The sequence below is a fragment of the Lissotriton vulgaris genome, chromosome 6 (genome assembly GCF_964263255.1).
Source record: "Lissotriton vulgaris chromosome 6, aLisVul1.2, whole genome shotgun sequence".
Classification (NCBI taxonomy): domain Eukaryota; kingdom Metazoa; phylum Chordata; class Amphibia; order Caudata; family Salamandridae; genus Lissotriton; species Lissotriton vulgaris.
Window position 1 is genome coordinate 353,091,626 of NC_141694.1, and position 72,089 is coordinate 353,163,714.

The following is a 72,089-nucleotide window of genomic DNA, read 5'->3' on the forward strand; positions in this document are numbered from 1 at the left end:
TGGTCTGGTTCCGTGCCTTCTCTGTCCTTCGGACTTTGGTTGGGGTGGATTTTCTGGCAGCACTTTGTGTATCAGGGGTCCGTGTTTTCGGCCTTCCCAGGGTTTTTCTGCCCCGAGCTGGTTGTTCCTGCTCCTGGTTGCCTCTCTCTTGGGTGGTCCTTCCACTCATCTGGTCTGCTGAGTTTTCCCTCTTTCGTGGGCATCCTATTCTGGTCCGTTGGTTTTGTTGTGAGTTTCCATGAAGCCGCTTGGCTTTGGTATATGCTGACTTTGTTAGTCATGTGGCGAGGAAGACTAACAAGGAGGTAATGCCCCGATTACTTACAGGTAATCTTATTTACTCCGAGTATAGTCTTCCTCGTCACATGAGTTCCCATCCCTCCCTCCCTGTCTGGCTGTCAGCTTCATGTTTGTGCTTGGTAGTTTCAGGCTGATGAGTTGGGTAGGCCCGTCTCTTATAGAGGTCAAGAGTGTAATGGGTCGGCCATATTGGAAAGGGATGGGAGGCATGGGAGGCTGACTTTTTTGCTTTGGAGGGTTCTGGTGTGGAGCTGAAGCTCACTTTGTTAATCATGTGGCAAGGAAGTCTATACTCTGAGTAATGAAGATTACCGGTAAGTAACCAGGGCATTTCCTTCCACAGATGTCAGTCCATGTAACTAGGCAACCCCATATGCTTATCAGCACTGCAAGATTTCACATAATCATGAGCTCATTGGACAAAGGAGAGACTAACTAGTGACACTTGTACTATGAGTCCTTGAGAGCCTCAGACAGGGATCTGCAGTAGAGGTCCTCACCAAGAAACAGAGCTTTGAAAAGAAAAAGAGTGATTGCTTAAAGATAATTACATTGTAATTGGATTCTGTCTGTAGAGTTTAACGAAATTCTAGGTTATAAATAATGGCTCAGTTGGTGACAGCCAATAGATTAGTAATCTATGCACAAATGTAAATGTAAATGTAAATGTAAGGTGTTTTGTAGCGCGCTCAATTACTACCGGAGTATCCTGGCGCGAATGACCGCTGGGGAACCCGTCCTGGCTTTCCCTGTGAGATGGTCCCATGCTGGGTATCTCCAAGGTGAAGCCAGGCATCCCCGGCGTCTGTGGGGGGCCGTTGTAGCGATGAGGCAAGCTTAATGCCCAGAGTTACCGAGTGTGATCACTGCCCAAAGTGGGCACCGAGGCGAGAATTATCAGTCCGCTGACCCTGGTCCTCGACCCTGCCGCGTCGGGAATCGAACCCTGGTCCCGGGCCGTTCTCAGCCTCCGGGTCTGCCGCCTCTAACCAGTGAGCCACACCTCGCTACAATGGCAATGAATAACAACAGGTACTGCTCCAACATTAAATAGTGGAATCGGTACAGTGACAATATTTTCGTCATCTGGAGAGGAACTAACATAGAATTCCAAGACCTCGTCACTCATTTGAACACAGTTCAAAAGAATCTCACTTTCACCTCAACCATACATGAGTCTACAATACCATTTCTGGATCTCAACATTAACCATGAGAATGGAGCACTCTACACCTCTCTCCATACAAAAGTAACAGAAAGAAATACGTTACTCTCATACAGAAGTCATCACCCCAGAGCCCTTTGGGCAGTTTCTTAGAATCCGCCGCAATTGCACACACAAAGCGGATTATATGAAATAAGCGGAAATACTAAGACTAAAACTAGTTGCTAGAAGTTATCCGACAAGACTAGTCAAAATATCTCTCAAGAGAGCATGGCACTGTCCAAGAGATAACTACTCAAAACCAAAGGAAAGAAAAGTATGGACAAAGTAGTGTGTGTCACTACTTTCTGTACCCACACAAACCAGATACGCAATTTGATCACAAAAAATTGGGACATCATAAAAAGTATAGATCCGACGTTTGAAGTCCCTTTGTTTGCATACAAAAGAGGAAAAAACATTAAAGATCATTTGGTTAGATCAGCTACTGACAAGAGAGAGCCCACACACAACACACTCACAAACGCATGGGGCCTACCGAAGATGCAAATACACCTTCAATACCACCACATTTGAACACGCGAACATCAAATACATCCTAGACAGCTTCTCTAACTGCAACACACGCAGCGTGATATACTGCATCTGGTGACCGTGTAATCTTCCATACATAGGCCAAACACAACAACCTGTCAAAGCCAGAATCAACCAACATAGAAGCTGGATCTGCAGGTCTATCCCAAACTCTCCCTTGGTGTCATATTTCAATGAAAAAAACCACACCGCAGACGAACTGAGGTGGCAAGTGATAGAAATAGTAACACTACCAGAAAGAGGAGGGGACCTAGCCAGTATGTAACAAACACACTGAGTGCAGATGGATAGATAAGGTCAATTCAATTGAAGAAGGATTGAATTCAGCTGAAGAATGGAGAGGCTATGTGACCACATTACATTAAGACATACAAGTCAGTACATCCTCGACCAGCATCTTCCTACAGTTAGGTCCTAACACCTAGTAAGACATCACATGCAATAATTACCTTCTACTTCTCGCCCTACATGTGGCATTCTATACCTTAACGTATATCACTACAGGTTCAGAATGTGAGCGCGAACTGCAGAAAAAGCTCGCGAAAGTGGAAAATATATTTAAATGAGTGTATATACATGAATATCATCAATGTAAACAATAGGAATCAATGCTGTCATTAAAACATACAGCTAAATGTACAAATGCAACTGTGAATAAGTATGTGCACCGTAATGTTTATTAGAAATCATACATGCTGTCGAGAATGGGCAGCCAATTGTATCTGGACCAATAATACTACAGCAGTCTCATGCTAGAAAAGGTAGGTTGCTACTAATGTTATACGTGCAATTGAACACAGTTATATTAATATGTCACAATTGTGACCAGTATAATACTCTCTGCAGTCACATATGTGGTTTGGAAATTGTGTGCCAACAACACTATAGCACTTCCACGCCGGAAGTGACAGATTGCCACCAGTACTGAACAGATTATTTGTCCGATCACAATTGCGGTCACCGCCACAAACCATGGTTCACAACAGAAATAGTGTGCACTACATTATTGCTGTCACCGCCGCATACCTTAGTTTAAAATGGAACTAATATGCACTGTATTATAGCGGCCCAGGCAGCAAATGCGTAATGAAGCAATGAGTGATGCGCATGCCGCACGTTGGCAGGTGCAGCACCGTTGCCATGATGACCGGATATCGACCGGCTCCACAGGGCTCCTCCTGCTTCCCTAACACGGAAACACAGTAAGCATTCAACAGATTACAAAAGGAAGCCGCATATGAGCATTCGGGGTCATTGTACAGCGTATCACCACTGAGAGGTAGCTGACTACTCGCCAGCCTCTGAGAGAAGTCGGAGATCGTTCCGCTTCAAAAAGGATAAAGTAAGTACATAATTGGACTGCTGTGGAACGTGTACTTTTATCCTTCTAATTGGCTCCCTCCCTCTCCTCTATCCACGCAGCATTGGGAATCTTCCAAATTGAATAACCAAGGAATAATACGCTGCGGACGCAGCAGGGCATTACTTGAGCCCGTTTTTTTTTAAATCGGAAAAGAGCCAGCTTAATCGCTTTTCCTCATCGTGAGGTAAGTTATTACAGAATACCAACTGCTAATAGCATTATCCTACTTATGAATAGTCAAGTAACAGTGTAACCTTCCTTCCCTGACCACTACATGAAGAACCCGGCTGGATCCTCACGTGAGTCTCCCTACTATTTTTTCACCACTTGGGTCGCACCACTCACCTTAAGCTGCGCCAAATGACATCAGGTAAATTGCCTTAATCATAGCCCTTCTCTAGTATTTCACATATGTGCCAGTAACCTGGGCCTAAAGCTTTTCTTATCCATTCTAGATGTCCCCTAAAACAAAGTCCTGAAGAGACCCCCATACTAAGTGGGTGGAAACGTCATCGACACCCTAACAAAACAGACCAGCATAATGCCAGTGTCTCCATACACCCAGGCTTTCGATGAAATTTTACTAAATGAATGGTCGATTCTTCTTTATGGAAACCTGTTTGTAAATTGCACACTGTATATAAGTCACATTTGTTTTTTGGTTTCTTGCTTCACTTGGGGACACAAACGCACAAAAAGTAGGCATTTTGAATTTAAGAAAGTGTTCTATACTACTAAACTGTTTATGAATTAAACATTAAGAATCTAACTGTGTAGAGTTTCCAATCTGCCCTCCGATGTTAACAAGGCCTTTACAAAATTCATTGCCATTGTGCATAGATTACATAATTGTTTATTTATTAGCCACCTGTGTCTTCCTGAATAAACCTAATACTCAGCTCTGGCATTGTCCCTTTGGACTGGAAATAAGTTATAGTGAAACCTTTGATGAAAAAGCAAAATAAAAATACCACCGACCTTTCTAATCTACGCCCCATATCACTTCTTCCAGTCCTTGGGAAAATAACTGAACATATGGTCCACCAAGAGCTAACGAATTTTGTGGAAATGCACAACATCTTACATCGTCAACAATCAGGCTTTCGACCAAAGCATTCCACCGAAACGGCTCTTATCGAACTAACTGACTCTATTAAAAATTTACAGGATGAAGGGTAAATACTGTCCTGATATTACTCAATCTATCGGCGGCGTTCAATACTATCTCCCATGAAATTCTCATCGATAGACTGAGAGTAAATGGAATAACAGATGGGACCCTTGATTGGATAAGTTCCTTCCTGTCGGAGAGAACCCAAACCATATCACTGGGACTTTTCTCTCGAGGGAGAAAAGTATTACCTCAGAAGTCCCTCAAGGCTCCATCTTGAGTCCCCTTATTTTTTAATGTTTATATGACGGCCCTTATCCCCCTAATCGAATCCTATGGGATACTGGTAACATCATATGCTGATGATACCCAATTGATTGTATCCCTAGACAAAAACTCCACAAAGGCTGAGCAAAATGTCCAGAATTGTCTGACTGACATTTTTCACTGGATGAATAACAACCATCTAAAATGCAACTCAAGTAAAACTGAAATTTCCCATCAGAATTTTTTTTAATTTCAGCCCCAGCAAATGGTGGTCAAAAGGCATCACTCCGCCCACCTGTTCGGTTGAGGTGGCAAGAAATCGGGGCATTTTTTTCAACTCTGCATTGTCTTTTGACAACCATGTAAGGAATGTAGCAGGAAGCTATTTTAACATCATAAAATCATTGAACAAATTCTTTGGCTTTCTCCCCATCGAATCAAGAAAACCTGTGGCTGTTGCCCTTATACTTTCCCGCCTCGACTATTGCAATGGTCTGATGGCAGGGGTATAAAAGCAGACGATAGAAAAAATTGCAAAGCGTTCAACACGCAGCTGTACGATTGGTACTAAAACTGCCCAGAAAATCTTTGGCGTCCGCGGCCCTCAGGACATTGCATTGGCTCCCTCTCCATAAAATAATTCTTTTTAAAATCTTACTGGCCACCTTCAGAGCCTTAAACAACATTGGCCCGAAGTATCTTTCGAAAAGATATACCCGTTATAATCCGACCAGAGTTTTAAGATCAGCAGGCTGTAATCTTATCAATACTCCCACATTTCATCACAAAACTAAGGGCGGAAAAACTCTCAGTGTCCTGGCTTCTAGGGCATGGAATGCTATGCCAAAAGAACTAAGACTACTAGATCGAGAAGCCCCTTTCCAAAAACAGCTCAAAACTTGGCTATTCAACCTGTCAGAAGCATATGTATTGGCCGCCATCTAGTTCTCACCTCTGTTGACTCCCCCCTTCCTTAGCGCCAGGATGCTCCTTCCGGAGCGACAGTTTGCGCTCTACAAATATCGATTAACATTAATACCCTGGTTCCTAGTGAGTAGGGTTCCCCTGTCCCAAGCTGAGCCAATAGATTGGGGCCGTGCCTTGCAGAAAAAACAAGATTTAACTCCTAAGCTTTGCGAATGGACACCATACACTGCAAAGCATGGTCTTTGCAGTAATTGGTTTAAACTCAGAAGGTGATAAGAACATCCTACAATTTTAAAGTTGCAGTTTCCTGAAGAATTAGATATGTAGGGTGAACGTTTGACCTGGTTAGAAACTGGAAACCCGTTCTGATCTGGTAACTGGTGCAATGTATTTTTTTATTATTGGGTAAAAATATTATTATTATGCCAAATTCAATCAATGCTTTTGTTTGCAACAATAGTAAAAAAAGCTTACCTCTTGTTATATGTTACAGGCTGATCCAGGAAAAATTATACATGCATTATATCCAATGGCATTTCTGAAATGGGATATCAGACATGTTCCTGATTCAGTAACCTGCCCGATGAACTCTAAATCAATCCCTAAATGGTGAACAATTTTTTTTCAAAAGTATACAACAAGCACATTAGACGTCTTAAAATAGCTTCAACACAGTGCCAAATTGACTAAAAGTGTGGGGTGGTGCAAGAGTCATGTTGCAGAGTCTTGTAAGGCTTTTCATTGGCCAATGGAAAAGACATGTTGCACTGGAAAGCTGTCTTTTTTTTGAGAAAATAGTGTGTTGTATTTTTTTGTGTAACTTTATATCAAGAGGTCATTACCTGGGTGTAAGATGGAAGGTCAGCTTATGGATCCATAGTGTGACCTATCTCGATAACCAGACAGGCATTGTGTCAAAAATAATGCCTTCTCGAAGCAGGTGCTAACAAGGAGAAATGTTCCTATTTACTCAAACATTCCTCATATTGCATGCATCCTGCACAATAACAATAAGGGTTCTGTTTCAAAATTTGCATAGGTATAGCTGGATAACGTGAATGCCCTCTAGTAAGAAGTGTAGTGATAAATATACAAATTGCAAGAACTATTTGACTGTGGAATAATACATTCACAGAAACCACTGAAATCTTTCCAGTGGTATGCATGGATTTGCAAATCCTCTGGAGTACCCAGGGTCTGATCTGAAGTCACTGTTGTGTTTTTTGGTCCTGTGTCCCAAAAGGATTACAAACGTAGAAATTCTGAAAACTACCACTACAGTCCTGAGTTTCAAGTTGCTCTTGAAAAAGCACAGGCCTCATACAATAAAAAGGAATTTATTTTCCTACCAGATTCAACTTTGTAAAAGGTTACCATGTCATTTTTGAGGTGTGGATCCCAAAAATGGAGTCCCATCTTCCTGTTCTTGTCAAACTACTTCAGCTCAGTAGAATTGTTCTATTGCAGCCTCTTGAATCCTCTCTTGAACATGAGAAACATACAGGATGACAGAGTGGTCTTGCCATGTGCTGGGAGACGAGTGCCTGGAATAACTCCTCTTGAAACTGTAAATTGAACGTAATCAAGAGTCAATAGAAAGCACAACCCTTGAGAAGGTAGCTGAAAAAACTAGAGATGAGTTAAATATGATCCAAAATGTCCAGAGAACATCCATACTGCATTAACTAGACATACATGTTTTGAGTACATATTGAGCGTCTATGGTAATCTTTACTAAACTTGATAAGTGTTATCTTGCTAATGTGAGCTTTTTCCTTTTGGAATCATTCCCTATAATACCAAACAAGAAATTGGTGTGGAGCACAGGCAAGATTCCAAACAAGAGTCTGAAGGAAGAATCAAGAGAGCCATGCCAGCACTTAGCGCCACAAATTGAAGATCAGGACCACCACCTCCTTCATCGCAACTCCCATTCCCCCGGTGTACTCACTATACTCAATTTGAGGCAATCAGTTTTTGGGGTCCCTCAATAAAGGAGTGGTTGGATCTACATAATTCCTGCAAATTTCAAGACATAAACAGGTCAGTGGTTTCAAAGCAGGCCGTCTGAACAATTTCAATTGCATAAAATCAAACGCTGAAGGTGAGGCCATGCAGCCAAGCCCCACTGCTGTGTGTAATGTGAAGCGGTTGCTCATTTGCAAAAGGTAAGAATGTTGCGGAGGATGGGCAGCTCCAAGGGTCTGTGGGATCATTCTTTCGCTAGGAGCATGCATGAGACAGGTTTTGTATCACATTAATGAAAATGTATCTCTATCAAGTGTGATGAGGCACCGTGTGGAAATGGCGTTCCCTCTTGACGGGTATGTCTGTGTTCTGTTTCTAACACTATGGTGCTCAAGGGAGGGGGAACCATCCTAACCCCTAAATAGGACCCCTAGGGATTAATCTAAAAAAACAACTCACTGCCCAAGCACACATTATTGGATTATATCATAAATTTCGATACAAGGCATGAATCCAATAACAGTGTAGTAGTTTGTGTTCTTTTATTATCTTCTTTGGAAGTCCAGCCAACACATGTTTCATAATTTAGGGAATTAACCCACAACTTCCTCAAGGCGGGAAAAATTGATTGGATAACAAACAATTATAGTGTGTTGGGAACAATACACACCATACACATAAAGTGCAGTGGAAACTCAAAAACAACAGCATCAATCCATTCCACCAAAAGTGTGTCGCAAAATCGTGTCACAAAATCGTTGTGCCTAGTGTAACACGGAATGTAAATTTATAGTGCAGATCTATCGCGTATGAGGTATAGTGGGATGTAGTGCACTTATCAGTATAATTAAATATGTATGTTTGTGCATGAAAATCACCAACAAGTGGTAGGAGGAGGTGGGGGTAGGTGCACTTATCTTTATCTCTCTCATAGTGAAGGTGAGTGAACACATATAAGGTTCAAATCCATTGTAAAAGAAAAATATGTAGTTGTATATAATTGCTACTGTAAATAAATCCTAAAAAACAAGTTGGAGGTGAACGTTTTGCTTAGACCCTGTATTGGAGTTATGGGGAGACCATGAAACTAGAAACCATGGAGAGCTTAAAGTCAGTTCTGAAGCTCTGATGACTTTTTATTAAGTAGGAGAAATTAATACGCCTTATTTAAATTTAGAGGGGGTTTTGTTTCCATTATCATTTGTTTCAACTCTATGTTTTTTGTCATTAAGTGCAAACCGGAGTGCTCAACAAAAGTATCTGACTTCCTGGGCCCATCTCTTCAGCGCTTTGAGACAATCAAGGGTGAGTAGCCGTGCTTTACTAACACCTGATTGATTGATTGATATCTTTAAGTCTCACTGGGATGAGCCAACCGCGTTTACCCTGTTGTGGTCACCTGCAAACTGGATTAAAGGACCTGTGTGCTACAAGGACTAACATGGAATATTGTTTTCCAAAGGTTTATAATGGAACTTTTTTTGTTTTTGCTAAAACCTTTAATCCATCTATCTGCTTTTTTTCACATTGTTGACAAATTACTCATTTAATGGTTCACTGTATTTAAGTAACCCAACATTTTATTTTGTAAGTGTCTTGAGAAATATAGTGATAAAAGTTAGTGCATAGTGAAATACATCAAATTCCAAAACGATAAAGATATTCTAGTCTGCACACTTTGTCTAACTTCTATGACAATATAACAATTACTGATGTCAACTGATGTCATTTTCAGTATATTTTGTAATAAGTATTGTTTTAACTTCAATATCCTACCCTTATACAATCTAAAAGCATTGCTAGTGTTTTTTCCTAAACATATTTTATTGGCTGCTTGTTAAACATGAACGTTTTGAAATATAAAACATTTAAAATATTAATTGTAACTCAAAACACTAGTCTAAAATTGGCAACAATTAAATTATCCTAAGTCAATGGATGAAGAAGGCAGAGCTAAGCACTACTGGCTTTCGAAAGGGTAGCACAGCTTTAAACACAAATAGAATACAATACAAGATAATGCAAATATTGCCTTTGGAATTGTTTTCTGTTGTTAGGGAGGTTAATAATCCGAACATCCAGCCATCATCTGACATGCAGTTCATGCTTCAATTGAATACTACATTAATAGTCAAGAATGTATGAACAGAACAGCAATTTCCCTATGATGGCACAATGGTTTATTAATGACCAGAGAATCGATTGTCAAATGTTCCCGGTTAAGTCTTTCTTTCAGTCAGTTTAATTTTTATTCATCTATCAAAAGATACACATAAAAGTACATCATTTAAAAAAAACATGTTTTGTCTATAGGTAAATCAAATTGACAGAATCATTTATTTTCTTATGTTAAAACCGTAACCTCCAAGTTCATGTTAGTACATCACTAAAAAATTAGGCCTAAAATAATTCACATAAAAAATATGATACTAATATTCATCACTGGTCCTCATCACATCTGATCTGGTCCAGTGGCTCCCTCCAAATTGGAGGGCTGGCCACTGGGGTTTATACTCTGATCCCTCCCTACTGTTCTACAATTCTCAACCCTTTGCATTTGACACCCTTTCTGTTTCCAGTTTGCGGTGGAATACTGAAGAACTTCATGAGTAAATGCAAACCAGCGAACAACGAGGATGAGCCAGTACAATCCATGTCTATAACTAAAAGAGCATATTGATTTGCCCCAAGCTTAGGTGATAATAATAGAACTTCAAATTTAGTAGAAAGTTCTCTAACTGCTTTAAAAAGGATAATTTTTCTTGAAAACATCCCACTAGGGACCTGTGCAGCTACTTTCATTCGAAGGTTAAAGCAAAATCCAGAGCCAGACTAATTGCTTATAGCTCCTTCCATTTCAAAGAATGTTCCATCTCTCAAAGTGGCCATCTGCTCTGAAGATTCAGGTCCAGAATCTATGCACGACAGCCGAGCCTGCCCACATTCATTGTCACTCTTCTCCTATCTGAAGCAGAAAAGTGTAATCACCTCTTCTCATTCATGGTATCCAGACATCAGCTTAACTCTTTCCTCAGAGCTGTCCAAATTGTTATCCCCTGCTCGAAGATGAGGGATGTTTGTTTCTATGTCAGTAATATTTCTCTGACAAACAAACACAAACGAAACCTTGACAAGGAACACTCATGATAAATGCTGCAACCCCCCCTGGGTCTGCATCCAAAATCATATTGTTGGTGCTGTATTTCTGTTTGTCAAAGGTGTTTTTATTGAGATTTTAAGGAAAGAACAGAAAAGAAAAAAAAACATGCGACAATCCCGCACAACTTCCCACGCAGGGGGAAATCATAGAGACAAGTGACAAACAGGCATGTAGCATGGAAAGCTACCGATATTTAGCCCGTAAGGCCCAGCCCATAGGGGGCGCATGAGACCCCCCCCAAGCATAGATACAGAGCTGCCACAGAGTCGAGAACCGAGTCGGGGTGGGTGGCTTTGCGAGTTCAGAAAACAGTGAAAAGTTGAGCATTCCATATTGCGTTAAACCTCTTGTTGCCTCAGCTAATGGCAGGGTGTCACAAAACACAAACCAGGAAACACCCCCCCCCACTCCCTCCCCCCCAGTGGTGGTGGCAACATCCACGCTTATTCATTCATCCAGTTATCACACTCCAGTTATCACAGACCTGAAACAAATGGAGAGCCCGTACCGTGGATGGACCAAAGGGCCCCAGCGGAACATGAAGTTCTTGAAATTACCCAAGAAGATATCCGCCATGCGTTCCATGCTCAACAGCTTCCATAATCGTGCATGCCACTGGGAAATCGCCGGGGCCTCTGGTTTCTTCCACGCCGCGGCTAGAGTGAGCTTGGCAGCTCCAATACACAGCCATAGTATCTTTTTCTCAGCCCTAGTCTGATGTTCGAGATCCGGAGCCCGAAGGCCCAGCAGAATATGAGCCATCGAGTCCGCAATCGGGTACCCCAGTAGCTCCTTAATATGGGATAGGATTTCCTCCCAATATGGACGGATGATTGGGCAGTCCCACCAGATGTGGCGGAAGTCACCCAAGAACCGCAGCCCCTCCAGCATCTATCCGAAGAGTTTGGGAAGATCCGATGCAACTTAGCTGAGTACAAGTACCAGTCCATGAGAGTCTTAAGATGTGCCTCCCGGAGTTCCACCGAATGATTGTGTGCAGCGATGTCGCGCCATTGGGGCGACCATTCCACATCTGAAATATCGCGCCCGAGGAGTTCCTCCCAGAGTCCCATATATCTCGGCCTTGGCGATACGGCGGAAGAGAAGAGAAGGTTATAAATGAATGAGATGACGCCCTTCATGGTGGATGTCCGGGATAGGAAAGCCTCGAATGGGGCGGGCGGTCTTGTGGCCGCATCTCCGACCGTGGGTGACGTAGCCCAATGGACCAGCTGGATGTAGTGGAAACGTTCAGATATTGGGACTCCGTAATCCCGCATGCAGTTTTCAAAGGTGAGTGGGGTACAGCCATGAAACAAGTGCGTGAGTGCATGGCAGCCCCCTTCCCTCCATGCATCCAAGGGGCCCTCCCGCAGGGCTGGTGGGAAAGCTGGTTGAAGTGTAAAGGCGTGAAAGGAGACGGGAATGACGTCCATCGTTCATCACCAGATACCGTATCCCACACTTTCAAGGTCGTGCTGCTGGGAGTACTAATGTACGCGTTCTTGGGCCTATCCCACTTAGGCTTCCACACCATGTCCTATATCGTTCTCCCCGCCACACTCCTGTCCATTTGCAGCGTGTTTCTCCGAGGTCTGTTGGGACCATTCCACTATGACACGTAGCTGCGCTGCCTTGTAATTTAAGAGCATATCGGGGAGGCCCACTCCACCCTCTTTCAACGGCCGACGGAGAGTGGTAAAAGAAAAACGCGCCCGTCCCCCCTGGCAAATGAAACAAAGCATCTGCGTTATGAGACGCCGGAAGAAGTCAATCTCCAGCAGAATAGCAAGTGCCTGGAAAAGGTATAAGAACTTCGGGAGAAGGGTCATCTTGAGCGCGTGAATTCTCCCCAACCACAATATGTACATTGGTTTCCAGCGGCCGAGGTCGCCCTGTACCTTTGCCAATAGTGGGGGGAAGTTCGAGGAGTACAACTTCCCTATCGTGGGAGTCAATTGGATCCCCAAGAACAAGATGGAAGTTGGAAGCCCACGACAGCGGCGTGAGCGGCGGCAGTCGGTCCACCTCTGCCGCAGAGAGCGTGAGATTGAGAATATAGGACTTATCATAGTTAATCCTAAAGCCTGCCACCTCCTCGAAGCGCGACAAGGCGTCCTGGACGTGCAGAAGAGATTGAGCTGGGTCCATAAGGGAAAGGAGAACGTCATCAGCGAATAGGGTAATCTTGTGTTGCTCTCCCGTAAAGGGAATGCCACGAATCTTCTGGTGCTCCCGTATGGCTAATGCTAACGGCTCAATGCTCAGGGCGAAGAGCAGGGGGGAGAGGGGGCAGCCCTGCCTGGTGCCTCGTGAATGCGATAAAAATGCAGACAGGTGGCCATTAACCACTACTCTAGAACAGGGGCTGCTGTAGTTTGCCCTGACCATCGATAGGAGTTTAGCCGAGAAGCCAAAGGCCCACAGGGTGTGGAACAAGAAGCCCCAGTCCACCCGATCAAAGGTTTTTTCTGCATCAACGCCCACCAGGACCACCAGAATCTTGAATCTATTAGTCTTCTCTATTAGGTGTATCACCCTTCTGGTATTATCGTGAGTCTGGTGTCCCTTAATGAGTCCAGACTGGTCCAGGTGAATGAGTGCCGGCATCAGGTCCTGGAGCCTGTTCACGATGATGGAGGAGTACAGCTTGGCATCAAGATTAAGAAGGGCTATTGGTCTATATGAGGAGCATTTAGATGGGTCCTTCCCCGGTTTGGGAATAACCGAAATTACGGCCTCGGCCATGGATCCCGACGGGAAGATTCTGGCTTCGCGGATGACTCCTCTAAGGGATTGAATCAAAAAAATGTTGTCTAAGCGAGAACAAGAGTGGTGGACATGGGAGAAGAAGGTAAAATCCCAAGAGTGGGGATAAAGAGAACGCCAACCGTCCACTAGCCCCATGTCACCGATCAGCCGCTGCGTCTCAGCGGAGAACAGACCAGTATCGGACCTCTGGTGGTGAGAGCTATCTAATTCCCTATTCCAAACCAGATTAAAGTCCCCCATCAAAAATAGAACCCCCTCAACAAAGTCCTCCACCTTCTGCAACAGGTCCTGAATATAACCATTTTGGCCCACATTCGGAGCATAAAAAACCAAAAACGTGCATAATTTGCCACAAAGCAGGCCTTTAACCATGAGCCAGTGGCCCTCCTTATCGCTACGCACACCCAAGGGCTGGAAGTGGAGGACAGAGGGGAAGAGAAGGGCGACTCCCCTATGCTTCGTGGGGGCGGATGATCCATAAATAAGGGGAAACTGCTTATGTTTGAGGCGGGTCTCGTCCTTTCGCGCTAGATGGGTCTCCTGAAGACCCACCACATCCAACTCATGATCATTTATATATTTCCAAACTTCCTGGCGTTTCTGTGGGGAATTCAAACCTTTCACATTCCATGTTCCTATAGTGATCGTTATTACAAATTAGTGACCCCCTCCCTCTCCATCAGCAGGCATACACCGATTGGCTCAACCCCTTCCCTCCAGCCCCGCCACCGCCCGGATTGCAATAGTGCACAACAGTAAGCATCATTACACAGAACAGGATCCAGGACAGTGCACCTCGTCCAACAACCCGGTTCCCTCCGCACCTTTCCCCCAGGCTCCCTGCCCCTCCACAATCCGACCCCGCGGATCTGTTGATTCCACCCTACCTCTCCTCCCCCACCCGCACCAGGACACCAGCACCACGCAGCCATTGAAGCAGCAGTCACATCACAGCGGTCCCTCAGTGCACCAGAACCCAATCCCGGTCCGTCAGAACGCAGACACACATCATACCACACACTGGAAGCTGTATACACCCACATACCTTGGCCACCACCACTGCCCCCCAACCCCCAATCCCCCCCACGCCCCCCAACAGACCACCCAAACCACCTCCCCCTCTCACGACCCAAGAGACTTAACATCAAACCATCACGGCCAAACGAAGCAATGAAAAGTCTCAAAAAGAAGCAAACAGTGCAGATCAGAGGGACTGATGGTCCCAAATTGTGGACGTCCCTTGGTACCCTCAGAGAACGGGGGTCATGGCAACAGTTAGTGTCCCCCCAGAACTCCGGACCGGGGTGTCGTCCCAAAAGTACATAAATACCCACAGTACCTGAAAGGAAGGTGTCCCTCTGACGCCAGCCAATCTTCCTCCCTGGGCTCAGGACGCTCCAGAGCTATCCTGCGATGGCGGCACCGTCACCATTGCTACAGAGGCAACAGCTGCACCCCTCTCTTGCAGGCTAACCGAGGGATCCGGCCTCCCCGATGCAGCAGCCCGACCTACTCTTTGCCAGGATGGGGAGCGCCATCTTCGTCTCGATGGAGAGCTCCCCCACTCGGAGAAGGGGCAGCATCATTCAGGCCCAGGAGGTCCTTGGCATTCTTCAGGGATCTGACTTGAACCAACCTATTCTGCCATCTAAAGATAAGGTGAAAAGGATGGCCCCAGGAGAAGGCCACATTCTGGTCGCGCAAGAAGGCCGTCACAGGCCGAAAGTCACACCTCATCTGAAGCGTCGAGGCCGCCAGGTCCTGAAACAGCTGGGGACGATGGTCCCGAAATTGTAATGAAGAAATCCCTCTGGCTTTCCGAAGTATGCGTTCCTTCAATTGGAAGTTGTGGATGCAAACCAGGATGTCAGGTGGTGGAGACCCTGTGCCCCTCGGCAGACCAACTCTATGGACCCTGTCCATAGGGACTTCATGGAGGTCATCCTCTCCCAGGATCTGCAGGAAGAGGGCCTCTACATAGCCCAGTAGGTCTCCAGCTTCACCGTCCCAGGGCACGGCTCGATGCGGATGTTATTCCGGCTGGACCTGTTCTCCAAGTCCTGCGCGTGGGCCTGGAGGTCCAGATTTACCTCCGTGAGCCTGAGTACATCCTGTTGGAGTTGGTGTACTTTGCCAGCCAGCCCTAAATCATGATCCTCCAGTGTGGCCACTCGTTCCCCAATGCCATCTACATCCCTCCTCACCTCACGGAGATCTGAAGCGAGCTGGGAGCGGAGTTCGGAGATGTCCTCTTTTATGGCAGAGAAAAGTTCCAACATGAAGGCCTTAGTGGCGGGTGCATCATCGTCCTTTTGTCTGGGCGAGGCACTGGGACCTGGTTATGCCGTCTGCTGGGCTCCCCTCGGCAGGGCATCCTTGCCTGACTTTTCCTTATGGGGTTTGGAGGGCATAGCGCTGTTCTTGTCGTGTCCACTCCAGCCAGGCAGAGTGTCAGATCAGACCTTTCCGCCAGTCTAGGCCTCCCAGCTCACAAGCTCGCCATCTACTTCCACCAGTCGCACAGGATACTCCTGCTGTCGCGCCGTCAGAGCTGACCGCCTATGAACGCTCCGCAGTGCTAGACCGCTCCGTCCCCAGGTAGAATAGTGGGGATCTTGATACAACGTGCCGCGGCAGGGCCACCGGGCGGGCGAACCAGCAGGTAAGTATGTCTCTAGCCACCGCCTTCCGATGCACAGTCGCTGGAGATGGAGCAGGGCTCTAGGTCTAGCAGCACCCGACACTCGCAGTCACGAGCCCAAGGACACCCCTCTTCAGAGTCACAACCTAAGGTCGGGCATCCACCCCAGGTATCACCACACTCACCAGGTGTAGGGACTCTTGGATGGGTGGTGCCGCGGCTCCAGATCGTGCAGGGCCACAAAGCCCCCAAAGCTAGTCTGCCCCGCCGCCTCAGCCTCACCTCTCCCCTCTCGAGCCTCCAGAGAGCAGGCAGTTGGGGTAAAGCAGTGCAGGCCGGACCTCCATCCAAGATAGGCCGTCCACGCCCCGAGGTGAGGTTCCGACTGATTGCAAGTTGGTCCCCAGACACTCCGATAGTGGCTGTCAGAGCGGAGTGTGTGCTGTGCCCGGTTCCAGTGTGCTCTCCGCCGGGTGCTCCCATCCGCAAACTCAGGACCGGAGTGGCGGCGGCGGGGCGGCGATAGTCCCAGTCTCCAGCGGTGTCCAGCAAATTAAACCAAGCAGCCGGCAGATCCCTCTTTAGGCGCTAGCCTGCTAGGGCAACCTCATGTGTCCAAGCCAGCCTCCTCTACCACAGGCCACTCCTCGCCCCCATTAGCAGGCTCCGGTAGGGTGATGTAGTAGGCCCAAATGGGCCCAGGTAGGCCCTGGGTCTCCTCGTGGTGCAGCAGGGGACTGAATCCCTAAGACCGCAGCGAAGGCGGGTGCCGACTCCTCGCCGCGGCCCCTCTCCCAGCTCCGTCTCCTGGTGGCCAGCGTAGGTCCCGCCCCCCGCTATGGCGGCATGCTCCGTGGAGCCTGCTCGGTTCAGCGTGCAGCACCACACTGGCCAAGGGATCCGGACCACGGACTGGCCCCACCCCTCTCAGCCCCGCGTACCGAGGGCCGGTATGCAGGTCTCACAGGTGCCGCTTCGGATAGGCCGCTCACCAGGGCAGCGCCGTCAGGCCACGGTCTCCGTCATTTTGCCAGACCGCATTCCGAAGCCGCTCCAAGGCAGACCGCCGCCCAGGGAGGCAGATCCCCTCCTCCCCTCCGCAGCCGAGCTCAGGCCTCAGCAGACGGCCGATCCACGCCGCCGAGGACAGCAATCCCGGCCCCGGCAGCTGAGCGAGGCACCACTAGGAAGCTCTCCGTGAGGTGGATCACTCCGCAGGAGTTTTCAGAGGCTCAGATGGCCCCGGAAGGTCGCTAGGCAAATTTGTAAAGGCCACGGCGCCGGAGGGACATGGGAACACGTCCTACTCCGCCGCCATCTTTACCATGCCCCCGGTGCTGTATTTCTTAAGAATGCATTGATATGAATCTTGATCTTGTGGATTCTCTTATGCAGAGGAACAACCAGACAATTTATCCAAAGTGGAACTCCTATAAACTTTACATCCTGAGCTGGTTTGAAGTAATAATTCTCCCAGAGTATCAGAAACCTACTATTTTCTGTATGGAGAATGACTCAACCAATCGTTTAGGGAAAATGTAACATAGTGATTTCTTTGTGTCATAATCTCCCTTAATGATGAGCCTACATCTTGGTAAAATACTTAAGATGCTGACTTGAGGCAAAATGGAAAAGCATCCTCTGCAACAAATCTGGAAAATCTAGGATGGTTCTGGAGAATGTGTAGGCATGCATCCCTGAGCTCCAGCATGCCTAGGAAAACCACCTGGGTGTGTTTCTGTAAGGGGTCCATCTTGATACAAATTGTTCTTTCTTGGGAATAGACGTGCTTCAGATCCAAGACTAGATGGATTCCACCTGAAATATTCTCAGTCAAGAAGAGAAAGGACTAAATACCTTGCCCTCTGTAAGGAGAGGAACTGTCATATTTTTTCTTTAACAATATAAATATTTCCTCCCACTGAGCTATTGCGCTTATTGGAACAGAAGTACAGATGTGTCTTGTGCTTGAAGGCATAAAAATGAAATTCTGCCATTTTGATGAGTTTCCAAAATGAAGAAAATCAGCCTGACAAAATAGAGCTGCAAAAACTTCATTTTGGAGAACTGTTATTGTGATGAAATACCTTTTCCATGAAAACAGTAGTTTAAAAAAAAATGTGTGCAAGAAATCTACCTTTTCTGTGAATGGTCACACCAGATTTATGGCCCCATCAGGAACCTATTTTTGCAGGCCCCTAAGTGCAGTACCTGTGGTCTGATGGACCTTAGTAGTGACCCTGAAGAGCTGCTTTAGAAACCTTAAAAAAGGTGGACTTGCAACATTTATGGAATTACAAGAGCCCCAGAGCTGTCCCCGTGACCTTGCTGTGAAGGTGCCCGATTTTAATGCAGCTTCCTCTCATATAGCTTCGGACTTGTCCCACAGTGAGATTTTGAGCCCAATAAAAGGGCTAAGTCAGAAGGTAAAATGTTTTACCTGGACAGACCCACTTGGTGTATCCGACCCATGTGCCATTAAAGTTCGCCTGACACCACATCTATGTCCCATTTTAGCACTTTAATGAACTTTCATTAGTGCTTATTGCTCTTTGACACTCTTTAAACTTAAAACTGTAAAAAAAATCACATCTCTGGTTAACCTTATTACATTGTGTTATGTTGGTGGTATTTTGTTCAATATAATATGCTCTTTTCTTCTAATTTGATTTGTAATTTTTATTATTTACTGTTTAACTTTATTATTGTTTTGGTACTGAATAGCTTCTCACATTGTCCTCAGTTAAGCTTGTCTGCTCTGTGCAACCAGGTTGTAGAGCTCAGGTTATTTTAGTGACTTTAGGATTCACCCTGATAACTTAATGTTATTATTCTTTGAGGTGGGCAACCACCCACTCCATATATCAATCCACTTTCAGTAAAGTCAAAATCCGCATAAAAAAGGTTGCGATAGTATTTCTTCTATGTCTATCACAACTTGGTAGTTACATAAAAACAAATAGAAATACGATGCAGGAAGAAAGATGAGGACAGTGACAAAGGTAAGCATAGGAAATTAGGAGGATATTGAGGATGGGGCATCATGGATGGGCTGGGGGAAGTGGATTGAAAGAAAAGGAAAGGTGACCGAGGATGAAGAGTAACACTAGAGGTAAAAGAAGGGGAGGTAAAGTAATTAGAAGGGGTCAAGAGGGAAGGGTTGGAACCCCTTTTTAAAATCTGTGGGTCCAGGGGGGTTTCATCAATGTGGCGGAAACCATTCTTTAAAAAAAAAAGCATTCCATAATAGTTTGATGAGATTACTTTGTCAGAACCATTTTTTTAATATTGTTTTTCATTGAAAACACATTCAACCATACTTAGTCAAGGTCTATTACAACAATATTCAAGAGTCATCAGTATGAAATATCCGCTTCCAAACCTCCATACATTTTTGAGGTATTGCCCCTGCCATTGACTCTCCCATGCTCCTTAACAATCAGGATCACTGCTTGGGTTTATTTAGCTGGGAAGCAAGCTCTGGCTTCTATCTGATGTATTATGCTAAAAACATCTACAGAAAGGCCTAGATGAATTGGAATATTATTTGTTAAAATCACAACTTGAGAGTACTCCTTCAGAAGTGTTTTTGGCTCTGTATGAAGAGCATGCTTTCTGTCTGTTGGACCCGGCCCTTTTTGGCAGGTTCACCCTGAAACTATTTGCTTTTGCCTAGCCTGTTTCTGTAACCTATTGTTGGTGATTTTAGGTCCCTGCGCACTTTTTCACTGTGGTCCAGTGTAAAGTGCGCGCGCTTTCTGTGTGTGTGGTGAGAGTGACCTGCCCTCCCATAGGAATGCATGGGGAATATGTGTGACCATGGTAGTTCCTGATGTGTGGGGAGTGCAGGGTCGAGTTTGGTATGTGTATACTTGTGAGATTTAATTCTGCGCAATGATGTATTCGGCATGATTGTGTCTAGTGTAGAAGTGCCAGTTCTAGAAGTTGGCATGTTTGTGTAATTTGTGTCTGGCGTGTGATTGGCTGGAGCTGGCTGGTGAGCCTGGCTCCAGGAGTCAGGATGGGTCTGCCCCGGTGGTGAATGGAGAGATTAGCATGCTGATGTGAGGAAGGGGTACACCTGGGACCTGAATAGGGCTGGTCCTTCCCTCCACAATGCTGGCTCCACCCCCTGTGGTGCGTCTGATGTCCCTAGCCTGGCCAGTGAAGGGGAGTTACCCATAACCAGTTGTAGCTGGTTCTCCCTTGCCTGCACCTTTTACAACAAAGGATTTTGCTGTATAAAAAGGGGCTGTCACCCCATGAAGTTATTCTTGTTTTTCCTAACTAGAATCTACCAGGGGCGTGCTGCTGCTAGGGCCCAGGGGAACGCTTGCCTCACTGGGCCCTGCCCAGCCCCAGGATGCCTAGAGGATTTTCCTTGCTGGGAGCTGTGTTGCTTCATCCTTTGATCTCCAGGATTTCTGGGACCTTACTGGCTGCTTTTGCCCTTGCAGGACCTTCAGCAGCCTTCCTGCTTCTAATTTTTGGACTGGGCGCGCTTTGGATGTACTTTCCCTAGAGAAGGGAGAGTCTGGGGGCTGAGCAGTGCAGCGCTGCAGCCCATATTGAGGGAATCCCCCTCGTAGGGATTCCCCCTGTGGCCCCTTCATCGCAGGAGCCCACCCTGCATTATGCCCGTTTCTTGTTAATGTTAAATTAAGGGTGCAACCCCTTTTTATAGGTGCCTTAACGGGTGCCCACCACGTTTCCATGTTTAGTTTCTTCACCGAGGGTGCCCACCCCTCATTTTCTGCTGTGTAAATCACCGCTGGCTGGCCCGGGACACCCCCAGTGACCTCATTTCCCAGGCAGCGCTGTGATTGGCTGCCGGCCCGGGACCTGACACGGGAGCAGGGGAGCAACGATCATGGCAGTGGTATCAGGGCTCCCAAGCGAGGGGGAGAGCCCTGCCAGTGTGCAGTAAAGCCCCGGGTCCCAGGAGGGGGCCCGGGTAAAGAGGCAGTACGGCCACTTCCCAGAGAGGCTCCTGTGAGGGAAGAGGAGCCCCTCCTGCTGCCCCGGTGAAGCTCCGCGTGTGCTGGCAGCCGGGACAAAAAGGAGCCTCGCCCTACCCTGCCGCAGTCCGGAGGAAGCCTGCAAGCCGGTGAGTGGGGCCCAGTGCTAATTAGTAGTGAGGAGGGCGTCGGGACACATTGTCGGTGCCCGCCCCTCCCCTCAAGCGTGAGGACCTTTGCTTCGAGGCTCCAATGAAGGGGCAAGTTGTTTTTCGAGCCCCGACAGGCTCCGGGGGCATTTTGGAGATTCTTAGTCCCCAGAGAGGGGACTCCAACAACGGGGGCTTAGTTATCCAAAGAGCCTAGGTGGCTCCCCCTCCCCAGTATTATCTCGAGAGCCTAGAGGGCTCCAACATGGGCACATTATGGTTTAGAGGGCCCCGAGAGGCCCATACCTTTATCGATTAGTTGGCCAGGGAGAGGCCCGTGTTTTCCCCCGTGGGATGCCTCAGTGCTGGGGACAAGTTCGTCCTCATTATTTTGGGGGACATCATGATGATTTTCAGAACCCGTGCGTGGCTCCACCAGTGGGGGCACTAATTATGTTGAGAGCCTGTGAGGCTCTGGTGATGGTCCCCAGTTGTCCTTTATCCCAGAGCCAGATGGCTCCACTTGGCGCAGTTTTAGGTTCGAAGGGCCAGTAAGGGCCCTGTCGCAGTTTTGCCGCTCGCAGTCGTGCTTGCTGCTGGAAGCGTGGGGAGCCCTACACACTGCTGCTGTCTTACCGGATTTGGGACGCTTGCACCTTGAGCCTGTGTGCTCCGTTGTGTTTTCACCGTCAGCGCTTGAATGCAGAACTGTGCCTGAGCCTGTGTGCTCTATTTCTTCACTGCAACTGCCCAAAGGGAATTTATCTTGGTACCCTGCACGAGTCAGCCGCCGCATTCCAGGCCAGATCTTTCCACCTGCTGAGGGAGTGACTTTGGCAGCGGGAGTGGGACTGCGAGGCAACGAAAGGTGCTAGCGCCAGGTAATCGCGCGCACCTGGGCCTCTTCCCGCCCCCTCCTCCCTGCAAGCACTTAACGACTCGCGGCCCCCGCTCCGCGGGAGCCGCTCGCAGTCGTGCTTGCTGCTGGAACGGTGGGGAGCCCTACACACTGCTGCTGTCTTACCGGATTTGGGACCCTTGCACCTTGAGCCTGTGTGCTCCGTTGTGTTTTCACCGTCAGCGCTCGAATGCAGAACTGTGCCTGAGCCCGTGTGCTCTATTTCTTCACTGCAACTGCCCAAAGGGAATTTATCTTGGTACCCTGCACGAGTCAGCCGCCGCATTCCAGGCCAGATCTTTCCACCTGCTGAGGGAGTGACTTTGGCAGCGGGAGTGGGACTGCGAGGCAACGAAAGGTGCTAGCGCCAGGTAATCGCGCGCACCTGGGCCTCTTCCCGCCCCCTCCTCCTCCTACTTAGCCCAACTTCCGCACGCGCACGCGGGACGCGCGCGGGCGAAGACCGGGCAAAGAGCGGGCCGTTGTGTGGCCGTTCGGTGGCTGGAGAGGCTGGGCTGGGCCCTGTCCCTTTAGTCGTGCTCCCTACTTAGACCCGGGCTCTCTGTGACTTCCACTGTTTGTATACACTGTTTAAGTGTTACTATAGTTGTTTCAGTTTTGCTGGTTTAGTATTTCTAGATATAGTCACCCTTGTATAACTTCATAGCTGTGTTTCCTCTTCCCATTATGGATACGGCTTCACCTGGGACTTCGGGGGTTAACCTTAACAAGGGCACTCTAGATAACTATTTCAAGAAATCCATCTCAGAAATTGAAAGGTAAGAAGCCTTAGCAGAGAGAAGGGTGGAGCGTCGACGCTCCATCGAGGGTTACAAGGCAAGAACTCCCTTGGTTATGTCCCCGCATATTTTAGTACCCAGTACAGAGGTGTCCCCCATTACTGAGGACCCCTTCGCATCCCAGGGAATCCCAGAACTTTTAAGGGATATTACTTCCACACCTCCCTCTTCCTCAGGGGATCCCTCTAGTTTGCCTACTGTCGCTCCCTTACCACCTTGCAATCCTGATGCAGCTCAGAAATTTATGCCAGCTCCCATCCCTATGGCAAAAACTACTGCTAAAAATCAATTGAGGAAGACTGAGGCCCAGATAATCCCTGGCCCTCCGCCCAAAAAAAGGATGAGGAAGGGGGGTACTATACAAAAGGGCAAAATTAGTCACTCTGAATTTGGTAAGGGGAAAGGGGGGGGTGCAGTCTCTGTTTCTATACCAGATGTGGGTATTAGACCTACTACTTCTACAGCGACTGCACAAGAAATACCACCCCCTATACTAACTACTACCCCTCCATGTGCATTTCCGGAGGTGACCCCTCCGCTTGCCCCTACCTTAGAGTCAATTGCGCAAATGCTCAGGACACTTACTTCCCCTATTGTAGATAGATTATTGGCCATAGAACAACGGTTAGGGAACTTGGAACAGGCTATTTTAAATAGACCGGCCAATCAGAAGGTCCCTATAACACCTAGTATAGTTCAGACTGCAGTCAGTTCACTTAACTGCTCAAAACCTTCTACTTCCAAGATGCTTTATTCAACATCTAACAATCTAGCCAAGGAGGCCCATACGATTTCTACCACCACTACAACAGCCTCATTCCCTTTGCCTAACCCTCCTACTAAAACATTGTCCCACATTCCTCAAGGCACTTTAACCTCCGCCACTCCTTCTACAGTTGCCATTAATAAGAATGGTACCAACTCGAAGGGTGGAAGCAGTACCGCCGCAAGATCAAGCCAACCGGTGGGAGAGAGGGCACCATCTAGCAACGCACCTAAACGCAGGATCCCCCAGGTTGAACTTCCTCCAGAATCACTACCCTATGTAGTGGTGCTTACGGGTGTGCCCACTCTAGACCCCGATAAGCGAGAAGGCCCAGAGCAACTTAAAAACAAAACCATGTACTGGTTGTCTAAAAATAGACCTCTCCCGGTGAATGTTAATGGAGACATAGTGCATGTGCGCCGACTCTCCTGGCTAGGGGGACGGGAGAAAGACATTGAGGGCGACTTGATTGTGATTAACTTCAGGGACCCTGAAGCTGTTAGGCATATTCTGAGTTGGATGCCGGGGAACCTAGGCAAATCAATTATGCTGTGTGACCTCACTTATTTCTATCCTAGAGCCCTAGTAGCTCCTCTGTCATGCCCATGGCCCCCCATGCCCCCGATAGGGATTAATGGCCCAAAACAAACTAACCATTACCTCCCCTCACACCCAGGTTCCATGATCCCAAAGAATGTTCTTGGGTGGAAACATGTCCCACCAAGGGGCTATGGAACTAATTACAGGAGTATGGAACATTTTTCTCATTCAGGGGGGATGGACCATTTGCTTCCATTTACACCTTTGGAAGTTAACAACAGATTTGAAGCTCTTTCTGGCTTGGACTCTTGTGATTGACGCCTGGGGTCCCTTCCTGGTCATTCTGCTGAAGAAAGAGCGTCAAATGGACTGAATGAAAATTCTCACGCTCCCGGTGCCAACTCCCTTTGCCAACTGTCAGCAGACCCTCATGGTACAATCCCAAGTCTTCCAGTCACATCTAACTTTAGTCCACCCTCTTTACAAGGGGTTCCCATCCCAAAAGTTTGTAATGGTAGAAACACCTCAGGGGGGCATGGACTAATCCTGCACACTCCCTCTAGTGCCCTGCGGGTACTATCTTGGAATGTTGCAGGTATTTCCAACAAAATTCACACGGATGAATGGGATTCCCTTATAACAAATAGTGAAATCTGCCTCTTTCAAGAGACATGGGCGAGGGAGCCGGTTCTCAAAACTGGCTATGCCATATTTGAGATCCATGCCACCTGGAACGGCAAGGGGAGGCCCTCGGGTGGTTCGGCGGTGTGGATAGCTTCGCATATTTGCTGCAAAGCAGAATTCCTACCTACGTCTTCCCAAGACATCCAGTGTGTCCTTCTAAACTGGAAGGGGGCTCCAACGTTAGCAATAATAAATGTTTATTCCCGCCCAGTAGGACCAACGGCAGAGTCCACCACACTTGAAGATCTTGTGTCCTTTCTGGGCCAGCTGCCGGCAGACTTCAAGGTGGTAATGGGCGGTGACTTTAATTGCCACTTTGAGCCCCTAGAGGGCTTGAGGGAAGGGGCCCTTACTGCAGAAGACGACTTCTGGGGCATACCAGTGTGCCACTCGCCTCATCCTAAATCCTGGTCTCCACTTGCGGTCCAAATTATGTCTTTAACTCTTAATTTCGCCTTAAGAGCCTGTAATGGACGGACTCCCTCAGATACCCCCTCCAAGTGCACTTTCAATAGACTCAATCATGAGTCACGACTGGACTATGTTTTTGTTGACACCAGCCTCTGGCCTAAGGTGGAGGACTTTTATATAATTCCTCGCACTGATAGTGACCATAATGCCCTCCTCCTCTCCTTGGCCTATCTCCCCGAACCTATAGGACCCTCTCACCCAGAGGAAAGAGATGAAAGGGGAAATTTGGTATTAACTTCAAATAGGCATAGGGTGAGATGGCAGAATTTCTCCAAATCGGAAGAAAATATGGGGAAAATCTATAATCTGGTGCTGCCCAAATTTGAGGCCTTGGAAGAACTAATTAGTCTACCCAGTACCCAGGCCTTGCAGGAATCCTTACCTTCTATTCACGAAGAGTTAGAGGCTGCATTGGGAGAGGTCCTCTACCCAGAGGTGCCGAAGTCCAAGCACAAGACCAGAACATCTACTTGGTATAACTCTGAGTGCAGAAAGGCCAAAGCTGACCTTATCACTGCAGTCAAAGAGGGGGAACCCCGGACCTGGGTGTCCGCTTTGCGGCGACAGTACAAAGACACAATGGCTCGTGTGAGGTCAGACTGGGACTGGGATAGATGGCAGGATCTTTCTGCAGCTCTAACAGCCAAGGACTCAAGAAGATTTTGGTCCTTGGTTACTACTGGCTCAGGGGAACCAAAAGCCGCAGTAGAACCCAATATAGCAGCACAAATATGGGAAGATCACTTCGGGAAACTCTATGCAGATGTCCATGAGAATACTGATGCCACTGTTGCAACACTCCTCTCCCTTCCTGGTGACACTCTGGAGTTCACGTTAGGGGAAGTGGCCAGTGCAATTGATGGCTTAGCGTTGGGTAAGGCACCTGGCCTTGATAAATTACCTGGTGACCTTTTCAGGTCCCACTCAGAGATCTGGGCGCCTTACCTCCACATCCTCTTCAACTCACTTGCACGTGGTATGGCGATCCCCTGTACTTGGCTGGGGGCAGAGATAGTCCCTATCTTCAAGAAGGGCTGTCCTCTGCTCCCATCCAACTACAGGCTGATCAGCCTGATAGATGTCCCCCAGAAGATCTACTCGCGAATCCTACTGGACCATCTGTTGGTCTGGATGGAGGATAATGAAATCCTAAGTCCTCTCCAGGCTGGCTTCAGGAAAAATACGTCCACCATGGACCAAATCTTCCGCCTAGTTCTCCTCTTTTGGAAAACGGTGACCATCGAGGGCGGGAGATTGTACATGGTGTTCGTGGACCTGAAGTCAGCGTTCGATCTGGTACCGCGAGGAAAACTCTGGGAGGTCCTGAAGGAGTTAGGAGTGCCCACTAATTTACTCCAGGCTTTAATTAGACTTCACCAGGGCAACTTCGCTCAGGTACGCTGCGGACGGGGCGGAGCATTGACAAATAGGTTTCCTGTTTCCCGGGGGGTTAGGCAGGGCTGTGTCCTTGCCCCTACTCTTTTCTGTTTATATGTGAACAGCGTCATCTCACACTTAGCTAACGTTGAGGATAATGACGCCCCAGTCTTGGCAGGCAGGAGGGTATCAGCGATTATGTTTGCTGATGATACCCTCCTGCTTTCCAAATCACCCATGGGAATTCAGAGAATCCTTGATGGCTTCGATCTTTTCTGTAGGCAGCATGGCCTTGAGATAAACGCAGGGAAGACCAAATACATGATTTTTAACCCCTCCTCTACAACTAGACCCAACCCAACCTTAAATTCTACGGTCCTAGAGAGGGTCAAAACATTTCAGTATTTGGGTGTAACCCTTCAAGAGAACCTCTTATGGGGCCCACAGATTGCAAGCTCGCGATTAAGGCTTTCCCAACTGTCTGGGGCTATTTTAAAGGTTACCAACACCTCAACATATAAACCTATAGCTCCTGCAGTTGAGATGTATAAAGTGCAAGCGAAACCGGCCGCACTTTATGGAAGCGAGCTATGGGGGCACCAAGCGGCAACTGAGTTGGTTAGTGCTGAAAATAACTTTATGAGGAGTCTCCTGGCCCTCCCAACTGCAACTCCCCTACTTCCCATACGTCTGGATCTGGGTTTACCTTCCATCAGAGAGGATCTCAAATCCAAACCCATTAGATTTTGGCATAGACTGTGGTCAACAAAGGAGCTTAGTCACTACAGGCAAGATCTGGTAAATGTCATGAACCTGAACCACAATGACAAGATACCTTGGCTAGCCTTTGTAAAAAAAGAATTGTTTAGGCTTGGTTTTAGCGAGCTTTGGGTGACTCCAGAAATAGGCTGTAGCAAGGTACCCCGGAAAAGACTAGTGGAAGTGTACAAGGAACAAAATCTCACATCTCACATGACTGCACTTAGCACTGGCACCCTAACTCACTGTTTTACTCAATCCAAAAATTCATATAAGTTTGAAACTTTCTTGGATTTTATATACCCAACCTTGGCAAGGAAGTTGTTTTTACAGTGGCGGTTTGGCTCCCTGCCAATCAAATCCTTTACTAGTAAATGGACCAATGGGGGGGATAAGTTATGCCCTGGCTGCAATCTGTGCGATGAGGACGAAATCCATGTTCTGTTTTTCTGCCCCACCTATAAATCCCCAAGGAAATATTGGTTGGTGCCCCTATGCAGGAACATGGCTATAAGGAACTGTCTGTCATCCTATAGAATACTGAAATCTGACTCTTCCCCCCATATTGTATTTGCAGTTTCCAAATTTCTCCTTGCCATGTGGCGTATGAGGTCCAAGCTGATTAAGGATAAACTAACATAGATTGAATATTCTGCCACTGTCTTATTGATATTTACGGCTTCCGTTGTAAACGTCCTTACCATAATGTCAATTTTACTCTCATGTAATGAATTGTGCTGTTCCCTTTTTTATGTATTTTATCTATTCGATTTTAAAATGGATAAGAAGTCTCGTTACTTGTATTTTTGTACATTCCAATGATGTTTTTATACTGTTGTATGTATTTGTATGTCTCTTTTATGGCCTAAAAGGCCGAAATAAAGATTTTTGGATTGGATTGGATTGTATTCTCAGCTGCCTAGAAATTAGTGGGCAGCTGCACCGTTTAGGCGCCAAGGGAGAGAGAGTCCCTGAGAGGGACAGAAGTGGCACAGAGGTGCCAGGCCTTTCACAGCTGCGCAGCACTTAGTGCCAGCTGCAGCGTTTAGGCCCTTGTGATTGTCATCAGCTGCCCAGCAAGTAGTGGGTAGCTGCAAAGTTTAGGTTTGCGCCAGTGGCACACCCCTGACTGGCGCTGCGATGGCAGTGCTCCCTGACATTCCGGACACAGGGCATTTGAGCCCCTTCTTGGATGGCCAGTTGGCCAGGGGGCTGGTATGTGGATAGGGCGCAAGGCCCTAAGGTGATTGTTGCGCAATGTGATTACCTGTTAGGTATGTGATGATAATTGCCTAAAGTGATGTGATGCTAGGAAATGTAATGCATCTAGTATGTTTTACGCACCCTGTATGTGATACCTCTAGAGATAGTTTTACCTATGGAGGTTGTGTTAGTGAGATTTTACCTCACTGTGATCTATGCCCCTAAATGTGATTTATTCTTAGGAGGCAGAGTCTAATGTCTTTAGACTAGTGAGAGATTGCCTGCAGTAGTTATACTGTTTAGGCCTAAATGTGATTGCTGCATAATGTGCTTTGCCTTTATGCTTGTCTTATACTTCTAAAGGTGCTCATGCTTAGAAGTTTGCTTTGCCTAGTATCTAATACTAGTGAGCTTGTGTCCCTGCGTGATCTAGGCCTATGGTTATTAGTATTGCGTAGTGTGTACCTACCTGTTACCAGTGGTTACTGGTTGTGATCTATAATTGTTATTTGGTGTGACAGTTATTCTAAGTGCTAGTTCCACTAAGTGCTGATTCTGACAGTGACCGACGTGGCCTGGCCTGGTGCAAATAATCCCTTGTGAATATTGCCCGTGCCAGTTGGCACAATGTATATTGTGTGATTACTATCTGATGTGTTTTGACAATACAAAAGTATTTTTTATATAACCTTGTGTGGAGTTCCTTTTGTGGTGTGCCTAGGATGTTGTTGCTGTTGTGTGTGTGTGCAAATGCTTTACACATTGCCTCCGGGATAAGCTTGTCTGCTCATGCCAAGCTACCGAGGGGGTGAGCAGGGGTTATCTTGGCGTGTGACTCCCTTGCCCTGACTAGAGTGGTGGTTTCTGCTTGGCTTTGGCGTAAGCCTTAGCCAACCAGAAATCCCAGTTCTAACACTGTCCTTAAGGGCATTGGTAAACATAGGAACTAACAGTTCCCATAGAAGATCTCGTCCATAACCTGAACCTTCATCAATGTGGATTACTCACTCAAATCAACCATTCAGTTTCTAATTTATATATAGCACACTCCCAAAACAGCAGTTCCTGAGGATAGAGCAAAAGCTCTTACAGGGACGGTATAGGATAAGCAGCAGACATCTGAAGAAGCAAATCAAAAAGTCTTCACCTTCTTGAATGGCCCCTCCCAAGAACTAAAATTTGTCACCAAGGATTGAATATTTCATGTGGCATGGGTGCCTGCTCTCAGCAACAAATTGTGTCTAGGAACGGGCATTTGTGAGGCCCTTTCAATATTCTTACCACTGGATTTCAGTTATTTGCCTTAACAGAAAAAAACAGTGAGTGTGGCTTGATTCAAATCAGTCTTGATGGCATGTGGCAACTGGGCAACTTTTAAGTATTCCTCAACATAGCACCTCCTCCTCAGCATCCTCCAATATGTAAAACCTCCTCATGAATTGTGCCACATTTAAATGATGTATCTCTCACCTTTTCCTCCAAATCAAAGTCTTCATCTTGTCATGCAGAGGTAAAGCTGGCTTGATTGTCTATCACACTGTGGAAATATACCATTATATTCTTCCTCTTCTCCTATCTCTGGAAAACTTAGATTCTGGCTAACATCATACAATACCTGGGTGATGACTTCTCTTTTAACTCATTTACCAGAAGAGGAGGAATAGAGTTCATTAACTGAAGATTAAATGAAGGCAGAGTCACTGGAATTTTTATAACCATGATCGCTGCTAACACTGTCCCTCTTTTTCCAGCCACTACTTCTTCAATCATCTTTAGAAGATTAGAAGTAGACAAGATACCAGAGTTGTCCTTACTTCTGCCACAAGACCAGAGTCTTCAAACACTTCTGCTGTCTCTGCCCTTCTCTTCAGAAGAAGAATCTGATGTAACTTGCTTCCTCTTGTAAGAAAGTTTCCCCTAGTCCATACTGTAATGAGCAAATACCCCAGTACTGGAACAGGGCAAATAACAAACTAGCGTCTCAAAAACAATGAATAAATAAAAACAGGGCCAATAAAAAATAAACACTAACCACCTAATCATGTTTGTCGCTGCTTACCAAGCCAGGCTCCATTGCAGTCGATCTTAACTTTGGACTTTGATCGTGTCCGGCGTGACCAGACAATTGCAGCTGGCACTTTGTGTTTTCCATGATGCTATTTTTTTATAAAAAATATTATTGCTGGTTCTAATAAATGAATTTTTGTCATTTTGGTGTCATTTTATTTAATAAAATGTTCTCTATTTTCTAAATTATTTGTGTTGTGTTTCCACTTTATTAGTGCTGGAGTACTGTGTAACACTTCACTCATTACGCCTGCCTGCTCTTGTACCAAGCTACCAGAAGGTGAAGCACAGATTTATTTAGTGACTTTTGTTGTTCAACCTGACAAGGATTGTGATTATCATTTGTTGTGGGTTCTCACTCCCCTCCACTAATACTCACATTTCTTACGAAACTGTACTGTTATCTTTTTATCAGCTGTAACAATAGTAAGGAATTCACCTTTTTCATACAGCATGTATTCATCTTACCGCATAGCAAATGAGAAAAAGCTTTCAGTTAAACAACGCCTGTGATAAAAGTCACAGATGCAGTTTTTCTGGACAAGGACATATATGCTGGCTTCTCTTACTAAAGTCCACAATCCATCCCGTATGTTTTTTTTATGACTTTTCATTTTGAAGAAAAATGCAGCATGGAACTCTAAAGGTTACAGTGTGCATTAGAGTTAAATGTGTTACCGCCTGGCTTATCCATTTACATTTTCCAGCTAGACAGACACCTGCGGGGTTTTTATAATAGAGTTTTTTTCTATGAATTCGCTAATGGTAGTTGAATTATAGTTCTGCGGATCTAAACAGAAATCTGCGGCATAAAGCCTAATCTCGAAGCACTAGTAAATCATAAAAAGAATTTTGAAAAACGTACTTTTTCCCTCAATGACCTTCTTGTTTTACTTTGTATTGAGACTTTTTAAATGTTTACAAGGTGTGTGGTTCCGTACAGAATGGGATTTAGAGATATTTCTGCATTTGTTTTCTGTAATTCTGTGTGTTTTTAACCTTATAGCATCATGCTTTAGTCATTACAGAGCAATCTGTTCATGGATTAAGACAAGAAAGCTTCTTAACGTTCTTAAATATTGGAAGGGGGAGATTTACTAAGATTTTGCGTTGTGTTTGTGTCACAAAAGTGCACAAATCAGTGCAAAATCTTTTTTTCCCTATTTTGTTTCCAGTGCTGAACTTGTAATGCGATGGGGGCGTACCAAGGGAGGAGTATGGGCTTTCCCATGCAACCACCCAAGGTTTCTGAGTTTTATATAGCGCAAACTAGACCCAAAGATGTCAGGTATCAGAGCGCTCTACATGAGCACCAGTTTTATTCCAGAGAGACATATTCAGGTTTGTTAGGCACGGGGAGATTAAGTGATTTGCCCAGAATCACAGGATGTTGAGCATCGATGATGAGACTCGAACCATGGGGCATATTATCAAGGGGGTTTATCTCCGCTTTTTTGGCTTTAAAAGCCAAGTAAGCGGAGATAAAATGATCTCCCTATTACCTAGCTGTCGCTAACACCAGTTAGCAACAGCTAGTAGGAGATAGCGACCATCTTGGGCCCGCTTCGCATGTCAGTGATATTTATCACTAATAACATGCAAAGTGGGCGTGCCAAGATGTTAGCGACTGGAAACAGTCGCTAACATTGCTATCTCCTGTTACCAACTTTTAGAGATATTCGCGCTAAGCGCGAATATCTCCAAAAGCTAACACCTGCCCCTGAGCAGTTCTTAGCCATGTTATCCAAAGGTAGGTGGATAACATGGCTAAGAGCATTAGCTCGGTAATGCATGAATATCGCTGACTTTTCAGCGATATTCATGCATTTCGACCGATTTTTATCGCTTAGGAGATAAACCTTGATAGTAGCAAGGTTCCTAAGTGATAAAAATAGCCGCAGCGCGGCGATAAAAATATCCCAGCTAAACCAACATAGCGATAATTATCGCTAGTTGTTGGTAATATGCCCCCTGGTTCCCCAGCTTCGAGATTGACTGCTCTAGCCGTAAGGGTACATCCTTTTCCCCCTTTTCTCCTTCCATTTGCGACTTTTTATGTGTGCTGCACTGTGCAGCACGCATACAAAGTGGGAAAAATGTTGCATTATGTCTTGGCATCTTCCTGTACGAAACCAATGCATGACTAATGCACACACACTAGCGCTATGGCGCTAAGGTGTGTGCTTGGCGGCTGGCAGCTGTATTCACCGCTGCCAGAGGGAAGAGGGGAGGAGAGAACCATTTCTCAGAAAAAATGGTGCTCTCCTGCTCCCTCCCACTCTTGCAACACAGCGCAGACTCGCAAGGGGCTGCGCTGCGTGAATTTTTTGTAAATCTCCCCCGAAATGTTTATCACTGTTACTAAATTTTCTTAGCGTGCTTCACGAATGCGACCACACATCAACTTATTCATGGTGTCAATCAGAAAAGGGCAGTGTTCATAATTGCCTGGTTTTGTATATTACTAGGCAACACAATTCCCAACTGATCTCGTCCATTTTAATGTTTTATCTTCAACCTTGCTGAACTCTGGATGTGATATGAAACTGAGACTACTGGAAAGGGCCATTGCCGAGCTGGGCTTTAATGAGGAGTAATGAAAGGAGGATCATATCTAATTTCAGCTCTGTGTTTTAATCTAAGGTTTTGTTGCGTCAGATTGTCTCTTTGATGTGCTGTTGTGATGTTGTATTGTGTTGTGCTTTTATGTGTTGTGGTGTATTGTGTAATGCTATTAGGCATCCCGCCACCATTTTGGGACCCTTGTGGTGCATCAAGCACGATAAGGAGACAGCTGCTGCATGAGGCCTATCTAGGACAAGTCCTGTGTTCACACTGTTTCTGAAGCTCAGATAGAACCCCTGAAATCTTCCAAACAAGAAGGTTCATGTTTCCTTCTAAGAGAAGAGGATGAAAATCTCCTTCTAGACCCAGAAGGAGATCCAAGTTCCCTGGGATAAAACGGGGAATTTCCATGGTCAACTCCATCACACTCGGAAACCAGACCTGGGAGTTCCAAAAGGGAGTAACTAGGACGATTCGGGACTGTTCTGAACGAACCTTCAGTAAGACTCTCTGGATTAGGGAGAAAGGGGGGAAGGCATAACAATTGAGATTGCTCCACGGTTGGAGAAGAGCGTCCACTGCCAAGGCAAATGGGTCTGGTCTCCAGCTGAAGTAGCGATCTATTTGGAAGGAGAGTCTGCTGGCAAATAGGTCTACTTCGAAAGGACCCCAAAGGTCTTGAATTTTCTTGAAAATAAGGGGATTCAACTTCCAATCGCTTGCGTCTCTGAGGAATCTCGAGTTCCAATCCGCCCTGGTATTCAGGTGGCCCGGAAGGAATTCCGCTCTCAGCGCAATCTTCTGGTCCCAGCAGAAGTACCAAATTTTCTTGGCCAGATCTGCTAGAAGAACAGACTTCGCTCCCCCTAAACGATTGATGTAGGAGACGGCTGTGAAGTTGTCTAATTTGATTAGGACTACGCTGTTCATTAAAATTGATTTGAAACTCATAAGAGCATTCAAACACGCCATCATCTCTAAACAGTTTATGTGTAGAAATAGTTCCTCCTGGGACCATTTCCCACCAGTTTCCAAATTTCCCAACCTGGCACCCCAGCCGGAGTTGCTCGCATCGGATTCCAAGATATGGTCCGGTGTATTCCCGAATATGGCTTTCCCGTTCCAACTGTCTAGGTTGTTCCGCCACCAAAGGAGGTCGGACCGAGCTTCTGGAGATAAGGGAATGTGGTCTGAATACCATAGGCCTTTCCTCAGGCCCGTGGATTTCAACCTCTGAAGGGCTCTGTAGTGAAGCGGTCCTGGAGAGATCGCTTGGATAGATGATGATAAGAGGCCCACTATTCTTGCTAGTTCCCTCAAGCTGACCAAATCTTTTGATAAAACATAAGAGACTTCTTTCTTTATTTTGGTCAGTTTCTTCGAGGGAAAAGCGACCCGACCATAAATTGGAAGGGTAGGCGACATAAACATTGAAAATCGGCTAAAAGTAGAAAATAAAGACTGTTACCTACCTAAAACAGGTCAGTCTGTAAGGCAAATTGGTTAGAATAAAACACATTGGCTAAGTTAATCAAAATAATATGAAATAGCGTATAAAATACCCCTAGAGGGGGAGAAAGGAAGAAGCAGTACTTATCTTTGCGTGAGCAGCGAATAAAAGAGAGGATGTTTACTGGTTGCTAGGACACTTGTCCATGTCCTGTAGAATGTCTTATTTATGATGTAATGGTTACACTTTAAAGGGCTGCATATCTTGAGCAGCAATAAAAGTTATTGCATAATGTCAGCCTCCGTTGTCTTTAATGAAATCAAGATTCTCTCTGCATGTTAATTGGAGAATCGACATTTCCAGGCCACCAAAGTGAAGGAGGGACAGAGTTCAGTGATTGGTGATCTATGAAAAGCGTAACAACCATTCCTGACGTGGCATAACTTTGTGACAGCTCAGAGATGACTATTAGTTGAATATACAGAATGGTAGAGATAGCAGCTGGAGTACTTTGAAATAAGGAGAGGACCATTTTGCATTTACTAGTCCGTGAAGTTTAGCGATAGACACACACGTGCAGTGGCAGACTCCAAAGAAAATTCTGAAACGGTTTGCCACACTGAACAATGCTACAGATGAGGTTTTAAAGGCAACACAGTTCATCCTTTTATTTATGATATGGTAGTTCCTTTCTTCTATGGGCAGACAGCAGGAGTTTCTTGTAGCAAAAATAAAACACTGCACCCCACCAGTACTCTGTGTTTCGAATGCTCACATCATATTTCATCAGTGTATACAGGTTCCAAAATGGAAGAGCAGGTGTCAAAGACGTGCTGTGATCACAAAATGAGCTCCCATGTAGTCAAACACAGCATCTTTACATCATAGCAGGATGGAGACTGGGCCAAGAAAAGTGGGGGGGATTGCATCAGTGACAATGGTGCAGTTGAAGTGACATGAAGAATGGCAATGCACACGAATACCTGAAACGCCACAAGTATGGGCACCAAAATATCACTTCATCAACATCAAAACTCACAATACGTCCTGACTGCACAAGTGGAGAAACTGGTACTTTTGGTAGTCTAAGCTCGACTCATCCCTCTCCATGATCCACCAGCTGCTTCAATACACTCTGCATCCTCCGGAAGACATTCAAATGGATCCCCCCTGAATCCAGAAAGACAATCACCCAAGCACTCATCACCAGCAAGCTGGACTATGGAAATGCACACTACGCCGGCATAAACAAGTCCTTACTCCGCAAACTCCAGACGATACAGAACACTGCCGCCAGACTTGTCCTCAGCATCCCGCGACACAAACACATCAGCCAACACCTATGGAAGCTCCACTGGCTCCCTGTGGAGAAGAGAGTCACTGTCAGGATCCTCACCCAGGACTACAAATGCTTACACAACACTGGGCCCGAAAACCTCCATGACAGAGTCAGCCCCCACGTACCCAAAAGAAACCTCCGATCAGCCAACCTCACCCTCGCCCAAACCCCTCGCTTCCACAGAGCCAAAGAAGGAGGAAGATACTTTCTCCTACATCACAGCCAAGACCAGGAATGAGCTCCCAATAGAAATAAGAGGCGCCCCCTCCCTGAACACCTTCAGGAAGGCTCTCTAGACCTGGCTCTTCTACTGAACAGCACTGCTGAGCCCTCCCTGTCCCCCAACACCCCAGCGCCTTGAGACCCTCACAGGTGAGTAGCGCGCCTGACATTTCCTGATTGATTGATGCTTACACTCAAGATTTTGAGACAGCCTTTGGAGAGAATGGCTGAAAGCGTGGCTAAACCTTGCTTACTTAAAGACAAGAAAGTGGCTATGGCAACACCTATAGCAACATGCGCCATAGCTTACGAGATGGGGATTGTGGCTGTTTATATACTTGGTTTCATCACTGGTGACAGCACACTGGTGTAGCTAGCCCCGTGCACCTCCAAGTGTTCCCAGGGGCTCCGACAAAGAAAAACATGTTTGACGAGAGCAGACTCACTGGATGTGACCTAAAGCATTTAACCCTAAAACCTCCAATCCCCGAGATACAATTAAATGATTACTAACCTGCTTCTAGTTGATGCAATCCCATTTGGAATCAACTTCACAAACATACAAATGAAAGTAATAACTTCAACACATATGACTCTGGTTGATACAGCAAATTCAAATAGACTCAACCTAGTACAAACATAACTGAGGATATTTCACGTACATGATCAAGTGACTACATAGTGAAACGCAGCATTGCAAATATTCACTCTAGTTACTGTTTGCACCCTTACAGGACTTTACAGATTTTGTCCCAGATTACAAAATGTGGGATGGTATCCAAGATGATCACAATGAAGAACTGTAGAGGGTTGAGCATGCTAAAGTGGAGGGCATGTTAGTTAACAGATTGCTAGTAATCATTCAATTCATTGTATCATAAAATAATGAGTATTGTAGATACTAGCATAAATAACGCTCCTAATCAGCAAAGCAATAGAATGTCAAAGCACCCCCCTCCTTAAAAAAGGTAAACCCAAAAACCAACTGCTCGTTTCCATCTACTTACTTGAAGGTTCATGTTACTGGACACAAAAGACACAAAGATATGTTTTCTGATAATGAGAAGCCATGGACTCTCATTCAAAAACAAGCCCATCCAAGGGATGGTTTCTTGAGAATCAAAATATTGGAGTTACCCCGCAAGATGCACTGGGTCCCAGTGCATATTTCTTATGATAATCTCCATTTAACCCCCTTACATGCTGATCTAGAAGACAGATCATTAAGAATGAATGAATAAAGGAACCCACGTGTATAGCACACAGCTGCTAAGAGAGTGTCCTGGCACTGAACAGACAAGTATGGATCCCAGATTTCTTGATCAGTGAATGTAAACAAATGTGTTTTTATTTAATTTTAAGAAAACATAATTCATTTCCGTTCTGCCAAAAAATTAAAAGAGGAACCACCTCTCCTAACCTGTTTAACTGGTGAGACAACCAATACAAGGGCATCAGTAGAGAATTGTACCCTTATCGGTCAATATGGCCTCATATTCTTCATATTCTCGGAAAGATACCAAGGGCCCATCCCATAAAAAGCCCTGCAGACCAATACCAGGGACTTAAACATAATTCTCTTACTTATTTGCAGCCAGTGTAACTCCTCCAGATAGGAGGAGACAGAGGCATTCCGTGAGAGTTTAGATAGAAAGCGAGCTGCCGTGTTCTGCAAAACTTGCAGGTCCTTGAGTAGATAAAGCACATTGGCCTAGTTCAGTTGCGACTTGACCAGGACACGACCTACATATCTCTGAACCTGCAGCAGAAGTAGATATACACATTTTTTTAGGACTTTTAAAATCTCAAAGCAGAATATAACCACTGAAGACATCTGAGCCTTAAAGGAAAGTTGGTAATCAAATTGAATGGCCCGGTTCCTGGCCACTGCTGCTGGAGCAGGGTGCCCATGAAACTTCTTTGTCCAAATAACATCACACCCTGGGCCAGAGGCAGGGCCAAATAACAGAACTTAAGTTTTGTCTGGGTTACATTACAGATTCTTGATTCTCATCCAGTTCATAACTGCTCCCATACAGGCCAAGAGAGCTTCCTCTGCTGTTAAAGAGCCATTCTTGCATGAAAAAATATGTAAAAGAAGCTGGTTATCATCTGCAAGGGATATGATTTTAATGCCAACAGGTTCCCCTAGAGTAGAAAGAGGGGACATGTAAATATTAAACATTATCGGACTCATTGAGAACATTTGAGGTACACCTTGTTTAAGGACACTTCGCACATACAGGTTCAAAGCAGTATGATTAACTTCATGAAAATACATTTAGATAATTAAAAATGCCTAACCATGGTCTGTGTGGGACTGCACAGTTATTCCCCATTCCTCACTGATTAAAAAAAAAATCATTCATTCCTACTATCATAAGGAATCCACTGGTAAAGTTGTTATGCAATAAAACTTACCGGCCATACGGAGATGCCGGGGAGCGTTTACACAGTGCTTTGATGCTATATTCAGCATATACTAAGCGGACATGAATCAAGTCCGCTTTTAAGCATGTGTATTGGATCGTGCTATTAGGATAATTGTTCTTTTTTAAAGACCTGCATACGGAGTATTAACATTTTGCCCAACTGGATTGAGGCTGGGACGGAAGTATAACCAACTGGAAGGCATTTTAGTTTAAGGTGAAGACTGAAAGCCCTGAGGAAGTCGCTGGTTTCTTGTGCCGGACGAGGAAACACGTGTTGGCTGGATTCTAAACAAGGTATTAATATTAAAGCATCCTGTGTATTATTGGGCTCATCTTGAACTCAAAGTTCTTAACTTGTGATAATCTGTACATTTGTGTGCTAGGGCGTTGCCTTGAACGTTTTGGATCGGCTGATCCAAATTTGGAGGTGTTGGATGATTGCCCCCTCCCTAGGCACCCAATAGGGAAATAGTATTGAATGACATAATATTACCGTAATCTGTGAGTGCCATGTCCATCCGGGGTATAATCATCCCACATTTTCTCTTCTAAAGTAATTTTAATCCACAAGGTTTAACCCACAAATGTAACTTATGTACTTATGAATCAGATTTATTTTGGCTATTCACAAAAAGGGAGCATATTAACAAACATGTTGATCAATGTCTTTATGTCGGGCGATATGCACTAACCTGCATAGTGCCATTGTTGGCCGGCAGGAACTAAGGGCCAGATGTAGGACGGCAAATATCGGTTGTTCAACCAGTACACAACAAGGAGTTACGAGTCCCATTTATACCGGCGCCATTTTGGGCGAGGCCGGGCAGGTCCAGGATATAGTCAAAATGTCTCCACCAACCAGCGGTCGGACCAGAACCCCTTTCAGCAGTCAAAAAAGGTTCAGTTAAATGGCAACAGAAGAGATAGGCAACAAGAACCAACAGTCAAAAGAGGGGAGGGCAAGATCTAAAGCCATTGTTCTACAAACTCTCAACCAGCCTTGGATGGAAAAATCCTGAAGAATGTACAAACTGAAAACCATTTTTTGTCTGTATAGCATCACCAGCAACGCTTGAGTCAGCTTTGTGTGAAGCCGCCATTTTGATTCATTCAATAGTATCCCCCTGCACACATTCAGGGTCCTGGTCGTGTCTTCAGGTCAAACGGATTGTGGGACAAGATGCAGAAAGGAAAAGGAAAGAAGTTCCTCCGGACCTCGGGAGCCGGCCGCCTATGTCATGGGCGATCTTTGGCCACACCAGGGCAATAGTGAAGCTGCAGCAGGTGCAAATAGGCTTCAGACAGTGTTACAAGCACTGCTCAGAACTCTCAACTATGGCACCCAACATCTAGGACTTGCCATCCGGATCTTGGCTCTCAACTATGGCACCCAACATCCAGGACTTGCCATCCGGATCTTGGCGCCTTGTGCTGGTTCCGACCTATTCACACATCGGTCCGCTACTGACACCACCTCATAAGCCAACGGGCACCCCAGGCCAACTTTCGGCGCAGCATTGTAGGATGGCCACACCAGAGCGGCAACTTGCTGGACACCACCTCGGTGCCATCCAGATCTCGGCGCGTTGTGCTGCCTTCGGCCTACTGTAGCCGCAAGTGCGGACGCAACTCAGCTGGATAGCGAGTGAAACACCAAGGGGCGCCCCACTGCAGCCGAGGAGCCTCCATCTTGGGGGCGACGCACAGCATCACATTGCTTTCTCAAACAGCCCCCACTGACTGACGCGACCTCACAGGCCAACGGGGTGCCCCACGCCGACTTTCGGCGCAGCATTGTACGATGGCCACACCAGTGCGGCAACTTGCTGAACACCACCTCGGTGCCATCCGGATCTTGGCGCGTTGTGCTGCCTTCGGCCTATTCGCACATCGGTCCGCTACTGACGCCACCTCACGTGCCAACGGATTTTCCACGCTTTTTATACCAGCGCGTAACGTAAGCATAACAGGTCATGTGACTTGTTTATAAAACTTTTCATTGGTTCATTTTACTTTTTGTTTCCTAATGATAGAAGGCTTGATCATATGACCTAAAAATAACACTTTTCATTGGATTAAAACATTTTTTTTTCCCAAACGATGAAAGCCCCACCTTGTTTCTGGATGTTTCAGACTGAAGCTAGCGTCAGCATGAGAGCACCACCATCTCGTGGCTCCGTCGTGGTCATTCCGCAAGCAATCATGGCAGCCGCTCCCCACCGGAAGACTGCAGGAGTCGGGGGCCCTCAAGACTTTTGTAAAATCTACAAGGCTCAGGGGACATCCGAGTTCCAAGGTGTCCCAGGGCCATTTTAGTGGACCAGGCCCAAATCCAAAGAGCCGTCTGCCATTTTAGGAGTCCTGTAGCAGCCGCCTATCGATGCACCGCAAGAGTGGGCGCAACTCAACTACATGGTGAGCGAGACGCTGTAGCCGCAAGAGCGGGCGATAACCAGCTGAATGGAGGATGAGGCACAGTGTAGCAAAAGCGGGCGGAATGGCAACTGAAACGGTAAAGGGGCGCCCCAGTACAGCAGACGAGCCTCCACCTGGGGAGGCCCGTTCACGCCGCCTCACCCACCCCCCGGGGCGCCCCACGCTGTTTTTCCGAGCAGCATTGTAGGATGCCAAAACCAGTGCGGCAACTTACTGGACATCACCTGGATGCCATCCACATCTCAGCGCGTTCTGCTGCCTTGGGACTATTCGCACAACAGACCGCTACTGACGAGGCCTCCCCCCTGCACCACCCGGGACGCCCCACGCTGTTTTTCGGAGCTGCATTGTAGGATACCAAAAACCAGTGCGGCACCCAGGTAACATCACCTGGGTGCCGTCCAGAACTCAGCACGTTGTGCTGCCTTGGGACTATTCGCACAAAACACAGCTACTGACCATTGTTGCTTCTTTTTTAAAAAAATGTTTAAATGTATTTACTATTGTTGCGTTGTATATATTTATAAGTTATTAAAATGTTATAATCCTACTACTTTGTTGGAGTGCTATATATTTTTAATGTGACACATAATTGTAAAAACTTTGATGTACAAAGAGGCATCCCTGGAATCTTCCGCTTCAGGCTCGGACCCACACACCCTCACAGTGAGAATCTCCTCCCCAAGCACAATACAGGATGGTTATCAGATAGTAGGAACGCGTGTGGTGTGATGGATCTCATCGGGTGGGGGCCTTGATCTACTGTAACTCCTTTGAAGAGGGGTGATTCTCTACAGCTGGGGCCATAAACTACACCTGCAGGACTAGGTGATAGCCTGGGACCGGCCTGGACAATCGGACAAAGAGGAAGAGGAGTGTCAGAGGGTGCGGTAGTGAATAGGGTGAAAGGGAGGTGTCGGGCGGGCACAGGGTGTGTGATTCTCAGAGAAGAACAGCGCAGATGGGAGGAGGTTTCTGGCCCATGCATGAGAGAGAGAGCGGGGGTGACCAGTGCGTGGGGGAGATGCTTGCGAGGGTGGGAAGCCATGCTGAGGATCAGCGGCGTGCAGAGAGTGGGTCTGGTCAAGGCATCTAAAATGGCTGCCGTGCTCAACAAAAGTGTGGCATTGCAAAAAAGGCAAGATGGCGCAGACAATGTTTATCAAAAAGGATTAATTTATAACAATAATTTTTAACAAAATATTTCATCGCAGTGACAAAATGGCAGTCAACAGTTCCTGATTTCCATCAAATCGAACGTTAACAGACGTCACGCAGCAAAAAAAAAAAAACGCTCACGAACAGCGCAGATGGGAGGAGGTTTCTGGCCCATGCATGAGAGAGAGAGCGGGGGTGACCAGTGCGTGGGGGAGATGCTTGCGAGGGTGGGGAGCCATGCTGAGGATCGGCGGCGTGCAGAGAGTAGGTCTGGTCAAGGCATCTAAAATGGCTAACGTACTCAACAAAAGTGTGGCATTGCAAAAAAGGCAAGATGGCGCAGACAATGTTTATCAATAAGGAATAATTTATAACAATTATTTAAAACAAAATATTTACTCGCAGTGACAAAATGGCGGTCAACAGTTCCTGATTTCCATCGAATCGAACATTAACAGATGTCACGCAGCAAAAAAAAAAAAAACGCTCACGCACAGCCGCTGGAAGACATGTATCAACATATATGAGCCTCCTCAGCCACCCTCAGAAAACATAAGGGGTCAGGATACATCTCCCGTACCCCCTTATACCTAGTAATTTAATTAAATCGAAACACAAAATGGCGAATTCACATTTCGCTACCAGTTTGCGACCCGGTTCACGAACCGAGAAGCGCTTCTACCATGAAAAATCAAATTTTTATTATTCGCCCCACGGGACCCTTTAATAACCCCAACATCATTCCTAGGGGGTCAAGAAGGATCTACCTTGCCCCCTTTCATTAAATTCCCCCTTCGTTTTTCTCCTCCTCTTGTCTCTCGATCCTACCGAGAGACAAGATGGCGGCCGCACCGGACTGTTTAGAATGTTGACAGACACCGGAGAGCCAATCAGCTTCGCTACGCAAAGCTCCGTTACGCGAAAAGTACGCGATCTGGTGTGCTATCTGGGACGCTGTCACAGATATATCTGTTTTTTTAAACGTTAATTTCTCAAAATCCACTGGAGCACATATATTGAGACCCTGCAAAGGCACATCGGGCTAACAGTCCCTATAATTTTGCCAAGTTTCGTGTAAATCCATTCAGCCGTTCGAGCTAAAAGTGAGGCCAAAGGCCCTATGGAAAAATGAATGGGAAAAACACGTTTTGGGACCCCCCTTTTTTCTCGGCCCCCCCTTGACAGAACCCCCCCAAATTTTCGGGGGCTGCTCAGGAACAGAATGTGCAATTTTCCTGAACATTTCAGCCGATTCCGTCCACAAACGCCAAAGTTATTAGACATAGAATTTTCAAAAGTTCCATAGAGAAAAAATCCTAACTATATATACCTACTGGCGACCGCCAGTAGGTAATATATATATATATATATATCTATATATATATATATATATCCAACCAAAAACCCTCTCCAGTAAGGAAAAAGAAATCCGGGCCACTTGAAAGTGCAAAAGCGTGATTTATTCACACACACACACACACACACACACACGAATATAAATAAGCACTTAGACGCTTAAGTCCAAATACATCATCCATCTAAATTCTAAGATACCGAATGGCCACAACGCGGATGAAGCACCAAGCGTCCAACTCTAAACTGTGCACTCTTTTTTAATTCAGTTTTTTTAATTCCTCCAGCATTTCCTCGCGCCCGTAATTATTCCCATGAAGCTGCTTAACATCTAGCTTCACGATCTTGGAACTTAGTTTTTAACCCATGTGACTCACACTAAATTTTTATTAATCTATTTAACTTAGTCACCTCTATCACTCAACGACATTCGTACTTACTTTGACACAGGTCTCTCCATCTCTGACCACAGTGCCTAGACCACCCCGTTTTTTAATTTACCCCCACTTGAGACTAGATTCCTATTCAGTTAATCAATTTTGCATCGTGTATACCTTTTTTTTTTCCTTAGTAGGAGATTAATACACATCAAACAGTAGGCAAGGTACTCTTTTGCAACCCTAACTATATATATACATATATCACTTCTTTACCTACTGGCGGTCGCCAGTAGGTAGTTATAGTTAGGATTGGCTACCATAGGAAATTCCAAACATTCTATTGGGAATAACTTTGGCGCCAATTGAGGGATCTGCCTGTAATTTTCCTTAAAATGGTCTCGCTGCGCTCCGCTCCTTCCCTGAAAGTTTCGGGGGGATTCGTGAAGTGGGGGCTGAGAAAAAAGGGGGTCCCAAAACGTGTTTTCTCCATATTAATTTCCATAAGACGGTCTGACAAGTCTACAGCCCGAACCGCTTTTTCAATCTGTGGGCAAAATTGGTTGGACCAGTTCCATTTTTGCCTTTGGCATATATTAGAAAATACCAAGGCAGTTTTTGGAAAAAGTGACATCAATTGCCCAAAAATGTCCTTTAATAGCATTTCCAGACCTACCCCATTCAAAGTGCCCAAGTCATTTCCACCACAGTGCACAATTATGAGGTCAGGGTGTGGTAAATGCATAAAGGATTTTATCAATGGTATCAATTGGTGATTACTCAATCCTCTTTGTCCAATCCATACAATGTTCACATTTGGTAAATCAAGATTGTAAATACCTCTGTTAGTTGCGTATTTTTTAGCCCAGTGGACATAGCTATGACCCACAAACCAGATTCTTTTCATTTTGAAGGTAGGTGTGCTTCTAGTCAGATGAGCTGTGGAAATGAAATGGCAGTTTGATTATGATAAAAAAGTGTTCGAGAATCAGTGCAGATGAATAAGTAGAAATGATTGGAGCTTTGTTAAAAATCTACACTGAAAATTAGGGTGAATGTTTTTTTTTTAAAGAAGTCATTTCAATGGTTGAGAAAAAGTCATTTAAAGAAACATTGCATTTTATTAGCTAGTAGATTGAGAGGTCTAGCAGGCTTGATGGATTTTTTTGCAACATTGTAAAATGAACTTGTGAATTCTGTGCTGGTTTTAGAGGGAGTTACCATGGTTACTTGGTGAATGAGCACTGGGGGGATGGGTGAATGTTATGTGAGTTTCAAAGTCTTGAAATCTTCAACCTATTAAAATGTGCAGTTTGGTTTTGAATTTGTGGGGGAACAATTTTTATTGGCTATGTGCAAGTATATGGAAATCAGAAAGAATCTGTGCCATTATTGAAAGGCTCCCAGTGAAGGAAGCATTGTTCAGAGTTTCTGTATAAGAATTTCTGTTGACTGTGACTGACACTGTTTGACATCTTCTAAACCATTTTTAAAGGTGAGTAATGATTCTTTTGAAAAAGATAGAGAGTTTAAAGAATTTTTAAAAGTATCATAGTGTGTGTCTCTGTGAATTAAGGAATTATATTTTTACCTGTTTCCATAATGTTAGCTGTGTGTTTATAAGGTAGTATTCTTTATAAATTGTTTTTTATGCTTGGTTTAGAAATTGTGTAATGGTTTCATTGGAGTTGTAAATATGCTCATTTTTATGAAGCACATTGTGCAACCTGTAGAATGGGTAGAAGGAGTGAATGTCTAGAGAGGGATGGGAATAGCAGATAGAAAACCATATGAAATGGTGGGAAGATGCATAAACACACAGCTATGTCAAAGATTGTGCACGCAGCATGTAAATATGCAGGCAGGCAAAGCAATCTTTGACATAGCTGTGTGTTTATGAGGTAGACTCTCACAGTGATAAGATCTCTCACAGCATTTCATATTCTTGTCTGAGTGCATATTTACAAGCTGTGTGCACAATCTTTGACACAGCTGTGTATTTATAAGGTAGACTCTTACAATGTTAACATCCCTCACATTACATACGGTAAGGTCATGAGCTTGCCCCATGTGAAAGGATGCATTGCTGGAAATTGTTTTTTTTACTACAATTTTTTACACTGTTTTTCCCCGTGGTGCGCTTGAGGGCCTCATTTATGAGACCAAGCGTCACTTTTATGCCGCCGGTGTGTCACTTTTTGTGACACAGCAGTGGTGTAAAAATTGCACCTTGTTGAGTTATATTTACAAAGTGACGCATCTAGGTAGATGCGTCACTTTGTAAAGCCCTGCACCACAATATATATGCGTCAGGTGTAATGTATGCAAAGGGGGCGTATTGATGCAAAGAAGGGTCACAGAGGTGATGCAGTGAAATCTATGAGATTTCTCTGCGTCACTTTTAGGACGCTGTTGTGTCTTTATTTTGCACCTGCCTCACAGTAGGTGTAAGACTGACGCAGGCCCTTTCAGTTAGGGCTTGCCCCATGTGAAAGGATGCATTGCTGGAAAATATTTTTCCAAATGCCATAAATTGAGATAGAATATACAAAAAAAGAGAGACATATTTACAAGCTGCGTGCATAATCTTTAATATAGTTGCATGTTTATAAGGTAGACTTTTTTATAAATTGTTTTTTATGCTAGGATTTAATGCTGCTTTAGAAATTGTGTGATGCTTTCACTGGAGTTGTAAATGTGCCCATTCTTTTGAAGCACATTGTGCAACCTGTAGCATGGGTAGAAGGAGTGAATGTTTAGAGAGGGATAGGAATAGCAGATAGAAAACCATATGAAATTGTGGGGAGATGCATAAACACACAGCTATGTCAAAGATTGTGCACCCAGCTTGTAAATATGCAGGCAGACAAAGCAATCTTTGACATAGCTGTGTGTTTATAAGGTAGACTCTCACAGTGATAAGATCTCTCACAGCATTTCATATTCTTGTCTGAATGCATATTTAAAAGCTGAGTGCACAATCTTTGACACAGCTGTGTATTTATAAGGTAGACTCTCACAATGTTAACATCTCTCACATTACATAAGGTAAGGTCATGATCTTTCCCCATGTGAAAGGATGCATTGCTGGAAATTATTTTTTTTACTACAATTTTTGCACTGTTTTTCCCTGTGGTGCGCTTGAGGGCCTCATTTAGGAGACCATGCGTCTCTTTTATGCCGCTGGTGCATCACTTTTTGTGACACAGTAGTGGTGTAAAAATTGCACCTTGTTCAGTTATATTTACAAAGTGACGCATCTAGGTAGATGCGTCACTTTGTAAAGCCCTGCGCCACATTATATATGAGTCAGGTGTAATGTATGCAAAGGGGGCGTATTGACGCAAAGAAGGGTCGTAGAGGTGACGCAGTGAAATCTATGAGATTTCACTGCGTCACTTTTAGGACGCTGTTGTGTCTTCATTTTGCACCTGCATCACAGTAGGTGTAAGACTGACGCAGGCCCTTTCAGTTAGGGCTTGCCCCATGTGAAAGGATGAATTGCTGGAAAATATTTTTTAAAATGGCATAAATTGAGATAGAATATACAAAAAAACTGAGAAATATTTACAAGCTGCGTGCGCAATCTTTAATATAGTTGTGTGTTTATAAGGTAGACTTTTTTATAAATTGTTATTTATGCTTGGATTCAATGCTGGTTTAGAAATTGTGTAATGGTTTCATTGGAGTTGTAAATATGCTCAATTTTATGAAGCACATTGTGCAACCTGTAGCATGGATAGAAGGAGTGAATATCTAGAGAGGGATAGGAATAGCAGATAGAAAACCATATGAAATGGTGGGGAGATGCATAAACACACAGCTATGTCAAGGATTGTGCACGCAGCTTGTAAATATGCAGGCAGACAAAGCAATCTTTGACATAGCTGTGTGTTTATAAGATAGACTCTCACAGTGATACGATCTCTCACAGCATTTCATATTCTTGTCTGAGTGCATATTTACAAGCTGAGTGCACAATCTTTGACACAGCTGTGTATTTATAAGGTAGACTCTCACAATGTTAACATCTCTCACATTACATAAGGTAAGGTCATGAGCTTGCCCCATGTGAAAGGATGCATTGCTGGAAATTATTTTTTTTACTACAATTTTTTAGATTGTTTTTCCCTGTGGAGCGCTTGAGGGCCTCATTTATGAGGCCAAGCGTCACTTTTCTGCCGCTGGTGCATCACTTTTTGTGACACAGCAGTGGTGTAAAAATTGCACATTGTTGAGTTATATTTACAAAGTGACGCATCTAGGTAGATGCGTCACTTTGTAAAGCCCTGTGCCACATTATTTGTGCGTCAGGTGTAATGTATGCAAAGGGGGCGTATTGACGCAAAGAAGGGTTGTACAAATGACGCAGTGAAATCTATGAGATTTCACTGCGTCACCTTTATGACGCGGTTGTGTCAAAATTTTCCACCAAGCTCACAGCAGGTGTAAAACGGCTTCAGGGAGAAACAGGGAACCCTAGAGCAATGCTCAAACCTACATCTTTTAATATCCAAGTATACAGTGGCCGGGGAGGGTTCACTTTATTTAGCCTTTATGGACCTCTCCTCGGCTTTTGACTTGGTCAACAGGTCCAAGCTCTGGGCTATACTCCGCGAGCTTGGTATTGAGGATTCCTTGGTGGCCCTCATAGCTAGTTTGCACCAGGGACTCTTTGTGAAGGTTCGGGTTACCAGGGAAGGGCGATTCTCAGATAGCTTCAGGTCAAAGAAAGGGGTTCGCCAAGGCTGCATCTTGGCCCCGCTTTTATTTACTATTTATATTAATGATCTAGGGAAGTCCTTGTTAGCAGGCAATGCAGATGTCCCGCGGGTAGGTGGGAAACAGATTCCGGCTCTCCTATATGCGGACGATGCCGTTCTCATCGCCCGTACGGGCAATGGTCTACAGACCCTTCTGGAGCTTTTTGGCTCCTTTATGGCTAACTTAGACTTAAAAATCAACGTAACCAAATCACACACAATGATTGTGGGCCCACAGAAAAATAAATCTCACACAAAAACCTTTACTTGTAAAGGCGAGGTTCTCTCCAGGGTCCCTGTTTTCCCATATTTAGGGGTCCTGTTTGATGAGAAAGGCACGTGGGTGCCGCAGATTAAGGCCAAGAACATTTCTTTAGCTCGGTCCACAGCAGCCCTGTTGGCTTTCACGAAAAGATTAGGGGCTAAACCAACGGAGGCTGTTGTCTTTAAACCACATAATCCTTAAAGATGTGATTGCAAGGGAGGGGGCAATGAAAATATTATGGTTGAAATACATAAAATCATCATTCACTGCCCTCGGGAGACCAGACCTATATACAACACCGTCAAATATCAGGAAAATGGACATTGCATGGATTAAGAAGGAATTCCAGGGGAGGACACGCTTAGAGAGAGAGGAGTTTGAAGTCAACAAACCATTAGTAAGAGCACATTTGGTCTTGTCCTCTTCCCCCTCTATGGAACCATACCTGCAATTTGTTACTAAACCCTTGCACAGATTTTTATTAACCAGATTTAGAATGAACCTGATCCACTACTCACTAGGCTGTTTCCCTATGTGGGGAAAACCTGAGCAAGCACCACCCTGTGAGTGTGACCAATTTTCTAATCAGGACACTCTCCACTTTTTGTTTTTCTGTGGGTTTTACAATATGGAGAGGATAAAATATCTAATACCCCTCCTGAAAACTACGGGCTTTATACAAGTGAGACCAGCCTAGCTTTTTCTTCAACGGTTACCGGATGCACATGTCACTTTCTGTGTTGCAAGTTTTCTAACAGCTGCATATAGAGGAAGAAACAAAAGAATCCCTAGAACTGTAACATTTTAAACTAAAAGCAATCCAGTATATCAATTTTAACTCTTTTTATATAGTATGGTGTTTAATCAAGTGACTATTTTCTTGGATACTGTGTAAAATATATGTATTATGGGCATTTTTAAAATGTTTTTAATGTATGTATTATTCTTGCCTTTTATGATTTTAACAAAAATTGAATAAAGTGTATTTTGACTGACTGACTTTGAGGTGTAAAACTGACGTAGGCCCTTTCAGTTAGGGCTTGCCCCATGTGAAAGGATGCATTGCTGGAAATTTTTCTTTTTAAATGGCATACACTTTGATAGAATATACAAAAAAAGAGAGACATATTTACAAGCTGTGTGCGCAATCTTTGACATATTCGTGTGTTTATGCATTTCCCCACTAATGCTGTGAGAGATGTTAACATTGTGAGAGTCTAGAAGCATATTGTGTTTTTGTATGGTGTATATTGGAAATGAATTTTGAAAATGAATTAGGTTTCTGCTTTGCTTTGGAGTGGTCATTTAAATGGGTTGTGCTTTGTGTTAAAAACGATTTAGTATGGAAAATGTTTTTGGGTAAAAAGTCGGGTATATATATATGCTTAACAATAGGTGGCCTGTTTTTGGCCAGTAGAGACAGACACGGTACATTATATCTAACATTCTGATCATGTACCTAAGATCACACTGTGACTGAAGCTTGATTTACCCATCACTGTGATCTTAAGCAGAGTCACACATACTGTTGGCAGAGACAGACATGGTACATTATATCTAACATTCTGATTATGTGCCTAAGATCACACTGTGACTGAAGGTTGATTCACCCATTATTGTGATGTTAGGCAGAGTCACATATTCTGTCGGCAGGGATAGACATGGTACATTATAACTAAAATCTTATTAATCTGTTTAAAATCACACTGTGAGTGAAGCTTGATATAATGAGCAACTAGAGTGCTAACATTCAGAATATATGGCAAATGTGTGAATGCCTTCTTTATGGATTCAAAGTAATCAAACATTGAAAATACAATGCACTAATTATTTCTTTGTATCTACAGGCAAAAAACAGGCCACCTATTTATAAACAAGATGTAATATTAATTAGTAAATAGTTTTTGACAAAAAGCAAAGCACATGTAATGTAAATGAGCCTTTTGTTGTATACTAGTGTTTATATTGTTTACTTATTGTAATTGCTATGTAATATGTTTGTAGTGGTGTATAATATGTTATTTTTTGTTTTCCACAGATTATAATCATCTATACAAACAAAAACATGCCTTCTAAATCCAGAGCAGATAAAAATTATAAACGGAAATTAAGGTCTAAGGAAAAAGAAAATCAAGAAGCAACCAAAATAAAATCTTCAGAGAAAAAGAAAAATGCTCCTGGTAAGCAAAGTAAGAATTTTCTGAGGAACTTATTGAAATGTCAAGCAAAAAAAAGTTGTTTACCTAAGAAAAATTAAACACCTGTAATTTAAAAAAAGACAGGATATCCTTCTAAAAATGTTAGACGTGTACAAGGAGACAATATCTTGCAAAGAAATGCAAGAAGTAAACAATTTTCTGACATTCGTAGACGAATGTTTTACAACAGAATTGTTTTAAATTTATTAAAAAATATCAAAACATATAAAAAAGACTGCTTTTTACAAGAAAAAAACATAGTTAAGATTGTGGATGAAGCATTTAAAGTGAAAAATATATTGTTTAGTTTAGTAATGAATAGAATTCGTACACTTGATAAGATAATCAATGTGTTCAAATCAAAATGTAAGTGGAGGAGAGTAATTAATCGAACTAATTTCTGTGATGTTTTTTCTAGAGAATGGAAGCATAGTTCAAGTTCTGAGCCATAAAGTTACTTTCAAGATAATGATTTGCTGCATGCAGTTGACACCAGTGGTCGAGCATATGAGGTGAAGGACGGTTGTCCGGTTGAAAAAGAAGAGATTGTGTCTCGAAATACAGAAGAGTTGTTAGAAAATGAAGTTTTAGGGAGATATCCTGAGGCTCCTGTTTATACATGGAATTGTAGTAAAATTTGTAGTGTTCGACAGGAATCAATTGATTTGTTTTGCAATTTCTTACGGACATATACTAAGAAAAGTGTGAAACAAAAAATAAAAATTTTACAAGACTTAGATCCTGATAGACTGAGAGAAAAAACGGGTTTGCAAGGGCATTCATTGGCTTATCTTTCAAGAAAAGTATGTCAGAGTGTTTTTCATCATTTTAGGATGTTAGCAGTACATCATAATAAAGTGAGGAAATTAGTGAGAAGGTTGTACTATGCAAAAAGTCCAGCACTTAAACTAAAACAGTTAAACAGTGCTCTTTTGCATGGAACTGAATTAGATGTCAAAAATATTTGTGATGAAATTGAGTCTTGTTACTTTGGTGAAAAAGAGGTCAGTACAGAAATTGATACACTAATAGAAGGTAATGTAGAAGGGAATAAAGAGATTTTAAGTACAGAAAATTTTGAAAATGAAATTATAAAGTTTAAAGTCAATTCAAGTGAAAGGCCTAATTTTTCTTGTGTTTGTTGTCGACGAACTCATTATAAGCATCAGAATAGATTAGTTGATTTATATGTAAAAAGCGAAAAGATAAATAATAATGAGTGGAAGGATTTTGCTACTTATTTGTTGATTGAAAATTGTTTTGATTTGGGCTCTGATCAACGTATTTGTACATATTGCTATAATAAATTAAATCAAAATAAAATGCCTGCTAGAGCTGTTCATAATAATATGGAGTTGGTAGATATTCCTTCTGAATTGATGGATTTAAATACCGATGAGTCTATTCTGATTCAATGTGTGCATCCTTTTCAGGCTATTGTTCGCTTGGAGCCTAAGACTGGGAAATTGCCTCGTTCAGATTTACAGAGAGGATTAAAGGGAAGAGTTGTTTATTTGCCTCTAGATTTTAAGAAAAATATTGATACGATTGGTGTGGAAAAAGTAGAAGAGGAACCTCTGGTTATTCTAGTTAATGGTGTTCCGACAAAAAGTAAGAAAATCTGGCAAGAATTAGTGGATGTTAGGAAAGTCAAGAAGGCAAAGTTGTATTTGGTAAAAAATAATCAGTACTATAGAAATGTGTATCTGGGAGAAGAGGAAACAACTGTAGAAGAGGACACTGATGTCTCTGCTGGGCAAATAGAAAAAGTTATTGTCTCTAGAAGTGAAGAAATTTATGAATATTATAGTGTTCATCCATTGCATTCCAAATAAGTAATGGGGAATGCTATTGACTTGTTTCAGATGAAAAAAGCCGAAGGAAGTCCCATTAGTGTATGGGAAGAAAGTTTGGAAGCTCGTTGTTTTCCACAGTTATTTCCAACAGGTGAAGGTGGACGATATGATGACCGACCTGTTCAAATTCCTGCATCTGAATACCGGACTTCAAGATTATATGCAGAAGATCCAAGGTTTTGTCAATGCATTCCATATTTGTTCCATCTACTGTTTGAGAGTGACTTGCCTGGACTTTCCTATGCAGTAAACCATATACTGAGAAGTGGAGCACATCTACATAATGTTTCAGCAAGGGGTTTTATGGATAAAGTCAAACTGCAAGACAGTGTTTTGGAATCTCAGCTAATTAATTTCATGGCATGTCAGCATGGTTCTAACGAGTATTGGTACCGTCGTCATGGGGAATTGAAATGTAAGCTAAGAAACTTAGAAACTCCTACATGGTTCCTCACTCTTAGCTGTGCTGAGTTTGCTTGGGAAGACTTGCTTGAATTTCTATGAGAGGCAAATAAAAACATTGAAAATATTGAATACAAGACACCTGGAGAACTGTGCTCTTTGGATCCAGTTAATGTATGCAGGTATTTCAATCATAGGTTTGAAGCTATGATGTCTTTTATTACAAACAAAAAAAATCCTCCCCTTGGAGAGGTGTTGGATTTCTTTTGGAGAAAGGAGTATCAAGCAAGAGGTGCTCCTCATATACATATGCTGCTATGGATTGAAGATGCACCAAAATTTGGAACAGATTCAGATGAGAAAGTGATGAGTTTCATTGAGCAGTATTCTACATGTTCCGTTCCGAAAAGTACAGACAATTTAAGACAGCAAGTTTTACGCTTTCAAACCCATCGTTGTGGGAAATACTGTCGTCGAAAATACAAATACAAGGACAAGTTCTACACGAAATGTCGTTTTGCATTTTCACGTCCAGTAATATCGAAAGGAAGAGTCAGCAATTTTATGTCTTCTCTGCATCATACTGTGACAAGGAAATCACCCAAAAATACATACAACCTAAGAAGAAATGAGGAATCCAAAAACATAAATGACTACAACCCAGTCATTTTGTCCATGTGGAATGCTAAAATGGATACTTAATATGTGGCTGACAACTCTATTGCAGTGGCTCAATATGTGACATCTTACATCACAAAATCAGAAAAAACGGAACTGAAGGAAATGTGGGAGGAAATTTCACATGAAAAGAGTCTAAGCAAGAAATTATACAGTTACAGTTTAAAGATGTTGTCCCATCGAGAAATTGGAGCATATGAATGTTCTGATCGGTTGTCATCAGCAAGTCTATATGCCAAATCTAGAACCATCATTTGGGTGAGTCTAGGTCTTGCTGCAACACGAAACCGAGTTTTGAAATCTGTACAAGAAATTGAGTATTTGGCGGGGAAAGAACCAGACAGTACAGATATTGTGAAGAAAAACATGTTGGATACATACTACCCAAATAGAAGTACTCACCTTGAGAACGCTTGTCTCTATGAAGTTGTGCAAACCTACACTTTTAAAAGGAACGTCACACAAGACATCAATAAAGGTGTATATGCTGTAATTGGATGTGAAGGCTGTTTAGTAAAACAAAGAAAAGGTCATTTGATTAATCATCGAAAATTGAGTTGTGATTCTCCAGACAAAAGAGAATTTTATTACTTAGCACTTTTACAACTCTTTAACCTTGGCGTAGAGAAGAGGAACTACTTGGAGATGTCCTTACTTATGAAGATTCGTTCAATGCAACCAAAGATATCATTGAATGTCATGTTTTTTCAAGTTATCTGCAAATGGAGGAAATACAGCAAGAAGCTACAATTGCAGCAGAGATTGCTAGAGACAGTTCTCAAGACAGTCAGGGTTCTGCTTCATTGAGTCATGATCCACTAGGAGGACCAATTATACAAAACGAAGCTGCCACTGCCATGGATGAAGTTGAAAGAGCCATGGAACAAGCTCAGGAGGATGGAGTTGACTTAGAAGATTTGGAAAAATAACTAAACGTTGAACAGGGACAAATATATGACCAAGTCACACAACAAATTGAGCATGGTTTATTACATGAGAAAAAAGAGTGCTCATGTACATCATTTGTTCCTATCCGACTATATGTCAGTGGAGAAGCAGAAACTGGGAAAAGTTTCCTGATTAAAGTGATTGCAACATATTTGCAGAAAAAAACGGAGTCATCGCTCTCTTGTGTTGTTACTGCTCCAACTGGGTTGGCAGCACACAACATTAAAGGAATTACTTTACACCGCTTATTGATGCTGCCAGTGGAGCATGATAACAAATTACAATACCACAAGCTATCTGGAGAAGCTTGTTGTGAAGTTTCAAGAGTACTAAAGAAAATGAAACTTCTTATCATTGATGAAATAAGCATGGTATCAAATGTAATGCTTGCTTTTGTGCATTTAAGAATGCAAGAAACTCTTAAAACAGACTATGATGTGTTATTTGGAGGCAAACACATCATTGTTTTTGGAGATTTACTGCAACTAACTGCAGTAAAAGGACAGCCAGTGTTTAAAATGCTTACGCATGAAGATACCAGGAAGTGCTTAGGAAGCATTGGAAATGTTAACATATAGCTAAATTTCAAATATGCAGAACTACTTCAAAATATGCGACAGGCAAAGGATGAAAATTATAAAAATATTCTACAAGATGTAAGAATTGGAAAAGTAACTGAGCATGGCAAAAAAGCTTTACATGCACAATTAATTTCAAATTTGTTTCCAAAGGAAAATATTCTCCCAGAGAATATTTTTAAGAAAATTCCTGAAAACAAATCTGTCATATGCTTGATGCCAACTCTACAAGAATGTTCAATCTTCAACACCAAAATGTTTAAGTTGAAAAATCAAGAGATTGTGAAACTGGAAGCTTTTGATAAAATAGAACATGAAGGAGCCACTATTATTTTGTCAGAAAAGTTGAAAACAAAATTGAATTCTTTAGAGACGACAATATCTAACTGCTGGTATGGAAAAGACTCTGTATGCATCTTTAAATTGTCGTATAATTCTACGACGTAATTTACATTTGGAAAGAGGTTTAGTAAATGGAGCAATGGTTCATGTTGTGGATTTTGTGAATTACCGAAATAGAGATGGAATTCAAATGATAAAATTAAATTTGATGATATTGAAGAAGTACAACAAATCAGTCGTTGTTCTGCTCGCTTTTTGCTAGTAAAAGATTTATATGTCTGCAGAAAACAGTTTCCTGTTTCTTTAGCATATGCAGTAACTATTCATAAGTATCAAGGTTCAGGTGTTGATACTGCTTTGGTGAATATTGGAAATTCTGTGTTCAAGGAGGGCATGGCATATGTTGCTTTATCTCGAGTCAGCACTTTGACTGGATTGTACTTGATTGATTTTGATGAGAGAAAGATTAATGCAGATCTAAATTGTGTAAAAGAATATAATAGGTTAAGAAAGAAGTATGCTCCAAATTTACCTCAATATCCTCTGTTTGAAAAGCGTGTGGTAGGCCGAAAAAGAAGAAATGAGAACAATTGTAGTGAAGTTGTAGCAAAAAGAAAAAAAGTAGATGAAAGTTAAAGATGTTGTTGGATTTCAGTTTGAAAATAGTTCTGGTGTCAACTGCTATGCTAATGTAGTGGTTAATGTTGTTTTCTTTCTCCAAACTGTAAAAGAACAGATTGCTGAAAATCATGATCAAACACTTTGTTGTTTATTAAATTCTGTGTTTGAGAAATGTAGCAGTGATAGAAATTCGAAAGGTTTTAGACATATGTTCTGGTCTAAATCAATTTTCACAGAATATTCAGCAAGATTGTCAGGAATTTCTAATGTATATGCTTGTTGTTTTACAAGACTAAGGAGAAGATGTAGAAAATCTTTTTGGCCTTTCTTATAAATGGCAACATGACTGTGACAATTGCTCCTTTTCAAGTAGTACTACAGTACACACTGAAAGATTTATATATTTGACTTTACCAGACTGCAAATCAGTGTCTTTTAATAATCTAGTTAGAGCAGCAAATCAAAACATGGTTTGTAGTCAATGTAAATCTGAAATGCTATCAACTTTATTTTTAAAAAGATATGGACAGTATGTTATTTTAATGTTCCAAGGATGTAGACCTGATGGGACTAAATTGACAACATTAATTAAAAATGTTGTGGCTTCTCAATTATCAATTTCAGGAAGAACCTTTACAACTGCAGGAATTATTTACCATGATGGTCCTTCAACAACATCAGGACATTACACAGCTTACTTAAAATGTGAAAAAGGTTGGAAGCTCTGTAATGATACTCAATTGACTTTCAAACAACGTTTGCCTTCTGACTTACAAAATTCTTCCCTAGTGTTCTTACAACCAAAATTTTAGGGAAGGTAATTGGCTATGAAGATTGCAGCAGTTAATATAACTTAGTTTGCTCTTCAAAATTACTTTCTGAATGAGAGTGATGAAGGTAATAAAAAACTTGTAGTTCTCATTAGGATAGTATATGTTTATTATATAAAGTGTGCTGTGAGTATTATAGGAATTATTTATTAAATGTAAGCTAGAGATGGAAGTAAAACTCTTGTTTCATAACGTTGAAAGATGTTGGAGCTTTTCTTTCAGAAAGTTGGGTAAAAAAAACATTACGAAAACAGTGGACTAATTTACATAGAAAAGGACTTTCCGTATACTATTTGGCCTCGTGGAGAAGTGGATGGATTAAAAGTGAGTTTAGATATGGTTTTTAGAAATTTACATTATTTAAGTAATTTTTCAAAGGGTTTTTTAAACACAATCATTTTGATTGTGTTTGTTTTAGCCCGCTGTTATATGATGAGTACTTTTGAAGTCACTGTTTTAAGTGAAATTCAATATATTCTGAGTACAGCAAAAATAAACCGTTTAACATGTTGTTGAAATGATTTTGTATTTTCTATTATTAAATATATATTATTTTTCCATTGTCTTATGCTCACTTACCTATTTCCACCCTCTATCACTCTTTTTAACTCAACCTCACTGGCCTTTTTTGACTCTCCCTCACCTCCCTTCCCTTATTCCATTTTCTATACTTATTCTCATTAACCATTCTTTCACTGCTCATTACCTCTCTCCCAGCCACCAATTTCCAGCTGTCAGCCACTCTACTTCCTTCCCTTCCCTTTGTTTCCTTTCTTTGTTACCTCAATAATTCTACTTCTCTCATTCACCTTTTTACACTTTACTCACTTCTTTTCTCACTTCCTCTATCCTCTCACATCCTCACTCCTTTTCCCTCACAGCCTGTCTCTTAGCTTCAGTCTCTGGATACTCTCACTCTCTCACTCCTCTTCCATCATGCTTACTCCCTAAAAATAACCCACACTCCCTTCCTTACCTTTCTTTGCTCTCTTACTCAGTTCCTTTGTGTCACTTTTTTGTTCACTAGCTCTATATTCTCACTCCTTCACTTCATTTGTCTCAAGCTTACTTGCTTTTATCCTCTCTTTATTTTCCCTTTTTCATCAACCTCCCTGCCCTTCACTCATCCTCACTTACCCTTGTTAATCTCCTACTTTGTCTCTTGTATTGTAAAATATATATGATAAATATAGTAACTTATTTTGTTTTATCTTTCACAGATATAAATTTATATGAAAATATAAAACTAGGTTGATATTACTTATAAGGTAAGTTTGGTGTCGAATATTTTTTCTCTATACTATTTTCCATAACCTCACTACTCTTCTTTGATATTCCCACACCTCTGTTTCCTTATAGCGCTTGCCTCACTTATCACAAATCTCATAGATTTCACTGTGTCACCTCTACATCCCTTTCTTGCGTCAATAAACCCCTTTTGTATACATTACAGTTGACGCACATATAATGTGGCGCAGGGGTTTACAAAGTGACGCATCTACCTAGATGCGTCACTTTGTATATATAACTCAACAAGGTAAAATTTTTACACCACTGCTGTGTCACAAAAAGTGACGCACCGGCGGCGTAAAAGTGACGCATGGTCTCATAAATGAGGCTCTCAAGCGCACCACAGGGAAAAACAGTGTAAAAAATTGTAGTAAAAAAATAATTTCCAGCAATGCATCCTTTCACATGGGGCAAGCTCATAACCTTACCTTATGTAATGTGGAGATGTTAACATTGTGAGAGTCTACCTTATAAATACACAGCTGTGTCAAAGATTGTGCACACAGCTTGTAAATATGCACTCAGTCAAGAATATGAAATGCTGTGAGAGATCTTATCACTGTGAGAGTCTACCTCATAAATACACAGCTATGTCAAGGATTGCTTTGTCTGCCTGCATATTTACAAGCTGCGTGCACAATCTTTGACATAGCTGTGTGTTTATGCATCTTCCCACCATTTCATATGGTTTTCTATCTGCTATTCCTATCCCTCTCTAGACATTCACTCCTTCGACCCATGCTACAGGTTGCACAATGTGCTTCATAAAAATGAGCATATTTACAACTCCAATGAAACTATTACACAATTTCTAAACCAGCATTGAATCTAAGCATAAAAAACAATTTATAAAGAAGTCTACCTTATAAACACACAATTATATTAAAGATTGCACACGCAGCTTGTAAATATGTCTCTCTTTTTTGTATATTCTATATCAATTTATGCCATTTAAAAAAATATTTTCCAGCACTGCATCCTTTCACATGGGGCAAGCCCTAACTGAAAGGGCCTGTGTCAGTCTTACACCTACTGTGAGGCAGGTGCAAAATAAAGACACAACAGCGTCCTAAAAGTGACGCAGTGAAATCTCATAGATTTCACTGCGTCATTTGTACAACCCTTCTTTGCGTCAATACGCCCCCTTTGTATACATTACACCTGACGCACATAGAATGTGGCACAGGGCTTTACAAAGTGACGCGTCTACCTATATTTTTTGTAATTGATGGAAGCCTTATTAAAAACAGGCATAGTTCTAGGGGTGCCTCATCTCGACGTGAAGCATTACATTTCACTGTCTTCTAAAAATTCAAAAAATGGCGGAGATAGTTTACTTTAGAGAGAAATAGTGAGAAAAAGAAGGCATGAGATGAAAAAGATTCTGAAATGCGCATTGGAGAAAATATAGTGGGAGAAGGGAAGTAACTGTGAGTAAATTAACTATGTAATACAGAAATGTTGCACTCTATACTATAAGTCTCACTTTATACTACAATTATTTCACTACTATCTCATAAATTTCAAGTAAAATAACAGAAAAATGTCTCAAATAATTTATAATTTATAAATATACATTTATTCTTCAGAATTTTCATAACTTAGAAGTACTTCTTGCATTAATTGATCAGGAATCTCCTCATCAGAACTCTTCATAAATGACTCCTGGATCTCAACATTGTCCAAACATTCCATTAATTCAACTTCCAAAGTGTCATCATTAAAATCCTCCATTCCATCTTCTCTCAAAACAAAGGTCTTATTCTTGAATAGTGCTCTGAATAGGGTAATTTGAGACCTCAATCAAAGTATTCTCAACAAAGGTTGCAGAAATTTCGAAATTAATATTAACATTGTCCTCATTGACATCCATATTCTTTTTAAATTTCTTGCTGTAAATAGTAGGAAAACAACACTTTAATTTATCGTTTTTAGTGATAGATAATATTAAACTAGCTTTATCAAGTATTAAATTCCCCTTACAAATTAACAGCTCACCTTTTAGAAAGCAGAATAAGAGATAATACTGTGTATATTTCACACCAGAAATACAACACCAGAAATTCCTCACAAATGTACCTCAAGGAGTACTATCACAAAATGGCTGTGTTTCCCTCTCATTAGAGAACCATTTCATTAGTAGAAAACCAATGAAACTTCATCACACACAAATTCAAAACCAAAGAAACATTTTAATTGGCTTTAAATTTCAAAAGCTAATTGGCTCTTGAAGTTTCTGTAAACATTCTAAATGGTCTGCATAGTCCGCCATCTTGTGACTCTGAAGAACAGACACACATGAGGTGAAAAATAAATGGGGAAATAATTAAAAATGGGCAGAATAGACACCCTCTGACCCCCTAGGTTTTCTGAGGGGCGCCTAGAAGGACCCTGACAGTCAAAAAAACGTTTTTTCTCTTTTTTTTCAATTTGCGGAGTAAGCGCTGGGTGCGCTTCCGGGTGCGCTCTTCGGTACGCACACCATGCGCGCACCGTAAAAAAATGTTAAAAAAAATATATACATTTTACAAATGTTTTAAAAAAAATTTAAAAAAATTAATTGATGTAAAAAACAGCTAACAAAAAAAAATAATCCTAGGTTACAAAGTCGATATACAAATGAATTAGCTTTCAAAAAAACTATGAAATTCACTGAAAAAACCATAGGTTTCCCAAACGTTATAGTTAGAAATTAGCTTTTCAAAACCTTTCAAATTCACTAAAAAAAAACATGGGTTTCACAATCGTTATAGGTAGGAATTAGCTTTTAAAAAACCTTTGAAATTCAATGAAAAAACCAGAGGTTTCACTATCGTTATAGTTAGGAATTAGCATTTAAAAAACCTTTGAAATTCACTGAAAAAAAACATAGGTTTCACAAACGTTATAGTTAGGAATTAGCTTTTAAAAAACCTTTCAAATTCACTAAAAAAACATAGGTTTCACAATCGTTATAGTTAGGAATTAGCTTTTAAAAAACCTTTGAATTTCAATGAAAAAACCAGAGGTTTCACAATCGTTATAGTTAGGAATTAGCATTTAAAAAACCTTTGGAATTCACTGAAAAAAACATAGGTTTAACACCAGTTATAGTTAGCTCGACATTTTACTCATATAAAACCATTGAAATGCCCAAGTTATAGTTACTTGGACTCACTATAACTAGCGCGCCCGCAATCCACTGCTGATGATGTCACATATTACATCATTCATGACATGGTCTCTGACATCACTGATGACATCACTGATGACATCTCAAATGACATCACTGATGACATCACTGATGCCATCATCCATGTGATAATACGATGCACCTCCTCACACTCTAATCTAACCTTTGATACACCCAGTGTTAAATATAAACTACCATTCCTGAAATTATTGACTCACCAATACCAGTAGCTACATACGCACTCACTGATTGCTAGGTCTACACACTCATCCACTCATTCACCCATACAATCACTCATACATACGGACACTCATCAATAGAACACTATCATATCCAGTAATATACCTATACTGACACTTACACACTGACACTCATTCACAGACTTACTCAAACACCTAGTCAGTTATGCAGAGAATCAATCACACTCCCATTTCCTCAACTACAAAGTTATACACACCAAACCTTACTTATTCAAATATATAGTAACACATACTTACTCTCTTTTACAATCACTCAAACAAGTACACATTGAACCATACAGTCACTTACACAATCACAGGCTCTCATGAATAGTCATTTATATATGTCAACTCTCACATGCACTGTGTTTTACATATGTACTTACTTGGACATGTAGCAATGAGATATCCTTTCACTCACCAACACACCCATGCACATAGTCAAGCGCCCATACAGCTGTTTCCACATGCACTCTTGAACCTATACACCAAGTGAATCAACTGCTCACACATCTAGGCACAGACTCACACACCTTCCAGCAACCCTCACACACACTCAGCCTCACATACAAATGATTGGGCAACCAATCAATAACCCATATAGCCACTCATATAGCTACTGATCAACACATGCAGCAGCTTACACAACAACAGACCTACTGATGCACACATTCAGACAGTGTAGTCACTAACCCATGCATTTAGTAAGACACATTTAATAACGCACCTAGTAAATCCTTCATCCAGACAACAACAAAAAACACTAAATGGTCTGCATAGTCCGCCATCTTGTGACTCTGTAGAACATCAGTGATGTCATCAGTGATGTCACTGACCATGTCATGAATGATGTTATATATGACATCATCAGCAGTGGATTGCGGGAGCGCAAGTTATAGTGAGTCCAACTAACTATAACGTGGGAATTTCAATGGTTTTGTATGAGTAAAATGTCGAGCTAACTATAACTGGTGTTAAACCTATGGTTTTTTCAGTGAATTTCAAAGGTTTTTTTCAATGCTAATTCCTAACTATAACAATTGTGAAACCTCTGGTTTTTTCATTGAATTTCAAAGGTTTTTAAAATCTAATTCCTAACTATAACGATTGTGAAACCTATGTTTTTTTTAGTGAATATATATATATATATATATGATTCTATACAGGAGAAATATAATCTAATTTTCCAGAATACTACATTCCTGACTTGGGCTAAATTCCCGCATTTTGTCACTTTACTTGTGCTCAAACAGCATCAATAGCCTGTCGCATACAACCTAGATATTTAATCAGAGATATGTTTGTTAACAACAACCTTTTTACATGGGATTCTAAAATACTGTCTGGCAATATTGACTTACCACAATAGTTTTAATCGCATCTAGTGGCATTATGTTTTCTCCTCTAAAAGGCATTTAAGCTTTTTAGAATGTTTCCGCACCGGCCTTTCTTTCACTAATGTTGGCCTAAACCCTTACTACAATCATTAATCGCTCATAAACAACCCCTTGACTAAGGACTAAACCCCGACACCAACAGCTCCTTGTCATCATTATGCTCATTTAATCAGTCTCTGACGGGGAAAAACCATGACTCACGTCACTTCACTGCTGCCATAAACACGAGGTCTGACTGTTGCTGGAAAATTACAAAATGGACATGAGCTGATAGACTTTAAAGAAAGCGTAAACCTTCTTTTTTCATGTCTATAGCAACACATGCAGCAGTGAGGAGTTTCTGACACATTTCAAATTCCTAATTTAGGCGCTTTTACTGTAGTCACAATTATAAAATGTAAAGAAATCATGAGGGTAACCAATTTCACTTTGTTAAAATTCATTTACAAACCTTGTTTTACATTTTAAACACAGAAATGTCAAATGTATGCCGATTTTTGTACCCTTTATGTCTAGTACGGTGTCACATGTCAGTTTTGTTGTTTTTCTTTCAACCAATGGGATACAGTGTACCACTATATCTATGTCATTTGCACGTGGTGAAATTAGATGTAGTGAGCAAGGCGGACCTGTCCGGCGATACGCGCCTGATCGTCTTTCTTGCAAATAAAGACCTTTGATAACAAATCCCACGGAGTCGGTGCCTGCTTTTGGAAAAACTTGAACACAGGATTGGGTTCATATATATATATATATATATATATGTATAAATATATATATGTGTGTGTGTGTGTGTGTGTATATATATCCTTCCCAATGCTCGCAAACAGCCTCCGCTCTCCAAACCAGCGGCCGCATCGTCGAATCAGACCGTGCAAGCCTGGTCCGTCATATGACAAGTACACTCCTTAGGCATAAGGAAATGACGACGCCACATCTCGATAATTCTTTCCAGCTTTTTAATTACTCGGAAGTGTTGTTTTTTTTTTTCTTTTTTCTTTCCAGATTTTTCACTACTCAGCAGTGTCGGATGCGTTTCACCTGAGCCAGCAGGCTTGTTCACCAACAGCGTTTTGCCAGCGATCCACCATTTTAAACTGTGCATGAGATCAATTACGTGTGAAAACTACACATTCAGTGCATTACAAAACAAACTCGTAGTTTTTTGGTTAAACTTCATAGACACAGTCGATATTGACACATGTTTGGGCAGAAAATCTATACAAGGAAAATACTACCTTTGTACAAACTTATAAATTCATGCAAATTGAAAACTTAACGTCATCTAAAATTTAAATGACATTTCTAAATTTATACATTCAGCAGCCCAAATAATTACGTCCCATTGGGCAGAATTGACCGTGAACTACAAACTCTCAATTCAGCCCCAGTGGGCTTATCTTACCGACCTGTCTATATATTAATTCAACCCTCGTTTTACACACTAGAAAAGTGAATGATCTACTGTGAAGCACCCAAATATTACAATATCTAACAAAACAAAAAAGAGAAAACATTGTTTTACATTTTAAAACAGAGATATTCTGAAGGATTCTTAATTCCATTTACAGGTATTTCTTACATGGCCACTACAGTTGAAACACACTACAGGTGCGTATAAAGGTCCTCTTCCATATTAAGATCTGCCAGTACTTTGCTATTTCATTCCACAATGTACCTAGATTCTAGTTTCCTTAGGCACTTTTCTCTATCGCCCCCTCTGACATTTGGGGCAGTTGCATCAATTACAAAGTAGGTAAGACCTGCAACGTCACTATTATGATGTGAGCGAAATGACGAGTCACTGGATAAAGCTTGTCAATGTTTTTGATGGCTTGAAGGTGCATTAGCACCCTTCTGTGCACTGGCAGGATCGTACTCCCCACATACTGTAATTTACACGGGTAGCTTAAAACATAAACAGCAAAGTCAGTCTTGCAATTATACTGCCTTTTTATGTGTTTCTCTATTTTCGAGCAACCTGTCACAAATTTGGTCATGTTCTTACCATATTGGCATGCTTTGCACTTAGTGCATTTTATAAACCCTACTTTGTCTATGCAGCCAAGATGTCATAGGACGTGCTGTTTTCTTTTTGGCGTCATATTGCTTACCAAAATTTGTTTAAATGACTTGGCTCTTCTGAATGTTATCAAGGGTCTGAATGCCACAATTTTACTTAGCACTGGGTCATTATGAATTAAATGGCAGTGTTTTGTCAAGATGTTCCTCACTTAACCGTGTTGCCTGTTATACTTCGTTATCATTCTACAATCATTGGAACTCTCCTGCTTCTTTTTTGGTTTTACATTTCTGTTTATTTAAACAAGACTGCTTCCCTTGATTTGCCCCTGATCTTAGGTATGGCTGTCTGAATACATTCCTCTTCATAACCTGTGTAATGTTTTTAACTCCAAAACTTCAGATTCACTGCAATTGTTCATAGTTCTCAAACATTCCTCATACGGTGTGCTACTGATTAAATTATGGGTATGGAAGCTTGAAGCATGGAGAAGTGTATTTCCTGCTGTAGGTTTTCAAAATATTTTCGTGTGTAAGGTGGAATTTTTTACATACACTGTCAAATCCAGGAAATTCACTTCACTGTTACTTATAGTTGTTGTAAACTTCAAATTCAAATTATTAGCTTGAAGTTTTTGTATGATTTGTCTAGCTGATCCCTCAGTCCCTCTCCAGATGAAAAATAAGTTGTCTACATAGCGACTTCAGTGTAGAATTTTAGTGTGCCATTCAATTCATCTTAGTACTGCTTCCGGATCACACTGCTGAGTAATTAAAAATCTGGAAAAAAAAATTGAGATGTGGTGTCGTCATTTCCTTATGCCGTAAGGAGTGTACTTGTGATATATATATCACTAAAAAAACAAAGATACAGGGATGTTATAGTTAGGAACAAAATTTAAAAAAAAAACAAAGGTTATACAAGCATTATATTTGGGTCCGATTTTAAACCCACAAAACCCTACAAATTCAGCAGTTATAGTTATATCAAGTAACTATAACTCATGCCTTAAGGTAACTATAACACACGCTCCGTCATGCACAGCCTTTCATCAACAATTTTACTGAACCTGTTGCAGCAATATTATCTATGATGTCATAAAAGCTGTCATGAGTGATGTAATATGTAGGGTAATTAGCTGTGTATGGCAAGGGCACAAGTTATTGTTACCTTTGTGCACTAGTTATAGTTCCTTTTAATAACTCTAACTATAACTACTGAATTTCTATAGTTTTGTGTGTGTAAAATCGAACTCTAACTAAAACGTCTTTGTAACCATGTACTCACTTACGTCATAAACAAGTGAATAGGCAAAAGAATAACTGTGCAGGCATTTCACAGATTCAGTAATGTGAAATATTACCTTATTCGCTGATATATGCTGATTTAAATAAAAATTGACCCATAAAAATAAAACGGGATTAAGGTCACATGATTAGAAAGGAGACATTACATTGTAATTGGATTATATCAAAATGATTTGATGTTTCATCGACATGCTTTTAAAGTTAGTGAAGCCACATTCTCTTGTGGTAGCATTCTCAGGAGTCTTAGGACAATTTCTCCTTTCATCACTCTTTGAAATGGGATTTCTGGTTGGCTAGGGCCTGCGCCACAGTCAGACAGAAACCACCACTCTAGTCAGGGCAAGGGAGTTACACAATGAAGATAACCCCTGCTCACCCCCTTGGTAGCTTGGCACGAGCAGTTAGGCTTGTCCCAGAGGCAATGTGTAAAGCGTTTGTGCAACACCACACACAGCAGCAACACACTAGGCACACTACAAAAAAGACTCCACACAAGGTTACATAAAAATATCCAAAACACATTAGAACCATAATCACACATGTAAACAGTGCCAACTGGCACCAGGTAGTAATTTACAGGGGATTATATACATGACCGGGCCAATCAGGCCACGGTCAGAACAATTAGAAAGCATAAGTTGCAAATATACAACAACCAGTAACTACTGGTAAAATACTGTACTTAGTGGAAACACATTATGCATAAACATCATAGAATGACATTAGACATCATCAGAAGCATTAGCACATTATGCAACACATTTAGAGATTTGCACCCTACTAGTACCACAGGTACTCACTGGCCAACTAGCCTTCCTCGGGGGCCCATCTGGGACTTCCCCGCAAAAGACCTTTGTCCCAACAGTCAGGGCTTCTTAGCTGCACAGCAGCGGGGTGCAGGCCCAACAGGCCAGCACCACAAAGGAGGGTGAGGGTGTGATCCACCCGGGTCTCGCTAGAGACTATAAAAAAATGCCCCCAACATTGCAGCTGCCCGCAGTCCGGCGGGGCAGCTGTAGAAATTACCCTTGGCACCGCGCAGGTTCCCGGCACCAACAGTGCGCCTCGACAGGCCCCGCCCACGGGACCATTCCTCCTTTCTCCTGGTACAGGCACGGGTGACGCAGGACTTCAATGGGGAGCCCACCAGGCTCAGGTCCTTCACCTATGAGCCTGCGAGGCTCCAACTTCAGACTTGCGAAGGCGAGGTAGGCCTTCGTTCACCATCAGGCACGATTCTGCCTGCGTCATGCTGCCTCTTCTTCGGCCGGCCGTCTGCTTCCCTCCCTTGGCACCGCCCAGAGTCAGGCAGCAGGCACATGGCTTCCGGGGCGCTGGTGGCTGCTGCTTTGCTCCAGGCACAAAAATGTGGGGTGGGCTCCAGCTCCATTCTAGGCAGCACCAAAATGCAGGGTAGGCTCCCGCTTCACGCCTAGAGACACAGAATGCATGGTAGGCTCCCGCTTCACCCCTGAAGGCACGGAATGTGAGGTATGCTCCCACTTCTCTTGCAGGCAGTGCAGGATATACTCCACGCTGGGATTCCCTCAGAGCATGTCTCAGCCCTGCTCTGCAGGCTCACTCACCCCTCTCATTGCCTGTTGTGCCTTCAGACAGATCCTTGAAGCGCAAACGAGGCGCTAGGAGCCAAGAGGCTCAAAAGGCAAGTTGGGCACAAAAGGTGCGCCAAAACACAGGAGCAGTCCTCTGCTCTTGCCCTCAAAGTCACACAGGGCGGAGATGGGCCCAGGCAGGCCAGCTCATAGGGCAATCCAGCAGAGTGGTGATCCCTCATGGCGGTTCCTCCTGGGGCCCAACAGTTCCGGCACCCAAAACAACACGAGGAAACACACTTACATGGGGTCATAGCCCCAGTATATATACAAAATTTTCCTTTGTTCTGCCCTGGAGCAGGGTTTGGGGAACCAGTCTCAACTGGTTCTGGGGGTAGTGGAGCACTCTGTTTACCAGACTTCCACCCTCCTTTTTCAGATGGGGCTCGGTTCTCAGATGCACCACAGGGGGATGGAGCCAGTATTTACCTAGGCAGGCACAGACCTATTCTGGCTCAGGGGACTACTCCTCCAACTACTCCAAATGCAGATCTCCTATTCAACCTAGCGCTGACTCACCCTGCCCTCCCTGGAGCCACACACCTCACCAGCCCCTGTCACTCCAGAGCCAGACATGCAATACACATCAGTCAAGCAGATACATAGCACACAGAAATGCCAACTTCTGAAAGTAGCATTTCTAAAATAGTCTGTGCACCATTGTGCAGCATTTATTATCACTATTCCAAACATACGAAACTTGACCACGCTGCTCCTCTTATATCCGGAATTACCACTGAAATACTTATCAGGGAATCCCCAATGAATTCCTTTAAGAGGGGGTAGCCTCACAGCAGTGAGAAATCAAAATGGCTGTTTGTTACTACCAGGACATGTCCTACCTTTTACCTACAATGCACCCTGCCCATGTGTCTAGCTAGGGCCTAACTTAGGGGTGACTGACATGTAGCAAAAGGGAGATCACAGAAGTGGCACACACTTTAGGTGCCACGTCACAGCTGCAGTAACACTACGCGCACAGGACAGGTTTGAAAGGCTACTTTAATGGGTGGCGTAATCAGCGCTGCAACCCACTGGTAGCATTTAAATTACTGGCCCTGGGTATCTGAGATACCACTTTACAAGGGACTGACAGATAAATTAAATACGCCAAATAGGTGTAGACCAATCTTACCATGTTTACCACAGAGAGTACACACACTTTACACTGGACAGCAGTGCTAAAGTGTCCAGAGTCCGAAAACCACCAACACCATGTCAGAAAAAAGGCTAGGAGGAAGGCAAAATGTTCAGAGATGACCCTGCAGAAAAAGCCTAGTCCAACACACACAGAAAGTAGTAGTCTTAGCTTAAATCTCCTGTTGAGTAGAGTATTAATACTGCAATTCTCTCACTTGAACATTTGACTAGCTGTCTTAAAATAGATTACAAGTAGTACAGCCGTCAGCTGCTCATTTGATCTTAAAATTGTAAACACTCCAAAAACCAGTCGGAAATGATTAAGCTACACTGGTTTACAGTAAGCAGGAAGTAATTGTTCGAAGTGTTTTGCTTGGCACACAAACTCGTAAATAACACCATTCCTAAATTCTTTACATCAGGATTCCACTGGTACATCCCCAATCGTCAACCTAGTACAGTGGACATGAAGAATTTAGTTGTACTCAGACTGAAACACTGTCCCAGGAGCAGAGGGGTCTAGATCATTCTGTTTTGTAACAACTGAACTTCAGAACTTTCTGCCACTTGAAGCTACATTTTTAGAATGTCACTCTCGGTTCAGGATAGGCTTCAAGACTGTGCTTTTCAATTGTTTCTTTATTCTTAGGATTCTGCTCTATGAAAATAGCTAGCTGGTTTATAGCGCCCAGATGCCCTAGGATATAGTCTAGCCTACAAGTGCCTTCATTTCAATTCATATAAAAGTATCTCTAAACATTTTAGAAAAGCAAGGATAATATCAATCTCTTATTATTTCAATCTTTTTCTATCATGGAATTCTAATACTTTGCTGCCAATACCAAGAACCTCAAAAAAAATCTTTGGTATGCTTCAGGGCACCTGAGCAGGTTGCAGTATGTGTCATAACTAATTTGTATGTATCGTTGGTCACTCTTCTTCCACGCTTGAAGATTTTCACTTGGCTTTAACTCATTAAATCAACAAAGGCCAATATTCAAAAGCCTTCATTGGGATTGTCCTCAAAAGAGCAATACCAATGTTAGTTACTCTGCTTAGAGACCTTGACTAGACGTAACTCAGCATTCAATGACCATGACTGAGCTAATTAGTTCAAGAGGTAGCGCTAATATTTTCACAGTAATAAAGTGAAATGGTGTCTACAATTTCAGTATGTGGAGCAGACCTGCACTGAATGCTAGTGGCCTAGTAGCCATCTGGATGTGGCCTAAGGGCTTGAGATGTTGGCCTTGGAATCTGGGGACCCAGGTTTATATCCTGGCCTCAGAGCTTGACTTACCATTGTGTGATTCTGGGCAAATCACCTAATCGCCATGTGCTTACAAATGTGAAATGTATTTGTGTAATAACCACTTGATGTACACTATATTGTATATCGTAGTTTCCCAACCTCCCCATATAAGGTACAGTGCTCCTTTGCTTCATAGCTAGGTTCACGCTAAATACATACATAGAGAATCCCCTATAAACCTGCCAATGTCACTGGTTTTAAAAATCAGGGAAACTGCATAGTTCTGGCAGAATTTCTATGTAGTCAAAATGTTTGTATTTCTTGATTCGGCGAATAAGAACTCATTCTTGGTACATGTATTTTTGTACACCTGTGTATTATCATGTTTTAAGCACAGAAACTAATGAATGCATTTTTATATTCTTTGTTCAAGATACCGGTGCAAACAGCATTAAGAAAGCCATCATTAATCTTCTTGTTCTTTTCATTATAGAGAAATGTCTTTGGAGGATTGTGTGTTTTTTTGGGAATTGTATTATTGTACGATACAGAGCACAGTAGCAGATCTTTTCACTTTTTGAAGAGGTAAAAAGCAGGTAAAACATGCCACAAGGTAAAAAATGCCACAAGGGAACACACATTCAACCTAGAAATTTGGAAGATAGAAACCAGATATGCAAAAGCAAATATAAAGCAAAAAAACATTGAAAAATTCCAAACAAGGCATGGTATTTGGCACATTGGGTTGCAAATATATTGTGACAAACATGCCTGTAGGCGCATAGTGATAAAGTATATAGTTATCTGCTCGCTTCTTAGGTCAGGAGAAATAAGACAAAGGCTGAAGAAGCTGCATTATCCTGTCAAAAGCCAGTTAGCGACAGAGAACTGTAATATTTCTGA

The 72,089-nt window shown here is 42.9% G+C and overlaps 1 pseudogene; it reads left to right on the plus strand.

The window, feature by feature from the left end:
• Positions 1–25,822: 25,822 nt before the first annotated feature.
• LOC147707328 (uncharacterized) lies at positions 25,823–58,989 on the plus strand (annotated as a pseudogene).
• The last annotated feature ends 13,100 nt before the right edge of the window (positions 58,990–72,089 follow it).